The sequence below is a fragment of the Indicator indicator genome, chromosome 27, assembly GCF_027791375.1.
Source record: "Indicator indicator isolate 239-I01 chromosome 27, UM_Iind_1.1, whole genome shotgun sequence".
In the NCBI taxonomy this organism is placed as follows: domain Eukaryota; kingdom Metazoa; phylum Chordata; class Aves; order Piciformes; family Indicatoridae; genus Indicator; species Indicator indicator.
In genome coordinates, this window is record NC_072036.1 from 7,368,002 (window position 1) to 7,428,949 (window position 60,948).

Below are 60,948 nucleotides of genomic sequence, written 5' to 3' on the forward strand. Positions count from 1 at the left end.
AACTAGTTGGAAAGAAACCCAGGAGCTGACTTTGAAAGAAAAAGCACTGAAGTTCTTTGGTATCTGCTCCTGACTCCACACCTGTGCTACATGGAGCACAAGCAGGGCTTCTAAGACAAATGTCTAAGCAAGGCCTTTTTCAAGGTTTCCCTTGGGCCACCAGGATGATCAGAGGGCTGGAGCACCTCTCCTATGAGGACAGACTAAGAGAGTTGGGACTGTTCATTCTGGAGAAGAGAAGGCTCCTAGATGACCTTCTTGTGGCCTTCCAGTATCTGAAGGGGGCTACAAGAAAGCTGGGGAGGGACTTTTTAGGCTATCAGGTAGTGATAGGACTAGGGGAAATGGAATAAAGCTGGAAGTGGGGAGATTCAGACTGGATGTGAGGAAGAAGTTCTTCCCCATGAGAGTGGTGAGAGCCTGGAATGGGTTATCCAGGGAGGTGGTTGAGGTCCCATCCCTGGAGGTGTTTAAGGCCAGGCTGGATGAGGCTCTGGCCAGCCTGATGTAGTGTGAGGTGTCCCTGCCCATGGCAGGGGGTTTGGAACTGACTGATCCTTGTGATCCCTTCCAACCCTGACTGATTCTATGATTATTTCCAAAGGTAAATTGAAGTCACTTGTGTAACTTTTCTACATATTTTACAACTGTTTAATTCAATCAGTTCTCAAAACTTGATGACTCTTTCAGCCTTCTGCATAGTGTGCTGAGACTTGTTTCTCTCAACTATACTGAGGGGAATCATTGAAGCCACCAGGCACTGCAGGAGGATGATGCTCTTCCAGTCCTTTATGAGAGATGTGTTAAAAGTGCTTTGATCCTTAAAAAAGAATCCAGGAAAAACTGGTTGAAGTTGTGCTGTTTGGTTTAGGGTGGGTTTTTTTTTTTTTTTTTTATTTTTCCCCTACTGGAGATTATGGTTACCTGTCCCTCATCAAGTGTTTTAGCAGAGTGTATTTCTTCAAATTTTCTTTCTGAAATGCCAAAGCACTGCTAGCTGCAGCCCAAGCCATCTCTCCAGCTTCCCCTCTTCCAGTTGTGAGGCTGTTGGCTCCCTGCTGCCTAGGTCTCCATGGCTGAGTCTCACACCTCAACTACATACCTGGCAACCTGTTCCAGTGTTCCACCACCCTAATGGTAAAGAACTTGTTCCAATCTAAATCTACTCTAATTTCAAACCATTGCCCCTCATCCTATCACTACAGGCCTTTGTAAAGTCTCCCTCTGCAGCCTTCTTGTTGCCCCCTTCAGGTCCTGAAAGGCTGCTGTTAGGTCTCCCCAGAACCTTCTCCAGGTTGAGCAACCCCATCTCCCTCAGCCTGTCCTTGTAGCAGAGGTGCTGCAGCCCCCTGATTGTTTTCATGGCCTTCCTCTGGACCCTCTGCATCAGGTCCGTGTCCTTCTCGTGTTGAGGGTCCCAGAGCTGGGTGCAGTACTCCAGGTGAGCAAGACTCCACACTTCTTTTGATGTAGCCTAGAATGCTGTTGGCCTTCTGGGCTGCAAATGCACATTGTTGTCTCCTGTCCAGTTTCTCATCCACCAGCACCCCCAAATCCCTTTCTGCAGGGCTGCTCTCAATCTCGTCATCCCCCAGCCTGTATTGACGTCTAGGATTGCTCCATCCTAGGTGCAGGACTTCATAGTTTGCCTGATTGAACCTTTATGATTGTATGGCAAGTGTACTTTGGGCTGTCTCAGTGTTACACCGTTTTCCACACCAGAAACTGTCTGTTGTTTTTGATTGCAATTAGCGATTGGAATCCTGCCGTTTCTAACGCCAAGTATTTGCATTTGTATTCAGTGCCAAGAGGGGGCAGCAGCTGCCTTCAAATCTTCAGCATTAAGGCGACTTGGAGACAGCAGAAGCTGCTGTTTTGTGGGTTGGTTGTTGGGAGAGGCTTTAATTTAAAATTTAAAAGGAAAAAAAAAAAAGCCTTTATTCGTGAGAACTATTTCCTGTACCATGCATTCTCAAATAACAAGCATCCAGAATGCTTCATATCCTGTAGCAAGTACTTTGCAGGTGAAATCTCACAGTAAAAATTTTCTCTATCATTGTGAGCAGATGCACAAACACACATGAACCACACAAAGACACCTCTAATTCCATGTAGCTCTGCATTCATGAATTGTTAAAAAATAGTTTAATATCCCATCAATTACTTTACAAATGAGTGCTCTGCTCTCTTACAAACTCACACCCCAGCAGTGACATTTTTTTACCTTTGTGGGTGGGTGAAGTCATTCCAAAAGAAAGGGACCAAATGCATCGATAACAAATGAAATGAGGTTTGTAAACTCTCCTGCCTGCATCGTGCCAGTGCCCTTCGTTCATGATTGGCAACCAGCCTGATCACATTCCTGGGATCTTTGCAGTTCATACCAGTCTGTGGCAAGGAGAAGTAGAAAAGAAGGAGAGATGATGATCTCCAGAGAAGGGCCATGAGGATGATTAGAGGGCTGGAGCACCTCTCCTATGAGGGCAGACTGGAAGAGTTGGGGCTATTCAGGCTGGAGAAGAGAAGGCTTATTGTAGCCTTCCAATATCTTAAAGGGGCCTACAAGAAAGCTGGGGAGGGACTTTTTAAGGTGTCAGGTAATGATAGGAGTAGGGGGAGTGGAACAAAAATAGAAATGGGTAGATTCAGATTGGATGTTAGGAAGAAATTCACAATGAAGGTGGTGAGACACTGGAACAGGTTGCCCTGGGAGGTGGTAGAAGCCTCATCCCTGGAGGTTTTCAAGGGCAGGCTGGATGTGGCTGTGAGCAACCTGATGTAGTGTGAGGTGTCCCTGCCCATGGCAGGGGGGTTGGAACTGGGTGATCCTTGAGGTCCCTTCCAACCCTAACAATTCTATGATTACGTTTCAGACCGAAGCTTCTTGGAGGAAAGAGGAAGGTCAGTTCACAATGACCCACCAGCATCTTTTCTCTCCTGCTTTTGGTTTCCAAGGACTACCAAATGATAGTGCAACCTCCAGACTTTGTTGTTGTTGGCCAGATGATCAGTGACCTTGTCAGCAAAATGTTCTGTGGCATAAAATATTTATGTCCTCAGTGACGTGACTGTAGCTGTAAATGGGGGCAGATGGAGTGTGACATCATCTGCCAAAAAGTTACCTATATAAATGAAATGCTTACCCTAAAAGGGTGTCTTTTATGAACGCCACCTGCCAGGCATTTGTAAGCTTGTGGAAAAGTTATTGCAGCCTTGTTATCAAGAGTGTGGCTCGCCTTGTGCTGTGGGGTGTCAAAAAAAGACTTGTGCTGCCTTTTATGACGAGTTGCTGAAAGTTCTTGGCTATCTGTGGAAAAGAAGTTGCATGGGCTGTCCACAGTTTTTCCACATCCATGCATGACTCCAGCTTTTCCCTATAACAGGCATGCTTTATCCAGGTCACCTTCTTCAACTTTTATAAAACTGTCTGTCAGAACAGATGGTGTCACTTAAGGATAAAAAGCTTAGCCATAGATGTGAAGAAAAGCTGTCCTCTTAAAGTGAGGTCTGCTAGCTCATCTGAGTCTTTATCACCCCTGTCTTCTTTCCCTGCACAAGAGAGGACTTTTGACAGGTTTGCCATTGGTGTTCTTTGCATTTTTGGGTGGGCTTGATTTGTTGGTACAGCTCTGGACAAGTGGCAGCATAGCTGGCTGCCTCAGTTTACTCATCTCTGCTTGCCTGGGCCACAGAAATTAAGATGTGTAAGATATGTTTCTAAAGGCTGAAGTTTCTTGAGCATGCTGAAGGCATCCTATTGTTCAGCCCAGAGGCTGGATGGGAGCTAATGTAACTTTCTGCCTTCCTGCAGTCTCTTTCTCCCCTCTTTTGTAGCAAGCATCACCAGCTTCTCTATCTGCCACTGCACATGGAGGAGGACTTCTGATAAGCTCCTTGTGGGTCAGGCTTCAGCCATTGCTATTCTGTTTCTTCTAAGCCTAGGATTTGGGCATTACTTTTTTGCCTGCCTTCTACTAGGTGACCAGCACACGGTTTGAAGTCTGTTGTTGTCTGTTGTCAGCTGATCTGGCTGAGAGAATGCTATAGATTTTGAATGATTTGTTGTCTTGTAAGTGTCCTTACTCCTTTTTAGTAGTTCAAAGCCATAGGAGGAAATGCTGAGTATCCAGGGATCCTATTCCTTTACAGGGGAGCAGATAATGCAGGTCATCAAGGAAGCTTTTCCAGTAAGGTCTGTTAAAAATTTGGTGTCTACTGGAAAATGTTGATTCTTGAGGTCAGTTCAGGATTGTTAACCAGGACACAAAAGCCTTAGTAACAACATTATGTCATATATATGGGCTTATAATTTTTGCTAGGCTGAAAAAATGATCTTGTGCTTTAACTTAAGTTGTCTTCTTCCTGGATTTCTGTTTTCAATACCCATGACTGTGTAAATATAAACAGGATGACAATCTCTTGGATGTCCTGTGGCAGCTCAGTAGCTGTGTTGCAAAAGTGGCTGAATAAATAATGAATTAACTCAGCCCAGGACCAGGGGTTACTGAGTAACTTCTGCACACTATAGATTGCTAATGTTTTTCAGGGCATGCAGGCACATAATGTGAGGCCAGACCTAAACAAATACAGTGGAGTTTGAATTAAAAAGCCTCCAAATTCTCGTGTCCAGACTATACAATGAGATAACACAGAATGTCAGATGCTAGGCGTCCTCCTTATCATGGATAACATGAATTTTCCCCAACTAAGGATGTCTTCCTTCTTGTCTTCATCTATTTTAGAAATACTTTATCTGACCCCTTCTCACATGTCCTTTATGGATAGTAGGACTGTACCAGGGGGGGCTTCCAAAAAAGAAGCCCTCAGGAGAGGTTTCTATTTTAAGGTTGGAAGTGATTGCACAGGGTAGGTACCTTCCCTTTAATAAGCACATTCCTTGGAGCTTACTCAGTCTTCAATAATTCTTCAGTGTTGCTGCTGCTTCTTCATAACAATGTTAGTCTTGTTATCAGGACTGCCTAACTAATCTTGTTACCACAGCTGTGGCAGGGTAATTTTCAGTATAGGTATCAACAACAGTGGGTCTGAAACAGTAAATTCTGCTTTTATTTACCCTGTGCTGTACTGTTACAGCAGAGGCTGGAGGTCAGTACAAGCTTACATCATAGCTGACATTGAAAGAAAAGGGCAGTATAGGATTTTTCATTATGGAAAATAATAAGGAGAAAAAGAATGCAGCAACACAACCTTGTCATTCCTGTGGGCCAGACTGATTACAGGCTGGAGGAGCTCTTAAGACACCCACTCACTGAGCAACCCTAACTGGGTTTTGGGGAGAGGGTGAACAGAAGAATGCTGATGGATTTCTACAGAGTTATTTTTCAGTGGGTCCCCACCCTTGCAGGACTGCTGTGGGACTGCTGGCTCCTTTCTTAGACGTCACAAAACTTGGTTCTTGTTTTTGCTTTTTGCTCTCCTGAACTGAATTAGAACATGCTGGAAAAAATTCCTGGCTTGCCTTCCCTTTGGCAAAAGCCAGGACAGACATTTAATTGCACTTAAGGGTTGTGATCAGTGACACAGAGTCTAGCTGGAGGCCTGTAGCTTGTAGGATTCCCCAGGGCTCTGGGCTGGGTCCAGTTTTGTTCATCAATGAAGAAGGGAAGAAGGGATAGAGCAGACCCCCAACAAGTTTGCTGATGATACAAACCCTGGAGTGTCTGACACACTGTTGGGCTGGATGATCTTCAGAGCTTCCTTCCAAACCCTACCATTCTGCGATTTAGTTTCTATTAACTACCTCAGTGGTGCAATTTCTGTGCACACTTTTGGAGGCGTTGCTGAAATGCAGCACTACGGTTTTAAGGTCGAAGGATGTTAGTGCCAACAGCGTAATTTGTCATGGCAACAGTGCTTCCTTGCTGTGGTTTTTAGATCCCTCAGAACCAATGAATGAGTCTTTATGTCAGATGATTGTCACCTGTGTTATACAGATACAAAACTGGGACTTACTGGGAATGTCAAAACAGAGCTGGCCTGAGATTTTCCCTTAATACTTTACTCATTCATCACTGGGTGTAGGTCGGAGGCACAGGCTCTACCAGTTACTGATACTGGTCACCTGCTTTGCTCTGTGTTGCAGTTGCAGGGTGGATCAGTTAAGCTCTGAAAGGCCTCTGGTGCCTTCTGCAATTTTTTGTATGGCCACAAGACCATTTTACTCCAGAGATGATCCTAGAGCAGTTCAGCTTCTGGTAATGTGTCTAGAGAATCAGGCAATGATGGAGCAGCACTGGGAAGGTGCAGGAATCTTTGCCATGTCTGTATGGGCTAGGAATCTCCAGCATCATGGAAAAAGAAAGCATGCAGGTTTTAATCATAGTGATCCACCAAATAAAGTATACACAGCTAGATTGTTTGCTCCTGAACCAGGACCTGCAGTTTGACATTCCCATCCTGTGCAGGGAGTATTTTGTGCCTCAGAGAGGGCTTCACTAAAAGCTGCTCGCAGAGAACTACCAAATGGTGGTCAGGGGGCAAAAAATCTGAAAAAAAAAGTTTGTTTTAAAAGCCCAAATCTTCTTGGGGTTAGCCACACCAGTGATGCAGGCAAGCCATAGGATTCATGACCTGCTTCTAATGGCTGGAGTCCAGCCTCATGTTTGGGGCTTTTTTATTTTAAAAAAAATGAGCAGAAATTCCTCCTTTTAAACCAGAGGTGTCTAGAGGCACTGCCATGACCACCACTGTGTTAGCTCAGTGGTTGTACTGCTCATCAGACACAGGGCATACAGGTTGGGGCTTTTCCTGCACACTGCTGTAGCCACTGCACTGCTGAGCTGTTTGGACCCATCCTGTGGATGGTGTCTGGAGAGGAAGGTGAGGCCAAGTGGTTGTTCCAAAGACACTAACAGAGCAGGTGATGCTCTAAGTGAGTAGCAGATCCATTGAGTTGGGAAAATCCTAGTTCCAGTCTGCAAGTCAAGGACTGATTTTCACCAGTTGCCTGTTGGATGTAAAGATTCTGGCAGGTGCTACAGAAGGGCTAATATGTGATGGTAAAACTCTATAAACTGAAAGAAACTGAACTACACTTGATAGGAGAAGGGGAAAAAAGTGTTTGTATTGAGTGTTAGAAGGGTACTTGGCAGAATCAATAAGAATTCACCGCCTGCTTCACAATCTTAGCAGGTGAGAGCAAAAAACATTTGTGGGCTTGCTGTGGTGTGGAACTTTTGTTGTTGTTTTGGTTTTTTTTGGTGAGGTTTTTGTCTTATTTTTTCAATGTAAAGCACCATCTGGCAATGCTTGCTAAGCTGGCATGTTTGGATTCCAGCTGTAGGTAGTGTACACCATCTTTTACACTTTCTTACCTCAAGAGGCTGCTTCTTCAATTCTTGGTAAGGCATATGTGCAGTTCCAGTGCGTGACCCCGTTCCTGGCAGTCAGAAGCTTGCTGTCACCTGCAGCTGGGGCAGGCAGGCCCTTGGTGATATGATCTGTTAATATTTAACCTTCCTGTGAACTCTGGCTTGCTTTTACTGCTCCAGCCTACTGGGAGTGCCTGCTCAGGAAAGAAGTTTGGCATGGAAATGCTCCTGAAATTGTCCACTGACCAGAGAGAGTCAGAATCTACTCTCACACAGTCTCTAGAGATGCTGGAGAAGAACCCAGAGCTAACACAGCCCTTAAGTGTGTAGATGTCTCCAAGGGTGCAGCCTCTAACCTGCACTGTGGAAGAATGATTTTTAAACATGTGCTGTCTGGTAAAGCAGCCTGTGTTATACCTGTTACTGGTTTTGATGGTGAGACCAGGCTGCCATCAAAGGATGGGCATGAGGGTGAGTCTCTACCACTGGGAACAGTCAAGCAGTCCCCTTTTCTTCTTACACCCAGGTTTGGTATCTCTACTACCACCAGTACAGAGACACTACATGGGTAGAAAGTACCCTTGCATAGCTGCTGCTAGGGTCACTGACAACTTCTTTCCTGGCCAAGGTGGAGAAGCTCAAGGCTTTTTATGCTCCTCACACTCAGCAGTCACTCACACATGAGCCATGAAGCACCATGGCAGTGACTGGGAGCTGTGAGTGATTCCAGAGCTGCTGTACTCTGTCAGCACTAAGCCACTGACACAAGGATGAGGGAAAAGTTTGGGGATTTATTTTAAGCCTTTTTTTTTTTTTTTCCAGTTTTGCAGGGTTTCTTTGAGGCTGGGGAGGGTGAAGACAAGGTGCAAATTGAGACCTAACTTTTCATTAGGCTAACGTCAGCTGTGTTAAGAGGGGCATGCATGGCAGCAGAAATGGGCACACACTACCAAAACTCCTTTGACACTTGTAGCACAGTGCAGATGGAGTGCTGGAGGCATGTGAAAAGATTATCATAATACAAGCAGTGTCATCTGCTGCCTGGCCCTGCTGCATTATCTAGGTGCCTCATTAGGTGGGGAGCAGCCCTGCTTGTTTGTAAAGTGACAAGTGAGGCTAATGAGCTGTGTGGGTGGAGTATTGGTTGCAGGCTCACCAGGAGGGCATCCTCATCCTTTCCTCAATTATATGCATCCAGCAGCACGCCTGGGCACAGGCATTTGTTCGTGGGTGCTTCTTCTCCAGAGCTTATGGCCAGGCTAAATGGGGCACCGAGAGAAGCTTTTTTTAGCCTGTCACACCAGGACCATGAATTGCAACAGCACAACTGGCACTTTTGCAGGGTGTAAGGAACTCTTCTTTCTCACCCTGCCAGATATGTGACAAGAGTGGGTGTGCAGTGACGATCAAGTCCCCAAGCTAAGCAGCAGAGCTGTGTGACTGATTTACAAATCCCAGTGTTCTTTATTTACACAGACATGTAAACAACAGAAGGTAAACAACACCGCCCTGCTCGGTCTAACAAACAGGCTGCTGCTGTTTCACTTCAGGACCTGAGGTGTTTGAGACATTTCACAGAAACTATATTGACAGCAAACACAGGCAGGCTACGAGGTTACCTTGACTCTCTCTCTTCTCTGCACAGGAATCACATGCATAGTGTGCAGCATGAGGGACTGGTACCACTGAGGCCACAAAGCAAGCAGATGCAGCAAAGATCCCATGCAGAGCTTGCCTGAAGGTTGGCTATGGCTGGGGTCAGCAATATTGGTGAGTAGTATCACTGCACCTGGTCTGTACTCTGGCATCACTTTCCAGCCAAGGATCACAGAATCATAGAATGGTTTGGGTTGGAAGGGACCTTAAACATCATCTAGTTCCAAGCCCTCCTGCCATGGGCAGGGACACCTTCCACTAGACCAGATTGCTCAAGGCCTCTAAAAGCCCTTTGCGAACAGACTACGAATCTTCAGTGCATCCTTTGCAAATCACCTCCCCTTTACACACGAGGAAAGGGAGGGCATTTAGCTAGTGGCTTTCCCTGAGCTCAGGTTTTACTGGTCTCTTTTCTCAATCCTGTACAATAAATATAGCACCATTCTTCCTTCCCAAAAGTATATGACAGCTTAGGACAAACTTTTGAATTCGAAGTGATGCTCCGAGCAGTGCAGGTGGAAAGGGCAACGTACAGCCCCAGTTGCTACCAGATGTTGTTTTCCTTCAGCGATGCCCTTGCTGGAAGAGGAACCAGCTGCTGTGCAATGCATTGCACCCATCCCCGTGGAAGTATGTCCAAGAACAGACTGAAGGGTAACATTAGCTGCAAAAGACAAACTGTTTGAAAACAACTGTGCTGATCTGCTGCCTTGCAAGTTTGACTGCAACAGTAAGCCATACACAGACCATGTTTTACTTAGTCAAAATATTTCAAATAGAATTGTTATACTACATTTGTAAGACAGAAAAATACCTACTGGAGATAGGAAGAGTTCAGGAAGTTGGCCGCTTTGTGCCAAGGAACAAATTTCCTTGTAGTTTAGCAGCAAAAGCATCAGCCAGGGCTTGAATGAGATTTAATTCTCAGCTGTTAATTCTCATTTTGGTTCCACACATACTTCCTGAAAAAAGAGCTGGATTGAGAGGCGTTGGGTTTGTTGCTTGTTTTTTGTTTGTATTGCAGAGTGATCACCATAGTTTGAAACCAAAACTGGTTTCAGCCTTTCTACCTGTTTCTAACATGGGTAGCAAGTTAGGCTCAGCTCATACACTAGATCAAATTCAAGCATATAAGAACTGCTGCTAAAAAAGCAGTCAGAAAGGTGGTTTTGAGCACAGTATTCAAATGCTCAGCTGCCTTCTCTTGTGCACATTATGCTTCAAGTAGTTTTACTTCTACTCTCCCAGTAAGAACTACAGTGATGCCCTATCTTGAGTCATCATAGGAAAGGAGATGAATCCCAATTCTTGAATATTCTGTTTACAGCTGCCAGCACAACAGCAGGTAAAATAAAGATGGAGAGAGTGGCCTGTTCATCTTAAACAGGCATTTCTGCAATCCTTTCCATCTCCCAGGTGAACAAAAGGAAACTTAAGAAATTCTCCTTAAATAAAAGCTATGTACAAATTGCACACATTGCAAGTGGAGCACTGAGATCAGTTACAGCAAATAAGATGTACAGTCTTCACTGATAACATCTCTCTTGCTATAAACAGTGATAAACAGCATATGCTTTCTTCAGATGTCAGAACCCAGCAAGACTGAAATATTATGTACACAGGGCTTGTTTGCCTTCTGCCTCCCCACAGCAGAGTCCCTCCAAACTCTGTTTTCTGCTTCAGAGCGCTGTGCGGTGCCGCTCCTGCGCGCCGTGTCTCTCCTGCTGGGCACATCACAAGAGAGCCGTCATCGCTGTCTGGCTTATGGGCTTTAGACAGTCCCTGGGTGTTGAGTAGCCCTCGCTCCCCAGGCCGTTGGGCTGAGGTTTCTGGTAGTCCGTGCTGTAGCTGATGGAGGTCAGCACACCGTTCGCTTTGGGTTTGTCGTAGTTTAGGACACTCTGGGGTGTCTGATAGTCTCCGTTCCTGGTGTCGGTCGTAGCTGAACCAGAGAAGCTGCCAGCAGGAAGGGAGTGTTTCTGAGATGAGACCACAGGCACGTTGTAGCCATTCTCAGAGGGGAAGTTGTTTTCTCTCGTCGTGTGCCGCTCGATGATGGGGGTGGCGTATTCGGGCTCTTGGCTGGCCAGGGGCAGAGCATATTCATGTCGGTTACCTCTGTGTGGACAGTGATAGTGATTTTCAAACTCTAAACTCCCTCTTCTTCCCTCGTCTTTCGCGTCCATGGGTCGAAAAGTTGATCCTTTCCGTGTTACTGTCCCAGTGCCAATCATGAGAGGCTGCTGGTAATCTAAAAGGAAGCATGAACTGCTCAACAAGGCGTAGAGTGGTTATTTTATGTATCTAACACTTACGCACAGAGAAGTATTTTGTGTTGAGAAATAACTGTTATTCTATCAAACACATGGTTATGAGGAATGTGAGGAATCCCTTCCCTAAAACATGTCCTTTAACCTCCCTTAGCAAGCAAGTCTTGCAGAACATGGCAGAAGCTCTTCCATGGAGGAGTTCCAATCTGACATCCTTTTTCCTACTCCCTCCTTCCCCTTCCCTCCTACCCACCCAAGTAAATTCGTACCATTTCTGCAGTACACCCAAAAGCCTCCCCCCCAAAAAAAAAAAAAGAAAAAAAGGGGAGAGAAGCCAACAAAATATTAGCAACAAACTGGACAAAGGATGGTGGACAAAGATGCACAAATGAGTAGGTTCTGAAAGCCAAGTGTTCCACTTTTGGAATAATCAAAATGCCTGGAGGATTCTTAACGAGCCGACCAAGTGCCGGCTTTATTTAAAAGGCATTTTGCAGTAGCTGAGTGACAAGAAGGATGGAGTTAGGCAGAACTGCAGCCAAGAGAGTCAAAGGAAGTGTGAAACATGCTAAGCCAGCTCAGCACTGCTGTGGGAGCAGGAGGGGGGGACAAGTCGTGGAGGAGAGATGAGACCGGCACCGCCAGGGGAACTGGGCGGTCACCCCGGTCAAGGCGGACAGCAGGGATAGAGCTGGGCATGGCCAAACAGCCTGAACAGGAGCAAGGAGAGAGCTGGAGAGAGCATGGCCTCAACAAGTGCCTGTTTGCACCTCTAGTTGAGGCAGATGCCAGGCTGCCATGCGAGATCAGGACTATAAAAGGGGTTTCAGAAAATCCAGTGAAGCTATTATGAGAAAATTCACCGTTGTAGCTTTCTCGCTTTGGTGCTGGTGACAATCTCTCATGGATGCATAGGGTGGCCTGAACAGCTCTGGTAAGTGACACTGCTAAAGTATCATGTTTTGAGGCAGGCGTGAAGAAGTGCAGTTTCTGTTCTGGCACCGTGGTTCATCTGACATGAGCGTCAAATTGGATCCCATATGTCCTGTGAATCTTTTTGGCAGCTCCTGGCTATGTCCCAAACTTCAGCATGTAGGGTGAAGGTGTGATGATACTTCACTAACTAAGTGGTGCAGCCCTCCCTGGCACCACTGCTGCCATCCCCAGCAATTTCCCTCGCTCAGGATGAAGCATCTCCACTTGCTCCTTTGAGAACTGGCAGGCAGCCGGGGACTCGAAGGGAAGGAATTTCATGTGGCATATTAAGCTCTATGCAAGTTGCATACCCTCTGCAGTTAAATTATTAAATGGCACATTTCTGGGCTGCATTCACATTTTTACTCCAAGTTTGTTATTTTTAAGGAGACTGTAAGTGAAATGCTAAGGCTGAGGAGCTGCCTGGCTAGGCTAGGAGTTAAGATACAACCATGGGAGGAGGAGAGGATGGAGAGAGCAAAGGGTCCCCAGACACGGCCCAAAGAGCCAGATACCCCTGCTTGTGAGCAAACTTTATCCCATTCCTTCATGAAATAAAACTGCTTTATAAATCTCTGCATATTTATACTGAATATTTCTGTAAAGGATCGAAACCATCCTTGAAAGATATCCAAGGTAGCACCATATGGAATTACAGGAACCATTCATTTGTTTTTTTAAATGTATTTCTCTGCCAAACACATTGGAGAAATTCTAAGGAATTTCTAAGGTCTGGATCCTGGAAACAACGAATTAATCTTTCTGGGAGATTGCTGATCCCATGAGATGGCTGGTCTCACTGGCCTTTCCAGACAGACTAAACTAGGCAGGGATAAGATGTACTAAGAGGATGAATTAAAAAAAAACCAAAACACCCCTCTAGGATGCAAATAGAAATGAGGTGGGAATTTGCTCCATCCAAACAGTGACCTGGAGCCAAAGTGGCACAGGAGAAAAGCACTGTGGTTGTTTTTTTCATTCTTTCTCATCTACCTGCTTCCACTTTGGGGTTCTCATCTCCAAAATAGGAAAAAGCTGCACAGGGATCTGAGCACAGCTTCCAGATGGGCCTGAAATTCCCCCCCACAAGCCAAGTAATTTTTTTCTTTGCTCAGCAGCAAGGGGCGTTACATTTTGTTCCATTTCCAGAGACGTTTGTGTTTAAATTGAAATAAATAAAATTAGCCAGCAAATGCAAACTATCCTATCCTAGGCACAGTCTTGTACTGCATCCCTGCCTGAGTGCCTTCCATGGTTACCTTCAGCTGCAACTATTTTAGAATCAGAAAATCTTTCCCAACAACTCTAAGAATAAAAATTCCAAATCTTTTCCCCACTAATACATTTACCTGCCTATAAATCCTGTTTCTGAGCCTCCACTTGCATAAGAGCTGGAGCTTGTAACATGAATGCTTCAGCCCTCCCCCAGTTAGCTTATCTGCATGCAGAGCAAAATGAGTGCATTGCAGGGGGAGGAATTGTTACCTGCCATGTCACTGGTGACGAGATCCAGTTTTTGTGGTGTCTCCTTCTCATTATTATAGCTGATGGTAAATTCAGTTGACTGATGTCTGGTGAAAGGCTGCTTGATTTGTTTCCAACAACCTATGATAAAGAAATAAAAATAGGTTTATCAGCAAGTTAAATGCCTAGAATCTGAAGGCTTATCAGAAAGTTTAATTTTTGGTGTACTCATTGCTGTCAATATATCCAAGTAGCTAAAAAGCAAGACTAAAATGGACTATTTGTAAAAAAAAAAAAAAAAAAAAAAAAAAAAAAGCCCCCTACATTTGGAGGGTGAAAGGGAAAATGTGAATCATCAGCTGGAATTTCCAAGTGAAAATGAAACTTCAGAGGATTTTCTTGGCAAGAAAGGCTCAAACTCTGTAGGTGCCTTCACTGATGGCTTAAAGTATATCAGTAAAATACCAGCTTTAAATCAATTACATGGCTTATCTGGCAAAAATAATGCTTAAAATGACTTTTTTCTGTTTGTTTGTTTTTAGTAGGCTAACATGGCTTCCATGTTTTTGATATCTGAGCATCTGCTCTCATCAATTAATTTGTTCTCACAACATCCTTGAGACAAAATAAAAAAAACCCCAGTGGCAGGCATTTGGCAGGAACCTGCAACAGGAGGTGTGTGGAGAGGTGGGTTTGACTCCAAGTACCAAGCCTGAGTCACAAGGGCTTAGGAGCTTGATTTGTGAAGCACACACACACCCCAAACGAACTGAGTGGATATGAGGCTATCTCCCATTTCTTGGGATTTGTCCTCATTAGCAAGCGAGAAAGGATTGTGCTGTGACCTCAAAAAATCATATTAGCAAATATGGTGTTAAATACAAATTAATTTCTTAATGAGGGTGAGCTGCAGTGGGTAACAGCATTCCTTTCACTGTCGTCAGCACCTGCTGAGGGATGAAATTTTGGAGCTGAGCTATTGCAAAGCACTTGTCAAGAGACATGAGAATTGCTTAGGTTTCTTTTCTTTATAGCAAGCCGAGATTCAGAAGGATATTCCTCTATTGAGTTGGCTGGCCAGGAAAAACAGCTAAATCCCAACTTCCAAGCTGACAGGAGACCCCACTCCAGAAAGCATTACTGAGCAAGACAAAGAATATACTTCCCTGGGGCTTTACAGGCATCTCCTAAAGCAAATCTCATATTCAGATTTTACAGTTGAAGTACAGCTCAGTATTGTTAGGCTTTATAAATACAGTTCCAACCAGGGAGGGCAGTGAGATGGAAATATTAAAGCCATCAAAAATTATTAGCCCTCGCTCTCTTGGAGAAAAGCAATCCCCTCTGCTGTGGGGAAAACAAAAGGAAAGCAGCAAATATCTGCAAAAAAGGTATTTTGGAGGAGTGAAGGAAAGGGAGGGCACCTGGGAGCACTCTTACATGCTAATTTATGCACTCTGTATAATAGATCTTTTGCTAATTGCCTTTCTGTCATAGAAACCAAATTATATTGTTTCTCAGGGCACTGTGCTAGGATGACACAAGTGGGATTATCATTTGCTGTTTGCCTTGTATGAAGAGGTGAATCTGAAGGAGGAAACGTGATGCTATTTCATAAGCATTTCATGCTTCATTGCTGAATCCCCTTCCCATTGGCCCAATGGCCAGGACTCTCCACTAACCTGATTTCTGAGCACTGGATAATCCATAAGAAAGTCCTTTGGCTTCTCGCCTGCAAGGAGAGGAAAGTGTTTAGAAACATCTCAGAGCATTTCAGCTTTGTGCCTCAGCTCCAGCAGAGAGAGCCTTTGTCTTTAGTGGCTAAGGACAATGTTTCAGTGTGGCTTCCTGGAGGCTGGTGTTTACTAGAACCTGAGTCATGCAAAGCAGCCTTTTGACATTTCATTTCTCCCCATCTACATGCAAGCTGTGAGTGGTGGTGTTCAAATTTCTTATGCCTGGCACTCATCAGTTTGATGTGTCCATGTCTCTTTGTGTCACTATACATTTGCTCTTCTGACTTTGGGAATCCAGGGCAGAGCTGGGTACCACTAGTGATTAACTAACATCACCTGAGCCTTGCTTTTATACTTCCAAATCTCCATCTGCTGACAGAACATTTCCTGGCTCTGCAAGCAAGTGCAGGTCATGTGAATGAGCATCTAGCAGGAGCCACAGTTAGCAGTGCTTCTTCCTGCCCTCTGACTTTTGAAATGAAATGGCTTAGCTTTAGCTGATTACCTCTGTATGTGCAACTCCTTACAGCTAGGCTCTGCTTGCAGCCTGCTGGGTTAAGAGACCAGGAAGCAGAAACACAACAGGAGAGATGTAGAAGAAAATTATCCAGATAGATAGCTGAAATCCTCCCTTCACTAAATGATTACTTGGCTTTGGTGTGGAAACTTGTGTCTTTGATTGCTTTACACATTAGCATTTGTGTAGGCTGAAGAGAACAGTCAGCCACACTGGACTGTAAATTGGGGGTGGGGTGGGGTGGTGGAGTGCAGTCCTGGCTGCTTTACCTTCATTTTTGTCTGACTATGGGGGATGTACAATAAGTAATACAATGTACAGAAACACAACATGAGTTCTACATAAAGGAAGGCTGCTGAACAGGATCAATTTCCAGCTGCCTGGTAAAGAGGCTCTGGAGAGGGCACATAGTTGGCTGTGCTAAGCTAGGTAGCCACAAAGACCTCCTTTGACAAAAGCCAGCGTCTTACTTGCGTAGGGCTGCACAGATACAAATTCCAGAGAACAGGAACAGACACAGCACGATGAGGACAGGGACAATTATAGCTGTAAGCTTTAAGCCTGCAAGAGAAAAAAAGAAAGGAAAAAAAAAAGGATAACATTTTAAAAGGCAAATGACTCTGAAGCTGGTATTTTTTACTACAGAGAATACAGGGAAAGGCAGATAATCTTGCAGGAACACTCCTCATAAGAGAGCAAGAAAATGCAAATCTGCAAGACCACTCCTCAGCCATCCTTGGTTGCCATGTACCTATGTAGAACAGTGTTGAGATGAAGGAGTTAAATATCCTTTCTCAAGGCTGACACTTAACATCTGTATGCATCCTTACAAAGAACAGTTCTTTGTTATTACACACTAGGTAGCTTCTAAAAAGCCACTTACACACATTCTATTTTCAGTTGCTTATAAAACTGCCAAATAAGGCTGCAATTTTACATGCTGAGTAGCTGGCTCATGCTGAACTGGTTGAAACATTTCAGTCAAAATAATTCAAAGATTTCCAGGAGTTGAGCTGGGACAAAACCTCTTTGGCTCCTGTTAAATTCTAATGCAACATAGCTTAGAGAGGACATTTGAAAATTAGCAGTGGAGTGACTCTTGTAGCAGGAGTGCACCATTTACCATTCCTTGAGACACTTCCCAGGCTGTGAGAATTAGGTGTCCATGGGGTATTTACAGTTTAGCAGATGAAATCTCAGTAGATTCCATTTTCATGGATACAATTTACCCATATTGCTGCACAGATGAGCTGAGCTTTGCTCTTGGCAAAAGCAATGAAGTTGCAGGAGAGCTTTTTTTTTCAGTGATTGCTTCTTACAACCACTGGGTTTTTTTCCACACACATTCCTACAACTATCAGCTAGCTAAGGAGTAGCCAGTGTTTGGTGTAGTGGGTTTGGTAATTCCTGCCTGGCTATGGGTCCACCTGGCAGGATAAGCAGCAAATTTTGTTTGTTTGCTTTTTAAGGTCTACACAAATTAGATCCACAATATTAAAGGATGAAGACTGCAAATTCAAGGAGAAGTATGTGAATTAAGGTTGTCTGAGTCTCTAAGAATGCAGGTGTTATGGAAAATGTTTAACTGAGCAAATGTGCACTGCTGTATGGTGCTTAGAGATGGGCACCTGCTCTGGGAGAAGGTAACATTTATCCAAGATCATTGCCCAGGTGGGTGGTGGATGCCCCATCCCTGGAGGCGCTCCAGGTCAGGTCGGATGGAGCTCTCAGCAACCTGATCTAGTTGAGGATGTTCCTGCACACCTCAGGGGGATTGGACTAGATGACCTTTAAAGATCCTTTCCAACCCAGTGCATTTTGTGATATTACTGAAAATACAAGGAAGAGAAAGAGGAAAACCTCTTCAAAAAGATGCTGATGAATGCTCAGTATAGTCCCTTGAGCCACCTACCAAGCATGGCAAATAAACCAATATGACAGGGGAAGCAGAGCCTGATGTTTCACACATCAAGGAAAATTAAGGCTTTCAATCTCTTTCTGTGCCTTAAGACAAAAGAATGCTATGCTCCTCCCTCTTCTCTCTGCTGTTAACCTTTCATAAAGTCTGATGGGAAAACTGAAGTTTTCTTTTGTGAGAAAGTTTAAAGTTCACCCAGGCTGGGCTGAAGCCATGACATGCATCCTAGAGAAAAGCAACGTTAGGCAGTGTTACCCAAGTTAGTTTCTTCTGATGGGATGGGCTCTGTAGCAGTCCTGTCTTCTTTTCCAAGGGAGGTCTCTGTGCTCTGACTTGGTTTTTGCCACATTGAATGGGTAAAGGAACTATTAGCTGTAAAAGAGAAAGGGACATGACCTTTGCCTTCACCTCACCAGAGCGTGTCCATCACATCACCAAAATATACAGCATAGTCATGGTTCAGAAGGCTCTGAGTACCCAAGCCAGCACCCTTGAGGGCCAGCTGCAGGCTGGAGGAACAGTGCTGGGGGTGGGGATTCAACTGGCAGCCCAGTGCTGACCACCTCGGCTGTGGATAACAGCACACAGGGTTTTTATAGAGACCTGTTTGCAGGCTGAACCCGACAGCAGAATGACTGGTTATTAGGAGGAAATTCTTTACAGTGAGGGTGCTGAGACACTGAAACAGTTGTGGATGCCACCTCCCTGGAGGTGCTGAAGGCCATGTTGGATTGGAGCCTTGAGCAACCTGGTCTAGAGGAAGGTGTCCCAGGGCAGGGGGGGTGGAACTAGGTGATCTTTAAGGTCCCTTCCAACCCATTCTGTGACTCTCTTCCATGATCAGCGGCAATGGGTGGCAGAGGGGGCTCTGGAGGCAGCGTGGCTGTGGAGCAGTGCTTACCCCATACCTTGCATTATTCGGCAGCCCATCAGCTCCAGCTTCAGTGCTATCCTCTGGTGCCAGGTCTGGGGGACGATTCGCACGTAGCGAGCCACTATGGGGGGGATGAAGTTGTTGCGTACTATGTCGCCAGGGTTGGAGTTGCCCTGGAATACCTGCAACCAAACAGAAGCACCTTGTTTGCTCTGCTTTAGAGGTCTCTTTCTTCAAAGTGTTCCCAACATGCAACTTCAAAGTTCCTCATTATTAGTGTGAGGATTTTTTTGGAAGTGAGAGTTCTGAAAGAAGAAATTCTTTCCAGGGAGGGTGGTGAGACACTGGAACAGGTTGCCCAGGAAGATATGAGAATAGGCTGAGGGAGCTGGGGGTGTTCCACCTGGAGAAGAGAAGACTCCAGGGGCTTTAAAGCTACCTTCCAGTACCTGAAGGGATCCTACAGGAAGGCTGCAGAGGGACTTTTCATAAGGGTGTCTACAGACAGGCCAAGGGGGAATGGTTTGAAGCTGAGGGAGAGCAGGCTTAGACTGGATTTTAGTAAGAAGTTCTTTAGTATGAGGGTGGTGAAACTCTGGAATAGGTTGCTGAGAGTGATTGTGGATGCCTCCTTTCCAAAGGTGTTCAAATCCAGGCTGGATGAAGCCTTGAGCAGCTGAGTCTGGTCGAGAGGTGTCCCTGCCCATAGCAGTTGGAGTGGATGATCTCTGAGGTCCTTTCCAACCTAAGCCATTCTATAATTCTATAATTGTGGATGCCTCCTCCCTTGAGGTGTTCAAGGCCAGGTTGGATAAGGCCTTGAGCAGTCTGTGGAAGATGTCTCTGCCCATGGCAGGGGGGCTGAAATTAGATGATCTTCAAGGTCCTTTCCAACCCAAACCATTCTATGATTCTATGAAATAAATGATAAAAAAAAAGAACCCCCTTGTGGTGGTGTTGTTCTGGCAAATGATCACATTTTTCTGTTAGCTTGGAGAAGAAATCCGTGTAATTTCTAGTCAATGTATACTGGTAGAGTGCTGTTATTTTTTTATTGCATAGCACTGCAGCACCCTTACTTGTGCAGCAGGGGAGAAAGACGTACAAAGGAAAAACTGAACTATTGCTAAACACTTCAGTCAAATGGTCAGTTTTCTCTATCAAGCTTGAAGAGTGACTATTAACTGCAGAGCTGTGTCTCCTTTTCCCTGCACAGTATTTCCCAGAATGAGCTTAGCCTGTCTTCAGAACAGCAGTCCTTGCAAAATTAGTTCTTAGAGATGCTTCAGCATGATCTAGGAAAGCTGAAAAGCCTGATGAGGCAGGGAAGTGAGCTCAGCATGTCATAGATAAAATGCCAGGCCCCATGGGGTTCTGATGGGGCAGGTTTTGTCATGCACCTTAGCTGAAACTAAGATCACATACAATACTTTCATAAGATTGTATATAACAAGTCATTGTGGAAAACTGCAAACCTGCTGATTTTCAATAGCTAGCCTGCACAGTTCAGCCACTTTGTGGGCCCCCAAGTTTGACACTACAAAAATATGAAACCAGTTGACATTGTGCAGTGAAATTCCTTGCTGTACAAGCTAAGAAAACCAGAGCTCATAGAAAATCTCCCTGCAGCTCTCCTGAGTTTTTAAAAACTGCCATCAGGACTGAGGACTATGAAGAGCCTTATCCTGAGGCAAGCTGAGCTCCCTCAGAAGTGATGAGTGAAGGTCTGACTTTGCATGCTGTGGGTGCAGGGAAGGGGACTTTGGAGGCTTTTTGGTTTGAAAGGAAATGAGGTTTTCAGGGGAAAATGTTACTAGATGATGCTGTGCAGCAGCTGCAGGCACTAGGTGCACTGCTTTCACCTCCTCAGTGTTACAGTCTCACAGAGTCTGTGAAAGCTGTTGTGTGGACAGGTATTTTGGTGTAAGAACATTTCTTTTTACATACATTGATTCCTAACAGACATAGCCCATGTCCAGAAACTCGTGTCAGAAAGTGTCTCCAGTGAGGTGCAGTCTCTGGTGAGCAGGAGCTGTCTGCAGGAGCAGCTTCCCCCAGCAGCATAGAACGGTAGGGGTTGGAAGGGACCTCTGGAGATCATCTAGTCCAATCCCCCTGCTAAAGCTGGTTGTTTCACTTGTGGGAGGGAAGGTGGGCTGACCATCCCAGTGCATCTGAAGCTGACTCTGGGCTTTGCTGCTGCTCTACAGACCAACATTTCTGCACTGGGGCAGGGTTCCTAGCAAGGGCAAGTGCTGAGCTGAAGACTTTCCCAAGCAGCCTGTTGCACAGCCTCAATGACAGTATTCTTAAAAGAAGGATGCACACATACATGTGCCTCCCTGTGTGTGTCTCAATGTCAGCAAGCCCTGGATAACTTCCTTGTTTTGACAAGCTTGCTATCAACTCCATGGCCATAAATTACACTGGTGAGGACAACCAGGTCTAGACAAGTCTGAAACTCCTAATCTTTCTTGACAGTGAAAGCTTGCCCTTCAATTTCAGGGCAGCATACACATTAGTGCTCTGTGTTTTCCTACCGCTCCCATTTTCCCTTACCTTTTCCTCATTGCTCAGAATCCCTTTGTATGTTCTCCATTTGGAGTTGTTATTTCTGTAGTTCATCGTAAATGTCTTCACAAAAAAGTTGAAATTCAGCATAGTGGATCCAGAACCAGTGGTCTTGATCCCTTTTAACAAGTGAAAAATACAATGTCATTTGCTAGCTGTCATTTTTAAAGGAATATTTTCAAATGCAAACACAGAAGCCAAAACCATTTGGAGAATTTAGTGCAATGATGATTTTTTTAACAGAGCTCATTAATTTGACTCCAGAAATGGCAATTCCTGTTTGATGTTATGGTCCATATCAGCAATCTTTAGATCTTTAGATCTTTAGTAGCAACTGTTGTTTACGTTTCTACAATAAAACCAGGAGTTGGAAACAGGAATCTCCTTTACCTGGGCCATTATTTCAAAGGCTATGAATCCAGAACTGCATTATTGAGAAGGTCCTAAGCAATCATTTATCATTCCAGACTCTACTGATCCCTGCATTTTGTTCTGAGCCTACAGCATGTTTACAGATCAGGCATGCATGAGAGTTGACTTCAATCCTATATCCTTACAGGAAGAACAGTCTTATAAACAGCCATGAAAATAATATTCCTCAATGCAGAACATTTGCCTGACATTTAATGAAAGAATGCATTTAGTGCTCTTCAACTGCATTTGGTTTCTTCTCCAGCTTCAAATAATCACACAGTGACCTACCTGTTACTCTCTTCTTCTCTCCCAGATCTATTTCCAACCATTCACGGTTGCTGCTGTGGTTAGAGGCCCAAGCCAGTCCTGGGACTTGAAGCCAAGCCTTGTCAGGAGACCACTGGAATAGCTGCCCAAATTCGTTGGTCTCCTCCCAGTAGGAAGATGCAGTAACCTGGCTCTTGGAGAGGAATCCCTCTTCCAGACTGAGGGATTTATTGCAGCCTAGGAGTCCCCACACAGACAGACAGAAGGAGTTATTTTGTGTTTTCACAGCATATTTTTACATTAGGCTAGCAACATATGACGAACACCCACAACAGCAAAGTCAGATGTTGCCTAATCTAGTGCTAGGCTGGTGCTCTCCATTAGCTGTAGTGTTTGCCAGGCAGTTTGTAGGGGATGATCCAGTACCAGAGTGCTGCAGTCCCTCTCCTTTACCATTTTAACTCCCACATACACAACACCTTCTGACTACATCTGCTATTTTTGTCCTTTGGGTTTTAATCTTTGCAGTTCTGTCTCGTTCCCGTGAAGACTTCTCATATTTTTAAATTTTCCTTCTGAACCATAATATTTATGTTTGGAGATTGGCATTAACTGATTCTGCTGCACAAAGCCTTTCTCAGATGAAGGCACTGTGCTGAAAGCAAGGCTTTACTGTAAATATTTCTTGATTCTCACCTGCTATTAGGGCTAGAAAAGTTACTCATTACAGAAGCTCCTTGATGCTGCTGCCAAGAGGTGACATCATGATGCTAATAGCTGCAGGTAAGCATTGCAACTCCACCAAAGAACCCACAACATTTCTGCACATCAAGGGTCTTCAGAAAAAGAAACTCAACCAACCAATCACCAAAAGAAACCCCCCCCAAACAAAAACCCAACCAAACAAAAAAAACCCTAAACCCCCAACAAAACAGGCCAGTGGAATAAGTTTTCAGTTAAGTGAGAAGTAATTCCCTGGCAGTTTCAAAGGCCTGTACATGCTCTCCAGTTTTCAGTGGCATAGTAAATGATTTTATCTCAGATGACTGAAATCTAATTCAAATGAATGAGCTCGAACTTTTCCCCCCTCTTTGCCGTTTCATGCAAACGAGCAGCTTGACAGATTAAAGACACTTCTGCATCTTGGAAAGTCACAAACAAAACCTCCTTCTGTATCAGTGCCATGTAAATATATCTTCATTCCTCCCCTGTTTTCATCCTCGTATAACGAAGATTGAATTTAGAAACGTCTGAGGAAAAACTGCTTTCATTTTCTGCCGCCTAAAGTACATAAAATGGAATTATCTGATTGCCATTCTTCATCTGCTGGCACCAGAAATGTAACAGCAAGACACTGTTTCTGTTTCTCATCCTTGTGCATATGACCTATTCCTCTGCTGTGTTTCTTTCTAGCTCGCTTCACCTCCCTTCACTTCTTTTATTCGCTTGCTGGTTTAAAAAAAAAAAAAAATTGCTGTCCTAAAATATTCTTCCTAGACACAGCCTGACATTCTCCTGCTTACTTTTCAAACCTTTTACAGGAAATACTTAACTAAAAAGGTAACATTCGAATTGCTAAAAAATAAAGCCATTATTCTTACCATTTGAAGTAAATATAAACCGCTTATCTGAGAGTGAACCACTGTAAAAGAAGAAAAAAAAGGTAATTCAGCCTTTCAGGAGGTGCTCACAGGAATGCTGAGGCCCAGTTCCAGTCTTTATCTAGGAAAATATCTCTGCCCAGAGAGCTGCTTGCTTTTCTGGCTGGTCCCTGACTCCCCTAAGAGCACTCTTGTGCACCTCTCAATGTGACTGAATTCAGAGCAGTTTTTAATGCTTTTGAGCATTTGTTATGCATTAAAGTGACTTCCCATCCCATTATCCTGTTGTTCTGTTCCACTGTGGGAAAGGTTTCCCTTCTGCTCCTCAGACCAGCAATGTGAGAGCATTTGAAAGAGCCAGGACTGGCAAAGCTATTGGGACCTGGAGCTACCAGCAGTGCATGGCTCCAGGACCAGGTCCATGTCTCTTCTCACCTACACTAGCACTGCAACCAATGACTTTCTGTTAGTCTAAGTCCACACCTAGTTTGAAGAAAATCCAGCCTTAAGCACCATGAAAGTGTTACACTTGATGGTGACTAAACCATGCCAGCTCTGGCCGTTCCTACTGGGGTTACAGTTGTATGATAGCCAGATTGAATGGGAACTACTCCTCATTTTAATCTGGGTAGGAACCAGTTCTGTTACATCCACAACCAGCTCTCACCAGGAATGGTTCTTTTTGCTCCACTAGCAGGATCACATCTACCACCTCTTCTTTTCCTCCTTCTGAGTGCTTTGCTTCAGGAGAAAAGCAGTATCTTGGTCTACTCTATACAACCCTGCTCCAAGCAGGACAAGATAAAATCACCACTGTAAAGGAAAGCTGAGCTTTACCTGCCCTCCAATAGAGTCACTTTGGATTCCCAATGAGATGGCCCTGATGTTTCATTCCAGAAGTGACAACTCTGGCTCTCTGACTGTGTAATAAAAATAAAAGCCTGGGCTTTAAAGTTAAATTAGTTTGGATTTCTGTAAAGTCTGACCCCTTCAATGTCACTTTCACTGGCTGCATGCATCACTTGTCCCTTTTGAAAAGCCTGGGCCAGTGTGACTGCACTCAGCATCAAGACAGCTTCCTTTCAGCTGCCTTTTGTTGCTGGCTGGAAAAACTCCCCCCCAGGTACAACCTGTGGGCTAACAGCAGTGCACAGGGCTGTGTGTTTTGAGAGCACTGCAAACAGGGAATAAGAAAGTGGTCCCATGTCAAGGTCAATAAAAACACTGCTTCTTTTTGTCACTGAGGGAAAACTAATGACTCCAGGCAAACGAAGCTCTTCAGAGATGACGGAGAGCACTGGGAGGGAACTGATTTATTTGGGCATGTAGGCGGTAGAGTAGCTAGGAGGAGAAACTCAAGCCTGCCTTCCCTCCCACATCTTCCCCCCAGGCAGTCCTCAGGGGCGATCAGATGTGCTCTGCTCACTTCAAACCAGTTTGACATTACAGCCAAAACAGTTTTTGTTTTCTTAGTGAATGCAGAGCAACCCATTTCAAGAGAAAAGAAGAAAACAAACACCTCCAGTCATCAGCAAAACCCACCCAAATCAGAAATCACAGTGCTCCTTGAATACTTATTTATGAGACAGGGCTTTGTAATAAAACAGTCACACTTAGCCCTTTTCAAATAGAGGGCTGCAATTTTAGAAAAGAAAGGGAGGAGGTTATAGCATGGCTAAGGTCTATAAAGCTATGAAATCAAGCTGAAATATTCCTGCTATAATTCTTCAAGTCACTGAAGAGGACAAACTAATTCAGTAAGTGGCAATTCATCAGTTTCCTAATGTGAGTGGTGGCGTTTGTCACACAAATTTCACTTTGTCCTACAAGGAATGGTGTCGCCCTGTGCTCCTCATTTTCCTGACAACCTTCAGGATCCTGCCTCAACAATAGTACTGGTGGCAGGATTGCACTGGAGATCTGTGCCAGTAGTTCTGCATAACAACAACAGAAAAAAAGAAAAAAAAGAAAGATGCTGCTACCCATAATAAGTTTCTGTTAGCATCAAGTAATTACTTCTTTTCAGAGTCAGTCTCAAGCCATTTTGTTATGCACAGTGCAGGAGAACCCAAATCTCATCTTTCACAGCTCATGACCACGTTATCTCCCGCATTTTCAAAGACAAATGATTTCCTGTGTGCAGATGCACAGTCACAGGCCAGGAGACACCACAATGTTAAACCCCCATATATTTGTACTGGGGTGTCGGAGCTGCCCTATAAATCCAACCACTTGATCTTCATTACAGCATTTTTGCCTGGGGGTCTACACATGGATCATGAGAACTGAAAACCTCCCAGATGCTGGAGAGTAACAAGTGCACTGAAAAATGGGATCAGGGAGGCCAAGGTCAGCTCTTGCAGGCTGGGGAGCTGGTGAGCTGTAACTCCACCGTCGCATTACAACGCCGATGGTTAACAGCTCGATGCACTCCAGCAGCAGCTTTTGATGAGGTCAATTTCAGCTCAAGTCACTAAATAATTTAAATCTTTAATACTGAAATCTGCTGTAAATGAGATTTAAAAAAACTTGAGTAAGCTTTTATTTAAGGGTGTCTAAAAAGCTCTCAGAGCACTGCTGTCCAAGCACTATTTTTTAACTTGCCAGCTCTGGAAGCTTGAAGTGCACATTTCAGCTCTCCTGCAAGGAAATGAGAGATTTCCCACTCGATGGAATAGAGACAAGTTTGCATCTTTGTGGATATTTCTGTTACTCACGTGAAATGTAGAGGATATTTGTGAATAGCAACATTAAAAGGATGCTTGGCAGTTAAAGTGAGGTTAATTATGCAATGGTTTACCCCACTTGCTGTCTTTTACGCTTCATTCATTGCCCACTAGCTCTTGTGCCATGGAAAAAAATACAAATGGGAATCCCAGCTGCCTTTCATTATAACATTTTATGTGCTGCTATCTGAGTTACTCCTTCTGGGATTCTCAAGGATCACAAACATATGAATCTGTGTAAACAGTTCTGTACCATCTTTAGATAATGGACAAAACATTTTATTCAGGGTTTCACTAAGCTACCCTCTGTAATGAAAAGAATTTGTATTATTTGTTTTATGGAGGGGTTTGGTGCCTGAGCTGAGCTCTCAGTTCTGCTTTGCTTGAGACAAGGTTATATTAATTTTCTTTGGCAATTAACTTTCAAGAAAAATAGAAAATATTTAGGCTTTAGAGACCTTTGGCTTGTTATCTATATACTTGTATACTCCAGTGCCATTACATAAAAAGCTTTTTCAATCCATGCTCAAATTCAAGCACAGCAACAGACCAAACCAATGCCTTTTTTTTTTTTTCCCATGAATGAAACTGCAAAATTGTCAGGAGGGTGTAGAGGAATCATGGGGAAAACAGGAAGAAAGACATGTTCCCTTAGCTCTTGTATTCTGTGAGACTAAGGAGATTCCCCTTCCTACAAAAAACAAAACAAAACAAATAAAAACCAAACAAACCGACCCAAAAAAAGCCTTATGTAAAATCCAGATAACATTTGAAAATTAAAAAATATAAACCAGCAGGAATGGCAGAGTCAGTTGCTGGAAGGGCTTACTGTGCTGGATGGAGATTAGAGGATTTATTTCTACTTCAACAACAGTACAATTAAAAGTCAGAAGATAAGTGGTAAATACAACACCCTTGCTATAAATATTCTAAAAGACAAAGACTCCCCGAATGTGTCAAAAGCACAATGTTTAAGAAGCTGTTCACTAAATCCCCTATGGCTCAACAGCACTTTTTTTATTTATTCATTTCTCCTGGTTTTTTTTTTTTTTTTTTTTTTTTGTTAAGCTTGAACCTGAATTTAGCATGATTTATTAGCACACCGATTAAAGGTGTTTGTTACAGAACATTGTGCTTTCATCTATCTGCTAACAAAGTCACTGGCAAGTACGTGTTGGAAAGAGTGGGAGGGAAAAAAAATACCCATGCCCTACATGGGGTAGAGCTACTGAAGACTTGGAACATCTCCCTCTAGTCATCAGTGCCAACAGCCTTTTAAAAAATGCTGCAGAAACAAAGCATCAAAGCCCCTAGACCCACACTTAACATCTACTCCAACCAGTTTTGGACCCCACATTTTGAGAGAGACAAGGAAATACTAGAGAAAGACCAATGGAAGGCCATGATGATGAAGGGACTGGAACACCTGTCTTGTGAGGAAAGGCTGAGAGACCTGGGGCTGTTCAGTCTGGAGAAGAGAAGGCTGAGAGGGGACCTTATGAATGTTTGTAAATATGTGGAGGGTCAAGAAGAAAGAGCCAGTCTGTTTTCAGTGGTGACCCTGTGAAAGGAAAAGGGGTAATGGGTACAAACTGGAACACAGGAAGTTCCATCCTACTGGGGCTTTTTAGTCTGGAGAAGAGAAGACTAAGAGGGGATTTAATAAATGTTTATAAGTATCTGAGGGATGAGTGTCAAGAGGGAGGGGGCAGGCTCTTCTCCCTTGCACCCCATGATAGGACAAGGGGTAATGGATATAAACTACAGCACAGGAGGTTCCACCTCAACATGAGGAGGAACTTCTTCACTGTGAGGGTCACAGAGCACTGGAACAGGCTGCCCAGGGAGGTTGTGGAGTCTCCTCCTCTGGAGACTTTCATGACCCTTCTGGATGTGTTCCTGTGTGACCTGTGCTGGATTCTATGGTCCTGCTCTTGCAAGGGGGGTGGACTTGATGATCTTCCGAGGTCCCTAACAACCCCTAACATCCTACGATCCCATGAACGTGAGGAAAAACTTCATGGTGAAGGTGACAGGGTGCTGGAACAGGCTGCCCAGAGAGGTTATGGAGTTTCCTTCTCCAGAAGCACTCAAAACCCACCTGGATGTGTTACTGTGTGCCCTGTTGACGGTGACCCTGCCTTGGCAGTGGGGTTGGACTGGATGATCTCCAGAGGTCCCTTCCAAGCCCCTACCACCCTATGATTTTAGGAACTTTTCCTTCCCAGCAAAGCACGCCCACCTTCTGCAGCCGCCCCGGGCGGAGCGTTGCGCGCGGCAGTACTCACTCGTGCGAGGGGACGCCGTTGGCCACGCCGCCCTCGTAGCGGCTGATGCCCTTCTGCTGGGTGACGCTGATCTGCCCGCCCAGCTCGTCCGCGATGACGCCCGCGTGGATCGCCGCCTTGCACAGCAGCGAGGTCTGAAAGGCAGGGGTGGGAAGACAAAGCTCAGAGCATCGGTCGGACTAAAGGCTGATGGTTTCATCAGGAATAGCATGGCCAGCAGGAGCAGGGGAGTCATTCTGCCCTGTACTCAGCACTGGTTAGGCCATGCCTTGAGTACTGTGTCCAGTTCTGGGCTCCTTAGTTTAAGAAAGATGTTGAGATGCTGGAAGGTGTCCAGAGAAGGGAAACAAGGATGGGGAGGGGTCTGAAGCACAGACCTGTGAGGAGCGGCTGAGGGAGCTGGGGGTGTTTAGCCTGGAGAAGAGGAGGCTCAGGGGAGACCTTTATTGCTCTCTACAACTACCTGAAGGGAGGTCGTAGCCAGGTGGGGGTTGGCTCTTCTCCCAGGTGACGAGTGACAGAAAGAGAGCTGTGCCAGGGCGGGTTAAGCCTGGATGTTAGAAAGAAATTCTTCACAGATAGAGAGATTGGCTTTAGAATGGGCTGCCCAGGGAGGTGGTGGAGTCACTGTCCCTGGAGGTGCTTAAAATAAGACTGATGAGGAACTTAGTGCCATGGTTTAGTTGATCGGATGGTGTTGGGTGATAGGTTGGACTTGATCTCAAAAGTCTTTTCCAACCTGGTTCATTCTGTGATTCTGTGTTTTTTCTCCCAAAGCACACTAGCACAGATAGTGAGAAACCAGCAAAGGTGCAAGAGGCATGAGACAAGCTTGGGGAAAAAGAAACCTTAACAAAGTCACCTCTTTTTGTTTTTTTCCCAGATGAAATAATCTGCTTCTGAGAAGGTGCTGTAAGATTTTAACTTAACAAGCATTGCATCAGTCCTCAGGAAAACAAAGTCAAAGGCAAGTCAAGTCTTTATGAAGAGAAAATGCTAATTACTCAATGGACTTGCCTGAAGGCAGAGCCTTGTATTACTGTGCCTTTAGGATTTGAGTCATGGCATACTTTAGGAAATTAAGTTGTGTGTTGGGTAGCTGCTGCTGGGTTTTAAGGGTAGCCCTTCTGCCAGTATCTTAGGTGGGATAACTTACAGGACAAACTGTGCCAGCTAGGTGGCAATAATGTACCTCTGGGCTAGGGCAGAGAAAGGCCAGCAGAGAGGTGCAAAGGAGACATTCTCCTGCTGGCAGACACTGGTCTTACTCACTCTGGCACAGCTTGGGCTGCACTACTCACTACTCAAAAGGCTGAGATGCCTTTGTGTCACCAGCTCTCCCTGAAGGGGACACAAAGGCAGTAGGTTTCCCGGGGTGGGGGGAGCTCCACAGGTTCTTCTCATCAGAAAAGCTGAATGTTCCTTAATGTTAGGTGGAGGGAAAATTTCTTTTAAAAATTCCTCAGCACAGATAAGATCTGCATGAGGTCATGCCATGTGCTGCTTTTCTTTCCCAATCACACAAACCAAAGGGCAGGAATAACTCCAGCTAATGAGAATGTGATGTGGCATTTCTTTGTTTCCCTGCCACTTTCCAGGCTGGAGCTGGAACAACTGGATGAACAGGTTAAACGTGAACACTGACTTTTTGGAACCTCAGTAACTGTTACAGTTGTGAGAGGGTGGGATTTTACTTCAGTGCCATGATTAAACTTATTCCACCCTGAGAGATGTAAAGATTTCACAAGTATGACAGAAGAGTCGTCCAGGGTGAGGAGCACAGAGAGGTCAGAGCACTGTGTGATATGAACTGTGGATAAATGCAACCACTCAGGCCACTGCTTTCTTTTATAGAGCAAGCAGTTAAAACAGCCCCAGAAATTGGTAGTTATCAGTGGGATGTGATTAGGCAGTGTATAATGTTTATTTCATCCCAGAGCAGATTGCTGGGATGTTGTAGGCATAACCTTAAAGAAAACTGACACTGAAATCTATTTTTTTTTCCCTACAAGAGATAACTTTAGAAAAGAAACACATATGTACTCCAAGCAAGAAGGAGCCTGAAGTTGTAGGAATATTTAGTGCACTGATGAGCACTGCCTCAAGAAGGACAAACACTATGCAGGATATTTCCAGAAAGCCAGAAGCCACAAGTCAAGAGGTGCATTTGACAGTCAGTGGACTTTATGCTCACACAATTGATTGGTCTGTTTGAGAAGTGTCTCTGTGTGCTTTTATACTGATAACATACTCATATCCTGATAATAAAAGGTATATCTAATACAGCTGGGGAGAATTGCTGACAAGAGTCAAGCAGCAAAAGGTGAAAGCAAGTTGTGCTGTGCTGCTCTCCCCTGGCTTGATAAACTCCCCCCCCCCCCCCCCATTATCCTGTGTACTTACATCTCTGTATCCTTCTCCAATATTCCCAGAAATGTCACCTGCAATGTCTCTGCAGCCAGCAGGACAGTATCTGCTGTAGTGAGAGAAGAGAGGCTTGTTTAAAATATGCATTTCAGTGACAGTACACAGAAACAAGCTCATGCAAGAAGAAATACTCCCAAACCAATAAATATCTCAGCAGTAAGTTCTGGCTGATGGTCTGTTAGTGAGTCTAGGAGGTAAATAAAGCTCTTGAGGTGGTGAGTGAACTGCACACAGCAGCACACAAAGGACCAGAAGAGCATCTTTGCAAGGGCATTTCTGTTTAATTCCCTTGTTCTAGAAACACCACCACTAGAGTGGTCAGCACACACACAAAATGCACATCCAGACAGCAGCCAGAAGAGCACAATTCATTACCATTTCAAGTCCTATCACAAAGTTCGAGGAACCAAGAAATCATAGCTTGTCCTCAGATAATCTTGTCTCAGCTAGGATGTGATCTGCTGTCAGGAGGAGCACTGGAATTTCAGGCTACTTTGAATTGCAAATTGGAAGCTCTTTTTACATATACCATGTATATACCCTAATCAGAATTGATGAGAGCCCTGTAACTCCATTCTCTCATTTTCCTGGGCTGCAGACTTCCATTCTGCACTACAGCTTCTCCTTGGATTATTACATCATCAGACCTCAAATAAAACCCACTCCCTTTCTTCAGAACCCCCAGATTGCAGCTGCCTTGTTTTCTAACAAGGGGACCAGCTGACAGAAAGAGCAAAGCAAGGCAGAGAGGTGCAAGCCCTCGTTACCTGTATTCAGCCTTTGTGTAATGGTTTGCTCGTTCCAAACACGTGATCAGATCTGTGAAAAGTTTACAACTGTCAGTCCCTAGAGCAGAAGGTAGGAATACAGACAAATATTTGGCTAAACAGGAAACATTTAAAGATCTCTCTGTATAATACCTAAAACTATTTTGTTAGATAAAAAGCAACAGCTACAGTTTTTCCTCATTCTTTGTCCAGTGCAGAACCACAAAGATGATTAAAGGAGTGGAACAGCTTCCTTGTGAGGAGAGACTGAGGGAGCTGGGGCTATTCAGCTTGGAGAGGAGGAGACTGAGAGGTGACCTCATTCATGTTTATAAATATGTAAAGAATGAGTGCCAAGAGGAGGGAGCCAGGCTCAGTGATGCCCAACGGCAGCACAAGGGGCACTGGTGGAAGTTGAGGCATAGGAAGTTCCATGTGAATATGAGGAAGAATTTTTTTACTGTGAGGGTGATGGAACACTGGAACAGGCTGCCCAGGGGGGTTGTGGAGTCTCCCTCTCTGGAGATATTCAAAACCCACCTGGACGTGTTCCTGTGTGATCTGCTCTAGGTGATTCTGCTCTGACATGGGGGTTGGACTGGATGAGCTTTTGAGGTCTCTTCCAGCCCCCAACATTCTGTGATCTCCCTCTTCCACTCTTATGTTCTATACGTTCACCAAAGCTGCACAGACCTCCAGAATATTGAATGTAGGAATCAAATCTTAATGTCTCCTCTCCCTTCATCCTATCACTGTGTGGGAGATGCTGGAGCCCCGAATATAGTGGAGCTTCAAGGAGAAGGTACTGATTTTCTCTGGGCCTGTATGGCAAGCTTTCTAGGTAAGGTTTCAGCAGCTATTACATCTGGTTAACATCACAACTGCTTCTTGCACACATGTTGTTAAAATTATCATGGCTCATGCTAATCTGGAAATATTTAGGACCAAACAATTGGGCTAAAGTCTATGCATGTATAGAAGATAAAGAAATAGAGGGGGACTATGCCACTAATCCTCTGGGTTGCACTTTACCTGGATGATCACTACTGGCATAGGACAAGAGAAAACCTCGTCCTGACACATGGGATCCACTCTCAAAGTGAATAGTTGCTTCATTGCTGTCCAGAATGATTTCTTTGGGAACAGGCATCACGTTACCACAGTATGGCCCTACAGACAGAACAAAGAAGATTTCAACAGTTTAGATGACATAATTAGGCTGGAATATTCTCATGATTAGCAAAGGGTTTCATAACCCACTCCTCCTTCAGTACCAATCCAAATGTTGACAAAAGGGTTTTGGCTTCAGTCCTTTATGGGCATGAGCTCCAAAGTTACCCTGACAAGGAGAGGCCAGGATCCTGTTGTCTCTCCTTGGTAGCAATTCCAGCATCCACATCTTTCATCACATAAGCCCTAAGCGAATGATTACTGCCCTTTGGCCTTTGAAGTACAGCATGCTTCCAGCCAGCAGTAACTCATTAGAGAAAACAACAGAACATTCAAAGGCAATCCAAGGGATCTGCACAGGATCCCCTAGATAAAGCTCTCCAGACATGGACAGCTCCTGCAGCTGTAGCACAGCAGCCATTCAGGAAGGATTAAGATCACAGATAGCGTACCTGGTTGTCAAGAACCTGTGAGCCACAAGCCAAATCCTACAAGGAGGCAGTGCTTTACTCTGAAATTGTCTTATTTTCCTTCTAAGACACCATTGGGCCACTGAAACACACAGTTCAACTCCCTGGAGTTTTAAACAAAAAAGAGAAGGAGAAAGGGGAAGATGGGGGTGGGGGGGAGGTAGATGAGCCTTGCTCTTATGGTGGATTAGACAAGGGGTTTATAGCTACCAACAGCAGTCTCTTGGAACAGTCTCAGGGACACTCCTTTCTTGTGACAGCAGGCATGCTCAGGACTCTCAACAATCACATCTGCTTCTTCACAAGTCAGTTCCCAAGGGCTGCTTTCTTTTGAGATTGCCACAGTCTTTGCCCTTGCCTTCTGTAACCTGGGTGCAGACACTTGTCCCTGGCTGCCCTCAGGCACAGATTACACAGAACATCCAAAGCAATTTGGGTACGTTTTTTGAATTTATGAGGATGCTTACAATATAAACTGCTAAGAAGTGAGATGGGTTTTGGGTTTAGTTTTTTTGTTGGTTTGGTTTTTTTTTTAATGGCAAACAGGTACTTTTTCCCCAAAAGTAAAAACAAACAAGACCCTTTACAAGCTCTCAACCCATCTGTTCTGCTGAGGTAAATGACAGCTTTTGCATCCTAAAGCAAGTCCTGGGGATGAAAAATGAGCAATTGGATTTTTCCCAGACAACCACATTTTATGGGTAGTGGCCACTTTAAGGTAACTTGGAACTGACTTCTGAAATACAAGACATTAGTTACAGCACAACACAGGCTTGATGAGTGGTTCCCTTCCCTAATGGGTTCCTAAGAACTTCTTCATTTTGCTTGACACCCTTGGGGAGGTTTTCCCCAAACATTTCACTGGCCTTACAACAAGAGCAGCCTATAGAGCAGTCCAACTGAAGCCAACAACAGCCAGCTGTAGCAGAATGGGGCAAAGCACAGGATGAACACTGTCTTCTGGCTTACATAAATCACAGAGTGAAGCCAGGCAGGTGGAGAAACAAGCAAGAGTGTGACATTTCCCTGGAGTACTCCTCTTGACAATGACTCATGACTTAGAGAAAACAATGGCTGTGAAAAGGGTTAAACACATCTCTTAGGAAATGAACTTATCAAAAAGACAGCATCTGACACTGTGTCATACCAGACAACAGCACGAGACATTTATTTGAGAAGGGCTTTTGTGTCAGATTGCAGTGGGAGAAGTGAAGTGCTAACAGATCAAGAAAGAGAAAGGGGAAGAAGACAGGGAGGCATTTCTTCAAAACAAAACACCTGAGAAAGCTTTAGTCCTTTTCATCTCTCAAGGACTGTCTCTACATATTCTCTCACAAGTGCTCTTTGGCATCCTCCCTTGCAGTGACCTATCTCCTCTGCAGGTGTAATTCAGGAGGCTGATTCACTCAGCCACACACCAGCTGCCATCAGGGCTATGTCTCCTCTGCAGCAGCAAGTCTACACGAGCTCTAGATAATCATATAAACAAATCACACACATGGCATAAGCAAAACCAATAAAATGAAATGAAACAGTAAATAAAATAATAAAATGTCTCTACACATAGAGTTGGACAATCCCAGCAAAGAGCCAAAAACTTCAAACCACAATCGGCTTAAGAAATCAGCATGCAATTCCTAAAGTTTCTACTGCTGAGTAATAAACTCAAGAAGGGTTACCAGGCTATGGCTACCTACTGGCAAGAGCACTTGTGGTGTATTGAGAGACTAACTAAGGAGGCCTACAATAAATTCCTTACAGGATATGGAAGCAAGGAAGAGTACATACTGAATAAAGAAGTGTTGTCTAAAATTTATCTGTTTTCTGCATAGATTTGAGAGGGGAAAAAAAAAAGACATTTGTTAGTACTACTGTGGTGGGTTGAAATCCCCCTCCCACACTGAGAATAACCAGGCTAACTCAGTCCCTTGTTCTTTTCTTGCAAACTGAGGAAGCCTTGCAAAATATTTCAGGCCATTTCTTCTCAATGACTCAGGTCCAGCTCTGCACTGCCAGGTCTTCAGGTTTACCTGAGATCTAGCAGAGTTTATTTCCCTGCTAATCCAGAAATGAGCTCTGAGAGGCAGGGTTTAGGAAAAAAACATAAGTATTACCTCACCCCTTTAATGCTGTTCCTACAGATGACACCAAACTGGGAGAAGTGGCTGACACCCCCTCAGGCTGTGCTGCCAGTCAGCAAGACCTGGACAGGCTGGAGAGCAGGGTGGGGAGAAATTTAATGAAATCCAACAAGGACAAGCACAGAGTCTTGCATTTGAGCAACCCCATGGACTGACCTGTTGGAAAGCAGTGTATGGCAAAAGGACCTGGGGCTCCTGGTGGACAGAGAGATGCCCATGAGCCAGCAATGTGCCCTTGCGGCTAAGAAGGCCAATGGCATCCTGGGGTGGATTAGAAGGGCTGTGGTTAGTAGGTCAAGAGAGGTTCTCCTCCCCCTCTACTCTGCCCTGGTGAGGCCACATCTGGAATATTGTGTCCACTTCTGGGCCCCTCAGTTCAAGAAGGTCCTCAGGGAACTGCTTGAAAGAGTCCAGTGCAGAGCCACGAAGATGATTAAAGGAGTGGAATATCTCCCTTCTGAGGAAAGGCTGAGGGATCTGGGTCTCTTCAGCTTGGAGGAGACAAAGGGGTGACCTCATTCATGTTTACAAATATGTGAAGGGCAAGTGTCAGGAGGATGGAGCCAGGCTCTGCTCAGTGATGTCTGATGATAGGACAAGGGGCAATGGGTACCAGCTGGAGCACAGGAGGTTCCACATGAATATATGGAAAAACCTGCTCTAGGTGATCCTGCTCTGACAGGGGGGTTGGACTCGATCTTTCAAGGTCTCTTCCCACCCCTAACATTCGGTGATTTGTTCCCCTTAATCAATTTATTTTACATTGGTGGTCTTCTAAGAAATTCCCCACAGACACAACTAGTAATGCTTATGAAAGAAAACTGATTCAGGGTCAAGGCAATGCATTCAGTTGACTGATGAGAGAGTTTCATGCTTTCATCTGTTTCCTAATGTTCTTTAGCAAAACAATATCTTTGATGCTAACCACATGTAGCCTTCCCTATGCACTTCCATACAGCAGTCCTCTACTTCCTTTAATGTAAAGCCAGTAACAGGTCAGTCTCCCAGGCTCCCTGTATTGAATCAGATGCACTTTCTGTATATGCAGTTACTAGATTTGTTCTCCAGTGCCTTACCCATTACCCTGAATACATGTATGGAGAGATTTCTATAGGCACTAGAAGATTAAAAGCAATCAGCAACTGTATTAGATTTCACCTGAAAACTCTACTTACTAGTCCATTTTTCACTTGCAATTGTGGCAACAAGAATACTACTTCTATTTTTAAAACTCTTGCAGCATGATTCCCATCTTCTCTGTCCATTCCACTCAAGATTTATTGATTTTCCCATGCTGCTATATTCATACTGTATAACCAGTGGAGTGGAGGGATGATGGAGAAAGCCTCAGTTTGTGTCTGGTATGAAAATTAGAAACTTCTTTATAGGGCCCTCTTAACTTTTCCTGTAGCATTTGGACTCGAGTCTGGATAAATACTTCATTCCTAAACCTGGGGCTAAGCCAAAAGATTTTTAAGATCCCTTTTGAGAACTGCCAGATCACATTATCAGTTTTTCATCTCCTAATGTTAGTTGTGAGGTGGGTTGCTTTGCACGTTCAGCCTGAAAAACTAGCCAGGAGTGCTGATCTCTGTTCCTTGTTAAAGTGACTTGGATGGAGCTCTGCTGGGGTAAGGAGGCAAGACTATTTGGTTTGTTTACCAAGAACAAAGAAAAGAATTTAATAAACAGATGTGTTACATGTCATGGAACTGTGCAGGTCTTCTCCATATTTCAGTATTGCTATGTCTAGCTGCCAGGACCTTTCCTTCTTTTCATGTCTCATTAACAAGCTGACCCAACTGTGGGCCCGTCTGTTCACTCCAGATTCTTTAATATCTATGTTTTTAACATCCTGCAGGAGAGCTATTAGAGGGCTAGGGAGTTCAAATCTACCTCATTTAATATTTCCATATAACTAAACTAACATTTAATGTCTTTCATCCAGAACTCCTGACCTATTGGTGCATTTTAAGTGGCTTACACGAAGTACTTTTATTTTGGAATTACTGTCTCCAACCAGTATTAACATCCTGCAAGATACACAGTAAATTGTCTCATGGATATCCTTTGGCTGGCTCCTCTGGAGACTGAGGAGACTGTTTCATGTGTTGTTTATTTTTTAAATGTTAGCAATAGCCTACTGCTTTTGTCTTTTTCATAACAGTGTTGTTTTGCAAAGCTGATGATCTTTACAGCACTGGCTTGTTTTATGAGGTCTAGTTTGCTTCTACTGTCAACCAGGCTCTGGCATATTTCCTGAGATTGCTTTCTTGAATTATGTTCCTTTTTTTTTTTTCTTCTTTTTTCTACTTCCCTTAAGAAGCACTATGCCTAGAGGACTCTCTTCTCTCACACCAGCTGGCAATGCCTACATACCGTTTGTTTCTCTAGATCTTCATACTGTCTGCCTCTTCTGGAAGGCTCTTGCTTCCTTTTAAAAGCAATTATTTCCTCCTCTAGCTAGTAATGTGTGTCCAGTTTGCTATGCTCATTCTGTTTCCAAATCCCTTGATTTCTTTTGAAATCTGCAGCTTGACATTCACAGAGGTCTTTAAGAAACTCAGTTTATATATCAACTCATGACACGCTCTGTTCAACAGGGAATTTTCTCCCTTTTCTGTCTTTACTTGCAGAGTAAGCCATGGCTGGCAAGCAACACGTAGCAGCAGCAATGCCATGGATCTGCCTCCTTAGGACTATAATTTCCTAAAGCATTTGTATGAAGACCACAATGTTTTAAATTGTGATCCTCGCCTTCAGTAGCCTTTTATCAAATAAAGCAATTTGAAAGAATTTGAAAGTACCTCTGGAGCAAGGGAAGGACAGAGGCTGTGAAACAGCTTGCTTCGATTTAGAGCTAAAAACACATCCAGAGTGCAAGTCTTTCACAAACAGCTCACAAGCCCAGCAAGGATCTGTTGTATGAAAACATCTGCATCCTTGAAATTCATCTCCACCCCATACTCACACTCCTAGCTCATATTCATAAGCAGTAACTGGGAGAGCAGGAGGACTTCTTCACTCCAATCCTGCCACACACATGCACAGGGGTAAGCAGCACCACCCTGCAAGGACACGCCAGGAGATGAACAGTGCTGCTCTGTGTCCTTTGCAAGATGCAGAGAAGGTGGTGTTTAATACTCAGCAGGTACGAGCTGAGAGAGTAGTCATGATGAGACAGCCTGGTTCTTCAACATCTAAGTCTGTGCAGCACAGTCTGACCTCAGACTGAGTAATAAGTGTTTCACATTTTAGGAAAAACAGTTTTCAATTTCCCTCTCAAAATTGCTGCCAAAGACTGTGATAGAGGAAACAAAAAGGCATCCAAGTCGAGTCAGGGTGGAGAAGTAATTATAATTTAAAAAGGCAGGGTCTGGGCCACCTGCACAGGCTGTAGGTCTGCCTGCTTGACCTCAGGTGAGACCACTCATTTCTGTCATGACTGTGGTTTAAGCCAAACCCAAAGACACAAGCACAGTGATGGTTAGGAATAGTTACTAAAGAACTGAAGCTGTTTAACAAAGGCCACAGAAAAATACACAATATACATTATGCAGTTAAGAGGAAAAAAAAAAAAAGAGTCCATCTGATAAAACAAATGCAGACATTCTCTGTTGCCTAAACCTTTCCCCGTGCTGAAACCTTGGCATACTGCAACCACTCAGGTAAACCCCAACTGTTAGAACAGAGTTTTAACTGTTGAGAAACTGCTTGACTTGATCTTCAGTGAGAACTTGTCTGGGCATTTCCCTGGATTTCCTGAAATACCAGAAACAATACTGTAATAACAAGTTTCCTTTGAGGGGTGAAAAAGAAACCTGGACACACCCTTTATTCAGGCAAGACACTTATTACAATACATAATAGGGAAAGACTGGTTTGATGAATCCCCTCAAGTCATGCTGATAAGCAGGAGGCATCTGAAAGCACTTGGTTCTCCTGCACACCCTCACGCATATGCACACCCTCAGCAGCCATCAGACACACATCAGTAAATGCTCAACTTGTCTAACAACCCTTAGTGACTGGGTGTGGGGAGGAGAAAGCATTTTCAGTAACTTCTCTGTTTCACACTAGTTACCAGCTGCAAATTATGCAGGAGCAAGTGAACTGCACCAACTCTCCAAATTATTACTAGTCACTCAGCACAGCTGACATCCACCCCAGAGGAGCACATCAACCTCCTACTGACTGCAAGTGAATGGAGAAGAAAGTAGGCACTTATCTCTCCTTTAATCTATCTCTCCAGTCAAGACTGATGATCATCCCACAAAATTAAGGGAAAAAAATCCTAAACCTTTAGCTGGGGAAAGAGAGGGGGGAAAAAAGCAAGAAGAAAGGGTCAAAAGAGGTACAGAAATCTGATAAGGACATGAGAAGAAGCTGACTAAAAGTAATTGCTGTTGATCTTTAAAAACATTTATGTCACACATTCATCAGCAGTGCAAGTTTTGTTCTTGGGAACTACAGGGCCCACAGGGTTAATCTTGTTTTCACATATCCCTTTAACTAATTAAAAAATCAGAAGCTCTAATTCAGAGCTCAGTATTTTTAATATGCTCAGATAATGCAATTAACTCAAGAAGCAAAGCATTTCAGTAAAGGCTGGATGTTACCTACATGGTGAGGTTGTGTATCACCTTAATTTTTATTCTAGATCCCTTTTGTGGGACAAGAAAACCTCACCACATTTTCATTCAGTGCAAAGCCATGCCTTTGAAACAGACCATGGTTAGCTATTTATTTCTCCTAGACACAACACGTGCAAAGCTGTGCTGGTATTTAAAGGTTTGTCAGACAAAGGTGAATCAGTTTCACCAAAACTAGTGTTAGACTACTTTTGATGACTGATGATTAATATTTCACATCTAAGTCTGAATACAAAGTGGACAGTTTGAAAGAAAGGGCTTGCTACAGGTTCTTTCCTCCAGTGAACACTGAAGAAAATAATCTGCAGGGTAACAGCCCAGAGATACAGTGTTCAGTCGTTTTGTGTCTCCAGTTCTAGAGCTTAGTGACCATCATCTTTTGATCACAATATTGGAGAAATTGAAATGCAATGGTTGCCTTCACAGGTCCATCAAAGCTGAGAAGCACCAAAGGTGAGAACAACTCTAGTGTCATGTCTGTGTCCCAGTTCAACATATGGACAATGCAATATGCTCCTCTAGGAAGGAATGAGATTCGTAGCACTTTTCTATCAGTCAACAAAATTTGAGGAATAAATGAATATATATATATACATATGTATGTAAAATAAGTGGTTTAATCTGTAATTTTCTATTTTTAAAAAGTGAAGAAATCAATTAACTAAGCCCTTACTTCATGGAATATAAATACCCCCAACACACATTGAGTTACTTCTTGCCGTGTTGCACGAATCTCAGCAGCAGGTTACAGTGACGAAGGAATCACAGTCAAATGTAAAGAGAACACTTTGGGAGAAAACTGAAAGGAAAACAGTACTTTGTGTTCTGAAGACTTGTTCACACCAATTTTATATTTACACACATAATCTCATGTCCTTCCTCTGACCAGTTTTCTAAGGCTCAGATACACTCCTTAATGGATATTTGTACACATACTGACGCTCACTCTGATGTCTTCCGGGGAGCTGAAGCGATTGGCATGGTATTTAAAACATATTTCCCTTTAGACTTTATTGTCTTGTAATTGCAAACCTCTTAAAGAGAGAAGGCTGCTTGGCTAATTTGAAACATGAGTAATATTCACACTGCCAGCTTTCATACTTAGCTCTTCAGGTTTTCCTTTTTAGACCTAGGTCAAATACAGCCAACGTGTGAAGATTAGCTTTTAATTGCTCACATGTTTTCAATGCCTGCAAAACCTTTTAGACTCTACATCATCCCATGAAAGAATTTGAATGGCAAGGGTCAGTATCTTCTTGGCTAAAGGGAGGAAGTTGACCTTTCTGTAGATGTTCATGAAGAGGGGAGGGTTGCAAAGAGCTCTGGTCTCAGAAACAGGCCAGCTAAAAGGATGCTGAACAGACTGAATGGACTTAGGAGAGCTTAGAGAACATCTCTTGCTTACACAAATGCATATTAAAACATGGAGCTACAGAAAAACTATTGAAACAAATGACTTGGAGAACTTCTGATCTCATTTATGAATTCCTGTGTCTTTTAAAACACAAGCAGTATTGTGGGTTTATGCACATAGCACTATTTCCTCTCTGCTGTGCATGGATTTACCTGAGTGTAGATTAGACACTCTGTAGGTAGGATGGTGAGAAAGTCTACAGTGAGCTGCAGACCACAAAAACCATTACAGATGGTATGTCTGCCTAAGCTATAAAACTTGTTTAATCAGATATGAGCAAAATCTGCTAATTGTGCAGTTTGTTACTGAGAATGCAAATTACAGTCCACATGCATCAGACATTACCAATCATGTCTGGAAATGGGCGTGGGAATGCTTTAAAGAAATTCATTATATGGAATTGATTGCATAACACACAGGTATGAATAATTGCAGGGCTGAACTATGTGAAGATGTCTTTAGGCTGATGTGTAAGGAGACAGAATTTCAATCAATATCCAAGCTTCATTTTTCACTTAATATGTTGATTTATCCTTGTTTCCTAGAAAAGCTTTGATTAAAAACATCAAAATAGCGTCATTAAAAATTATTCAAAGCTGTAATGCAGTACTAAACTCCTCACTCTTACTGCCAAGTACACACAGACTACTTCAACCAAACACAACTTGTTAGTTACAGTTCTGAGGTAAACACCATTACAAAAAACCAGCACACACCAACAGAGATATTCCTTAGGCCTGAAATCAAGCTCTATGCAAGGCTTAGACACTAAAGCATCACTGCCCACTCTTAGAGAAGGCTGCTACAAAACGTAACACCTCCCCTGTGAGAACAATAATTACCTTTACCTTCATTTGTGAGCAAGGTTTTAATGCCTTGCTTGATCTTATCACACCAGATGAGTGATGGCCCTAGAACTCTCATGAATGAAAGGCATTATCTCTCCTTACTCTCTTAGGCAATCATCTCTCTTACTCTACTTACATCTCTCCTAAGATATCTAGTGAGTCCTCATCTTAGAGCCACACACTTTACTGAGCCAAGTAATGAGCTGGGTGAGCTGGAAAAGCTGCACAGACTCTGTGTAGCTCATCTCTTCATCATCTTCTCCCACTGAATCCATTCTGCTTGTTCAGCCCAGCAGAGCACATTCAGCCTCAGAAGGGTTCCAGCCCACTCCCAGCAGACAACACTTCATCAACCATTGCTTCACAAGTTTATTCCTGCATTGTGGAGCTCCTTGCAGCTCTGAATTTAAACTGGACTTCTGCAAAATGACTCACCAACTTGAAAATCAGCTTGACTCTTCTAGAAAGAGTAGATCAAACTGCAACTGGTTGGGAAAACCAATGTGAGGAAGGGCTCAGGTTCTCTGGGGAGGATCTTGTTGTTGTTGCTATTGTTTAAAGTGCACAGCTATAGCAGATTACTCACTGATCTTCCTGTGCAAATCCCTTTCAGCAGTGTAGGCTGGCTGCAGGCATTTAATATCTGCAAGTATTAAATCCTGTACATTGGCAAAGGTTATCAGTGACTAATAGCTAGCAATAACAAGGGTTATCCCCTCTCTGAGCCCTGCACTGCCTGGCAAATAGAGGTACACAGGATTGCTGACTCCAGTTTCTTATTTTGTCTCTGTCTAGCTCATGAGCTAGCTATTAGCCTACCAGAGAAGGCTGCAGGGCTGATAGAGGTCCAGGTACTTGCAATGGTCTTTTGTGCTGATGACACCAACACAAAAATGAGGAGGAAAAGACAAAGGGTGATGATTCTTCCATTTTGTTGAGCTGGGTTATATTCACACTTTTACCAGTTCATGAACCAGCCACTGCCTTATCTTTTACCTACCATGCAATGTTGAAGAGCTCTGAATGGTAAGGTAGCTGGATTCACATTTCTGGGATTCAATATCCAGGTCTCCAATTTTCAGGATCAGGCGTTTTCCTGGAGGCACTTGGATTTTCCTTTCACAAAGAGTGTAGTTTGGGTATGTCCCAGGATAGTTCTTAGATGCCAGGGTTCCACTGTCTTGATACATCACCATGTGCCCACATCCATCCCCTGCAGGAGGAGAAGAAACAAGGAATAAAACCCAAACATATTCCTCAAATGTGTAAGAAAGTCCTGGCCACTCAATCATGTCTCACATGCACCTCCACCTTTTAAAAAACTATTCTGAAACACTCCACCTCAGTTGCATTGTTGTTGGCACATAAATAACCTAAATAAATAGCCATGTAAAGCAGGAGAAAGGAGGGTTGGATTCACTCCTCAACTAAGATGCATTGGACAGTCCTGTGCAGTCTCTCTGGCTTTCTGGTTTACAGCCAAACCCTACTGAAACACTGAAGATGCAATTCCACCTGCAGTAGGTATGATCCTTTTTCAAACAGTTCTCTTCCACTCAGCACTCCACATTATATTTTCACAGAAAGAGCTGTCAGAGAGGGTAACTGAGTCACAATGAAAGCACAGCTGTGGTTCAACCACATACTATCATAGACCTGAGCCATCTTACTTTCCTGCTGGTTTTCTCGCACCACTTGCACAATACAAAAAGCCGAGAAGGCAAGGCAAAGACACAAGAGGGGCTTCAGAGGTGGGGTGTGCATGATTAACGTACCCAGGGTGCTTCATGGGGGCATGCCCAGAGATACAAGAGCTACTCCCTCCTTGCTCAAGGGGCGAGGGTGGGCTCCCACAAAGTGATTTTTTTCCTGGCACTCTGTAGGAGCCAGCTTGGCTTTGAAGCCTTTCCTTGGTGGAGGCATCTGAGGAGCAGCTGCAGCAGTCTGTATGACAACAGGAAAAGGCACATGGAAATACATGGGGGGATGTGGGGGCTGACATGGAAAACAGGAAGCATACATGGAGGGGAAGGAAGCAGATATCAGATAAAGAGACCTTGACCACCAAAGGAAGAGATTTTTGGTGAATTATTTAAAAGTGTCCTAGTAAATTCTAGTTCTATGTTCAAGCTTAAGCCATTTCATTCTGCTGAGTCCTTCAAATCATGGGAAGTATTGCACTTGTGACTCCAGTGCATACAACAGGCAGCCCCCTCCAGTTTTAGGCAAGTTAGGCACTCTTTACATGGGAGTCTTGTACGCTGTTACCCTTTATCACTGCAAAACTGAAACTTGTCCTAGAAGTGCTAAGCAAATAAAGAGTCCTGCAGAGCTGGGAATTCACAGTGTTCAGTTTAACTACCCAGAATTTTACTTTTGGGGGTATTTTGGTTCAACTGTTTTGGTCTATTCGTTTTAATTACATTCTGAATTTCCTTCCACACTCACTAGGAGGAACAAACTTAAATTTGATGAGATGACTTAAAGGTGAACAACTAGAAACAAAGTGTTGCTAAAGAGACAGGCTAGAGTGGAGGCTGGAGGGAAAGTGGCATGCTGTGCAAAGGTAAGCTCCAAGCTATCAAATTTTGACTCTCTACTATATAATTACACTGCCATTTCAGCCAAATCACTCAGCTGCTTTTTCACAAGCAACAGCATTTATTTTGAAGCTTTGTCCTTATTACCAGCTTTGTTGCCTGCTATTTAATTTTGTTGCAGGTTCGTGCTTGGAATAGAGGTGAAGAGGAGACATAGTTCCAAAGTCATATCTCCATAAATCAAATTAAATATGGTTTTGCAGATCTCTTTGTTCACATGCTTTAAAAAAAAAAAAAATATCAGTTGTTCAAGTTGCTCAATCTCTGTTGATTTCAGAATGCACAGGAATGTGCTCAGGATGAAAAGCAAACTGGCCACTTGAGCAAATCATCTTTTTAATAGGAATAAAAATATAAGTACCAATACAGTTCATCAGCTGTCAACTCTGAGCCCACAGAGGGTCCAGGGAGGTCCAAGCAGCATAAAACTAGGCCCCTTCCAGCAGGACACAGGACAGCCTTGCTGCCTGTATAGATGACTGATGAGTAGTACAAAAGAACTGCCCACGGCCTTTAAATCAAACTTAGTGTTTTTAACTATGAGCATTTACTTTAGGTGGGCTAATGAAAATAAAGTAGCTGCAATCTGGAGCTTGGTTTGCAACTTAGTGGGAAAGAAAAGGGAAAACAAAGGTAAAAGTTACACAACCACCACAAAATATCTCGAGGATGAGCTCCTTCAAATGAAAAGCCTGGGGTTCACATAGGCTTCATCTTGCTGGGATGTGTTCTGACCTCTGTCACCTCAGTACAGTCCCAAGGATCCACTGTGGTATAAAGCTGGAAAGACATCACTATTATGGCAAGACTCTAACAATTGTCTAGGTCACAGAGCTCTGTATTTCTGCAGAAAGTATACAGAGAAAACTGTGCACCAGAGGCCTCACCCTGCCCTCCATACAAGGTCTTGTTCCCAGGGAAACTCCTTTTTTTGGTAAAATCTGCCTTTGAATCAGCATTGCACTGTATTACCATCAAAATATCTTTTGAGCTAAGAAAGCATAAATGCTGTTTCCTGACTTTTCACTGGAGAAGCATGGCCATTCAAACACTCCAGCTGATGAGAGGCAAGCACAGCAGCATCCTGCATCTGTAACATCCCTTGCTGCCTCTGTTCCTCCTGCCTCAAAGGAAAATTGTCATGACAAAAACTTGCTCACAGCAAGACCTGCAGAAACGTCCAAGAAGTCAGACTACACCTGGTGAAAGGCAGCCTTGCCTCAGACATCCAGGTCTCATCACTCTGGACTGGATAGAAGCAAAGCAAAATATCTGAGCACCAGGTATTCAGCAGCCAAAAGTCTAAACATGCTTAGATTTAATCAAATCTCCCCTCAGCACCAAGAGTTACTGAAGGCACACCAAAGATGTTTTGTAAAGCGAGATCCCAGGGGCATCTGAATCAAGATCAAGATCATGGGCCTGTTGGCCTATGCATAGGTTGTACCAAAGATCAGAGGATGCTGGAATTAAGGCTTTTTACCACAGATAAAAATAGCCTTCTACACCAGACAACAGAAATAACTCCCCAAGAGGTGAGAGCCACGACCAGCCCCTCCTGCTGCAGCAGCAGACACACCGCTTGCACCCTGCCCTCTGCCACACCGTGCTCACCCAGAGCAGTGCACGTGTGGACAACTACATCTGGGACCTCACCAGAAGACACCAATGCATGTCCCTGGGGAGAGGGTGAGAGTGGTACCAGGGGGCTGGCAGGTAGTAGTACCATTTCCCATCCTCAGACACATGCATGATGGATGTGCATGGGAGAAGGTGAAGGAATATCTCCAACCAGCTGCAGCTGGGCTGGGTCTGACCACAGCTGTTGGCTTACAGACAGGAGGGCCCCCTCCAGGATCTAACTTGCCTGTGAGCAAGCTCTAGCCCCACACTGTGAGCTGCCCTGGACACAGCCCTTGACAGATACTGTGGCTTTAGAAAAATGGTGGTGATCTCAGAAGCAGCAGAGTGAGAGACCTCTGAAAATTATGCTGGTTCCTTCAGGTACCCTCCCAGCAGCCAGAATTACCTGGCTGGGCTGACTCTCTCCTCCCATCTCTTCCTAGTGCACCAGCTGAGCCTTGGCCCCCCCACTCCTCTCCTCCATGAGCTTTTCCACTGCTTGCTCACACACACAGATGGGTGAGCACAGCACCTTCACCCAGGCACTTAACACACCACCCTCTGACTTAGGGGAGAGGCTACAGTTTTCCAAACAACTGCTCTCAGAAGTTTTTGCGTGCTGCACCTTTCACCAAAGGTGTTTATACCACCGGCTACAAAACGGTTACGCAGCACAGTATCAAAGTGCATCTTCAGAAACATTGCTACAACATCCTGGCAGCAAACAGCTGCTTTTTTTCATCCCTCTGATGCACCCTCACCAAGCAATTCATAATGAAGTTGGACTTGCTCCAGTGCTAAATAAGTGTTAGGTGTGCTCGTGGACACAGCCAGCAGCTCCCTTCCCTCTTCTGCCTTCTCCACCAGCCCCATCGGGAACCAGCATTTCCCTCAGCCATACAGGCTACAGACCCCACTCCCTGCTGCCCTGTGGCTGCCAATCCCTTTCCACTGAGACAAAGACCCCCAAAGCAACATTATTCCCCTCTCTGCCTCACCTCTCCCTGTCTGAAATCGTTTTGCACACCCAACTTCACCACAGTGCTTGGGATAAGGTAGTGCCTGGGACATGGTTTGCTCTCCTGGAGCCCAGGGTACAAAGGCACTGGAGGTCTGCTGGTCTGTCCTTTCTTCCCATTTATCCTTCTCTTGAGAGGAGAGAGCAGAAGACTGAGCTTCTTTACCTACATTTTGGATTCAACCAAAACTCATCACTTTCTGAAGAGCCAACGCTGCAAATGGACACAGACAAAGCAAAGAAAATGCCATTGAGTTCAGGACATAGCTTTGCAAGCTCTGAGGAGAAGCTCCAGAAGGAGAAATTACATTTGTCTCATATTACATAAAGCTGCCTCTGAAGTAATAGCTCCACCTTATTAACAACCAAGTCAAGAAGGAGTCCTGAATCCACACTGGAAAAAAAAGATTTGAGTTATGCATAGGAAGAGATAAGTATCTAAAAAAGAAACCAACTCTTTCCAGTCAAACCTGTGGCCTCCCTGCTCATGTAGGACAGGAAAAAAAGGCCAGGGCAAAAGTAAAGAATTTTGGCAGATGCCATCCAACCCCACTGGTGTGTTCTGTTTTCATACAGCTCCTCTGACCTTCATCACTGACAGAATCGTGCACGCTGCAAACACAAAAGGGTTTGTACCTTCACCCCTTTTTGAGGCAAAGGAGCAAAATCCAGTACTTCTACTCTAACCTCTCCACTGCCAAACCAGGGTCAAGAGCATCAGCTTTAATGCTGTGCCATCATAACAGGAGAGAAAGAGACCACCATGTGGCTGGGACCTACACCTGGCATTTCTCCAGAGAAGGATGAAAGATGTCAGACCTCTGTGCTTTTCCTGACCAGGTGCTCATGCAGCTAACCAATGAAAGGGCAGGATCATGGGCCTGAGGCATCCCTGGGCAGGCAAGTACCTCCAGTTCTCTTCCTTGCATCCCAGCAACACTGGGACCCAAAGCTGCAGGCAGCCAGGGTTGGGGGAGGTGTGGTGACAGGCATTTGGGGATGTCACAAGCCACCGGTTTCAGGGTAGATGCCATTTACACCAGCTGAGCAGCTGGCTGAGCCCTGCATTTGAAGTACAGAAATCCACAAGAGTTTGGGTTTTTTTGTTTGTTTGTGTTTGTTTTTCAGGAGTCCACCTTTACACTTTTCATGATATTTTGTGGACACAGAAAAAAAAACAAAACTCTTTTCAAATAAGGAATGAGACCACAGAAAATTAAGGCAAGTCTCTAATGACCTGGAAAAAACAACAGTGACTGCAATCTTCTATGGTCTTTCAATTAGTATTAATAAATTTTCAAGGGAAGAAGTCCTCCACTTTGCAGCATGCTATAGCACAAAAGGAAAAATAAATAGTGTGTAAATATTTTCTTTGAATTGCATTTTAATTTGGTTGATTCCATTGGGTTTCCAGGAAACATTTTAACCCCTGCGCTGCAGCAGTTCTTCAGGACACCGCTTTTACTAACCAAGCATTGACTGGGAGGAGGGTTGAGAGCAGGAAGGGAAGGCAGAACAGCAGAAGAAACAAAGCAATACTGTGGAGTGCTGATTTTGTTGCTCAGATTATTTACTTACCAACTTCAAAGGGATGCAAAAGGAGAGGGAGGTCAAACAAACCACAGCATGATTTTTTTTTTCTCCCTCCTCTTTACAGACATCATTTACTCTAATGTCCCTCTTAAAGTAGGAATGAGAAAGCAGCAAATGATCTCCAACTGGTTCCACAGTGGTTCCTTAAATCACAAATTCCCTCCACGTGCCCAGCTGTGATGCCTCCTCCTCTCCCCCTCCCCCAGTCATTCCCCAGCTGTGGCTGGGGGCTGGTTTCCCTCAGGGTGTTCCCTGAAGCCAGCCTCAGGAGATGCTCTGCCTCAAACATATGAGAAGTTATTTTGGCAACCAGTTGGATCAGCATCATCAAGCATAGAAAAACTCTCCCTGACAACCATTATAAATGCCTTATCTAGCAAAGGAGCTTACAACTCCACTGCCACTTTTCCAAGTGAAAGAGTTCTTTACAAATTGCAGGCACAGCCACATGCCAGTAGCTGGGGAGGTCTTTCCAGCTGTGCTGACCTACATGGCAATGACTCTGCTGGATTGCCACAAACAGCCTGGGCAGCCTTTACTACCCCAGAAGCCTCCCATCTTTGCAGAAGTTTGCAAAGACAGAAATAATAATAATTAAAAGAAAAGAGAAAAAAAAGAGAAAAAAAAAGAGAAAAAAAAGAGAAAAAAAAAGAGAAAAAAAAAGAGAAAAAAAAAGAGAAAAAAAAGAGAAAAAAAGAGAAAAAAAGAGAAAAAAAAGAAAGAGAAAAAAAGAGAAAAAAGAGAAAAAAAAGAGAAAAAAAAGAGAAAAAAAGAGAAAAAAAAGAGAAAAAAAAGAGAAAAAAGAGAGAAAAAAAGCGAAAAAAAGAGAAAAAAAGAGAAAAAAAGAGAAAAAAAGAGAAAAAAGAGAAAAAAAGAGAAAAAAGAGAAAAAAGAGAAAAAAGAGAAAAAAGAGAAAAAAAGAGAAAAAAGAGAAAAAAGAGAAAAAAGAGAAAAAAGAGAAAAGAGAAAAAAGAGAAAAAAGAGAAAAAAAAGAAAAAAAAAGAAAAAAAGAGAAAAAAGAAAAAAAAAGAAAAAAATAGAAAAAAAGAGAAAAAAAAGAGAAAAAAAGAGAAAATAAAGAGAAAGTGATTTTATTTATTTACTGCTAAAATGTCAAAAGAAAGCAGAAACCTCCTTATAAGCAACTTCTTTCATCACCAGGAAGCTGTGTTCCCCTAAACTCGTTGGCCACCTTAACAAGTAGCAGGCTAAGTCTTACTTAAAGGCACACAGATATGAACCAGAAGCTGACACCCTGAAACTTTTCCATTTTCACTCTATCTATAAAAACTTGACTAATTTTGCTGCTTAATCAAAGAACTTCCTGGACAGCAACCATCTCAGGACAGCTGAACACAAGGAAAAACTTTTTCACTGTGAGGGTGCTGGAGCCCTGGAGCAGGCTGCCCAGAGAGGTTGTGGAGCCTGCTTCTCTGAAGACATTCAAAACGCAGCTGGATGTGTTGCTGTGTGACCTGCTCTAAGTGATCCTGCTCTGGTGTGTGTGGGGGTGGATTCAGTGATCTTTTGAGGTCCCTTCCAACCCCTAACATTCTGTGATCTGCACACACATCCTAAGCACTGGTGACAGGATGAGAACTTATGCTACGTGGCTACATTTATGCATGAGACCTCGGTGGCAAGATGATTCAGATTAGTGCAGAAGTCACAGTGCCCGAAGGAGAGAAGGCAGTTACAGCCTGCCAGACCCTTGGCTATGAATTATGTATGAGGACACAGGATGAAGAAATCTCTGCATTCTGCAAAGAACAAGATCCTGCCACACATAAGGGACAAGGCTGACACCAGAATGTAAATAGCATCATAGAGTTTGCTTGCTTTCCTTCTATCAAATACCCAGAAATAGGAGCAAACTAGGTTTGCCTTTGCTTTTCAGGAGCACTGTCTGGTTGCATCCCAATCTGTGAAAGACAGACAGTGCTGAAGTGCATGTCAAAAACAAGTATGTTTTAGTCACTGCTTCCAGGACTTCAGCAGTGCACCCAAACGTAGTCCTCAAGAGAACCAAGTTTCAGCACTGGAATTTGCTTTTCAGCACTCTAAATACAGTGCTCTGGAGACTGTGGGTGTGAGAAAACTTCTCTGGCTTTTGAACTGCTGCAACAAAAAAAGATATTTGTAATTTATTTATTTCCTGCGTAGTGTCTTTCACTGCTTTTCTTTCCTGGAGGTGGTGTGTTGATGTGATTGACCACTTCAACATTTTATTGGTCTGTGTGGAATTACACAAGTATGGAAGTGTAGTTGAAGTGTAAAGTCTCCTTTTTGCTAAAGGGAAGTTGATTTTGTTTGCTTTCTAACAAAGAGCTGCCCACTTTAGGATATGTGTTTACACTATGCACCTCAAGTGCAGGGAAGACACTGAGAAGGTCACTCCCAAGCCCAGAAGGAACTTTGTAACCACATATCCAGGAGGAACCTTGAAGGACTGTAAACAAATGAGTGGATAGCCATGCTCCTCCCTCCGCCACCCATGCAGAGTAACCCAGGACCCTGGTGAAGCTTCAAATAGAAGCTTCTTCCACGTCCTTCTGCCTAGAGCATCCCAGTAACCCGACAGGGATGTGAGGCCACAGCAGGAGATGGAGTCCTACTCCCTCATCCTGGGTTCCCTCTGTGCTGGGAGAACATTGTGCCATGAGGGCATCTCTTCTGATTCTGCTGATCTGGGCAAACATGCAGTTGGATTTCCATTAAGGGTTTTTCAGGCAAAGTAGGAAATGTTAATCTTAACTGAGAGACATATCATATATATGCAAATTGTTTGCTCTACTTTCTCCATCTGTTTTTTCCCCAAGTTTTTCTCTTTGCTGTGCTTTACTAGAGATTAACTTACAGTATATTGCACCAAATTTGGACTGTGTGGGAAACATATGCTGCAAGCTCAGGGCCAGACTCGAATATTGGGTTGCACAGAAATAGGAATATTCACAGCAGTGCTAAGGACTGACAAACCCACAGGGACAGGAAATTCAGAGACACCAGGGTAAGAAGAGGCTGAAGCAGAGCTGTTCCAGTTACAGTAGCAGGTGGGAAGGCAAGGTTTCAAAACAGCTTTAATTTGGGTAAGAGGAAGTAGCTGAACATGATAGAATGAAACCACCACCCACTTTTTTTTTTTTTCTTTTCCTTAATATGCTATTCCCTTGCTAATGTGACACAAGTCAGGCAAGATTGACAGTTATCAGTGATGAAGAGTGGACCTTTTTTCTCAAAAGCAAACCTGTCCCATCTTACTTGAAAAAAAAAAAAAAAATCACACATTCACGTTTTTTGCCTGCATGCCTAGGTGGAATACATGACATTTTAGTAAGAAAGGACAGCAGAAAGCAAATTATGCAACCTCCTCCCTTATCCCCAAGGGGTAAATTAAAAAGTATCTCAAGAGAAAATTAATTAGCTTGGTATGGAAACAATAATTGGAATTTATTAGCAAGACACAATTTTCTGTTTTGCCTTTTGACTCAGTCAATCCAACTTCTAGGAAACTAGCAATGTCCTCCATGGGTAACACAATCAAACAAGCGGCTCCTTACAATTCTAGTGGAAATGGAACCAAAACTTAACTGAACTAAGATGAAGATATGGCCAAAGAGCTACATCAGGCTGCTGATCTGGAGCACTGAAAGCAAGAAATCTCTTTTCCCCCCCCTGCATTCTCATGTGAGCAGCCTGCCTGATGCTCACCTTCACCAGAAGGGTGTATTCAGCAGCTCCCTAAACCAGCAAAGTTTATGAGCTCCCTGGTCCATTTTGGCTACATGTATAGATTTGTTCTGACAGATATTTGGAAAATAAAGTAAATAATTTTTTTAAAGAGTAGAAAGGACAGCAACTAGATCATTACTTAAGTATTATAGTGCTGGTTCTGCCTCTGTGATCCACAGCATCGTTTCTGTGTCTGCAGTCTCACATTAATGTGTCACAGAACAAATGAATGTGGAAGTGGAGAAGAAAATGTTTAATGCCACCCTGTGTACACACTTGTCCTGAGAGTCCATGACTATGTCTTCGCTAGAATTTTTTGATTAGTAGTAGCAGCAGCAAATTATCTTGTTCTCAGATTTTGAAATGGGGTACAACAGAACTAGGTCTGAATGATTTTTCACTCAATATTAACTGCTCAGTTTCTTTTGATACAACATTACTTTGCTTTCCACCTAGAGAACTCAGGGACTGAATCTCATCTAAAGGAAAAGGAGATTCATTTTCAAAACACAAGCATTATCACTTGTTGAAAATCTGCATGTTCTCAGACCCCTGTTTTAAGGACCACAAGTTTAACTACACCTCTCCTGTCTGTCACAAAATACTAATAGATCAGCAAGTGCTGACTCCTTGGGTTTGAAAACATTGCCACTTCCAGCCTCTCATTGCATGTGGCACAAAACAACACACACTACAATGAGAGCTTATCTTTTGAAGCTATGCTTTAAAGCCTTCAGCTCTGTGGCTTCCAGGCATTTCAACTTCAATTCCCCTGCGCCATGCTGACACAACGAACATGAGATGATGCAAATCCCTGGCTTTGGGAGCAAGCTGAGGCAACAGCAAGGGTAACAGCTCCAGAATTAGCAGTGGACCTCTCTGTCAAAGTCTCCCAGTAGAGTACGACCAGCAGGATGCTTGAATTTGTATTACAGGTTAAAATAGAATTGGTTTTCATGCTTGGAGGAGAAAAGAGACTTTTCTGTTGTTGTTTTGAGCTTGTTTTACAATTAAAGCTTAGCTGACTGTATTAAGTCAAACACAGAACAAGTGTGGCACCAGAGCAGAACACAAGAAGTTTGGGGCAATTACTGCAGCTGCAACAACAAAGCCATTCTGTTCCGATGGGTGAAGACATCCACCTATAATTCCAGTGTTTTGAAGTCTCTCCTACCACACCATGAAGAAAAGTTTTGTTCAGTTTCTAACAGGACACCCAGGCCTTTGTATAGCATCAGGGATCTCATCCAGAACTCCCCATGTGGTTTTGTGATTTGAAATAAAGCAAATAAACACAATTTTTATTCAGTAGACATGAACATCTGGAAGATGACATCAACATGACTTCAACTTTAATGTCAAAGCACGAGACTGACATCCAATATTGCTGAACAATCTGCAGTGAAAGTGCCAAAAACCTGATCACAGATTAAAGCTGTGACAGAAACAAGGTTTCTGCAGTAGCTGAGGGAAGAAACAGTGTTTTAGAGCTTTACTAACTGCCTGATTAACATTATTTTAGCAGCTTGAGGCTAAATGTGTGATACTAAATATCAAAATGAAGATTCTGGTCTTCCAAGAGGCCTTGGCTCTGGATTTCTAGCCTTACTCTGCTTTCCTCTTCTATTCTTCTGTCCCTCTCACACATGAGAACACCTTTACTGAAGTCCTTTGGAGCTGTGCAATGCCAGCATGGCTTGAACATACTCAATTCTTCCCTCTCCCTGCATGCAGAACCAGCATGGAGCCACCACACAGGCAGCTGCTGCCAACAGACAGCAACCCCATCCCTCAGAGAAACAGAAATAATTAGCATGGTTGCACTGGGACTGGAAATCCTGCTCAGGGAAGATGAAAAAGTCCCACACCACCACCAAGGTAAACCTTCACGTCTTGGAAGGAGATTCCTGAGACACAAGTCTGGCTCTGATGAAAGAAGAGACAAGGAGAGAAGCAATGAAAGACCAAAGTACTTCCTCCTCATAACACACTCAGCTCCCAGGCTTAATTATACAGGATCAACAATTCTAACCATAACTACTGGCAGCCTTTCTACATGCAAGCGTCCAGCAAACCTCAAAAATGTCTTCAGCACACACACAATTTCACAATCTAAATGAATTTAATTAGATAGCTCATAATTTATTCTGAAAGCAAAGATTAAGATACTGCATACTCTTAAAACTAGTCAAACTATTATCCTTCTAATTTTATTTTCTTTAAGCACCACTAGCAGATTGTCCCAGTTTGAAGTTTCCTAATCCCAGTTGAAAAGCTAATTAAGCCTTTTAAGGGAAGTTGTGTGCTCATTCTTATGCATTGCTATTAACTTTTTTTTTTTTTTTAATTGCAGATAGCTGGGATCCAACACCATTCCACTGAATCCAGTCAGAAGGATTTTATTTTGATTTTGTCTGGCTTGTTTTATTCTTAGCAGATGGTGCAAACCCATGTGTTGATGAGTACATGCCATGGGAGAGCATCTGATACAACACAGCCAGCCCCAAACCACAATGGTGTCTCTGCTGAGGGCTTCAGTGCCTGCCACCACTCAAGACCACATTTCCTGGGGTGGTGTGTTAGCTCAGGTGGGCTTTCAAAACTGTGCAACTGGGACCTGACTTGGCTTTGAGGCATTTCCATACAGCAGCATAAGCATCCTCCAAGTCAATGTTTTACAAAGCATTTTTTACTGTACTACAAATGTAGCTCCAGTGGACTAAGGGTGGCACCATTCTGATAAATATAAATGAATTTGGTTTTGCATATGAAAATCAATAAGTAATTTGCATGAACTATGATTCAACAGTCATGCATGTTATGTGAATGTGCAGGTAACAACTTTCCCAAGGCATCTTTTTTTCCCTCCCTCCTTTGTCAGTGAGATTCCCAGCAGCCTCCCTGTCTCTGATTTTGTTTGAAATATGTCCCCTGATAACCTAAAGAGAAGTACATATAAAGGGCTTAAAGCTATTTATAGCAAAGCCTGTGCAACTGGAAACATTGCCATTTTCATGTGGCTTATGAACTGCAACCAGAAAACTGTTTCCTCCCTCTTTAGTGATTCCAACCAGCATTCACAAGGCAAGACAGAGCAAGCCAAGGAAAGAAGCAGACATAAGGACAAAATGCAAACAAACTGAAAAATCTACCAATCACTTATACTCAGAAACTGGAAGGGGGTGGGTACAAGAAAGATTCATCTCTCTCTGCATTTCAGGCTGCTGGATATGGGCATGCAAAGTGGATTAGCATGATCACACCAATATTCTTTGGTACGGGTTTTGTACAACCCCCTGAGAACAAGCATAAGCTCTCATAATTACTGCATATGCTGTTGTCACATTAAATAACAACCTCACTGCAAAAAAGTTTGAGTCTACTGCCCATCAATTCTTCTGCCTGGGTGTAGCTGTCACCAGACTCAGGAATCCTGCATGCAAAGTTCATGTTCAGATGCTCATCTGCAAATCCCACAAGTTTCCTTGCCATGCTTTATTTGAAGTGAAAACAAATGGGTTATAGCAGGAGCAGTAGCTTAAATCTTAAGAGAATAAAATTCCCCTTCCTATTGTGTCCTTCTAACAAACAACCAACCCTCAGGTCAGCTCTAAGTCCTACCAGCCAGAAATGTAATAAAGACAGACTTAGATCCAACTCTGATTTAGATATCTGCCCTCCACAATTGCATGGTTCAAAGTCTTGCTCAATGAAACCGAAAGAAAAAACAGAAGACAGTGAAAGGCAAAGATAATGTGTTCAGGTTTCCCTCCTTTCTACCTTAGGTTTGAACCACCAAAAGGAGATGCTGAGAAGACAGACCAGGTCAGGCACAGCCACACGAGGCTGACAAGTAGGGAACAAGACATAGTTTGTTGTCAGCAAAGAACTGGCAACTGAAACCACAAGAGAAATTATTATCAGCACATATCAGAATTGACAGAGAAAACAAGAACCTTTTATTACAAATGCCAAAGCTATTTATGACTCATGGACAGTCATAGATGTGATATTTGTCCCCAGGTGAGACCTATTAAGCTTATTAAAATGTTTTAATTAAAACCAGACCCCTAAACACAGAGCCTTCCCTAAGATCATTCTATGAACAACAGAATTCCACGTTTCAGATGGCTTTGGACAACACACACACATTTAACTTATTTTCAAGAGCAGAAGAGCTGACACCTGGGCTCTGCACAGTCACACTTGGATACGAGCAATGCTACGAAGCAACCAAGCTACAGGGAAAGAAAGGGCCTTTTCCTTAATTTAAAACTTAAGTGAGAGAACAGAAGCTGTAACAGCAGCTTCATCCTTGATCTGTAGCATCCCTCAGGGAAAACTGAAAGGGAAGGCGAGCCGGTCATGAAAAAAAAGCAGGCTGAGCAGCCAGCTCACGAGAAGCCAGAAAAGTGTGCTACTTTATATTTAAAACCGAATATTTTGAAATCAGTATATTTAAACCAGTGCATCTCTCTTTGAAGCAGCTGGTTGAAGACACCAGTGGTGACCAGATACAGAATTAGCTGCAACCAGAGCCTGATTTGCTCTGGCACTTCCAGTGCTCCATCACAACTTTTAAATCAAGTCGAGAGGCTTGTGTAACAGGAAGTTGGTATCCACTTATCCTTATCTCCTTTCTCCACTGGTGTGACTTTAGAACATTTAGCCCCTAATTTACAGGGTAATAGCAATAAAGGAATAGAATGGCTGCACCCTGAGAAGAAAGGAAAGACAGAGGTCAAAATCTCATCTGCTTTCTAGACACTGTTCAGACTCATAAATTGGACTTTGGTCCAAAGAGAATCAGACAAAATATTACTTGTGTTTCCTTGCTGTTGGTTTGATAGTAGAAATGTTTTTTAATGCAATCTAAGTGCTTTCGCCAATTAATTTAAGAGTAGGATTCCTACTGCACTAAAAAAAAGAAAACTCAAATTACAGAATGGCAACAAACTTACTGTTTCTGACTCTCCAAATAACTTTCTGCTTGTTGTCATCATGTGAGACAAACATTGGTGAAAGGGGAAACAAACTAACAAATCATTGTCATCACATACAAGACAAATATTAGTAAAGGAGGAAAGGAACAAACACCCCCCCACAAAACACTGATGAAAATAGGGCAATGAGGGTATATTTTTTTCCCCCCTTTGGTTCATATATATTTCTTGGAGCATGCCAAGTTGGAGTTTCAAAACAGGGAAACATACTGAGGACAGAATAGCAAAGCTGGCACGAAGCTGACAAGTGGAAAAGCAACACAACTCATACCAAATTCTTCCTTCTGTGGAGATCCATATAAAAAAATCTCCATTCGTAGGAAGTTGTGGGAAAGAGAGGCATAAATCAGCCAAACTCTATACCACTGCCTGGATGCACTGCTAATGCCCTCGGTTCTGGAACTTGCAGCCAAGTTGGAACATTAGTGCAAGGACTGTTAATTTATCCGAATGCACGATCAAGCTCGTTACGCTTAATTTCCAGTGTTAACTATTTTACCAGTCCAGTAGCTGTCAGTGAACTCCTCTAAGATGGATGCATCAGGCCATACAAATGCCACAGCCAAAAGGTTGCAACTCCTCGGTAGGAGCAGTCGGCTGTGTTTGTAATTTACACAGGAAGCTTAACCGGGAGCCGCATAAAAACACCGGCTAAGAAGAGGAGAGCCCGAGCCCTCACTGGGCGAGCTGAAGCATCACAAAAGGGCTGTCGAGATCCCTACCAAGCTCTGTCCCGACACGAGTGTGCTCGGTCTCAGTGGGTTGGTGTGCGAGCAGACCCTCCTGCGCCCGGCTGAGACACTGGGACTCAGCTGAGGGACTCAGCCCCGGCGAGCGGGGCGGAGGAGCTCTTGCCGGTGGCCCAGCGCCGCTTGTCGCGCCCGGGGCTTCTTCCGCTGGGGCCAGCGAGAAGCAGCCGGGGCGACGCACCCAGGTGGCCGCGGGAAGGGCCGGAGCCGCTCCCAGACCCTGCCTACAACTTGCCGGAGAGTTTGGCTCCGCTTGTTTGACTTCTTAAAAAAAAAATAAAAATCCTAATTAAGGAAAGCCGAAGCAAGCCCAAGTGTGCATTTAGCCTAGGGCCGGTTACTGCCTTAATCTCACAGCTACTCAGACACGGGGATAAACCCGGCGAGCATTAACCAGGTCAGCTATATACAGCCCGAGAGCAGCTCAGGCTGCGCTCTCGCACAGCAACAAGGCGAGGACAGCGTGGACCGCTCCTCACAGCACCCCAGTGCTCGTCCTCTGCGCAAGGTGGACCCCCCGAGGGGCCGTGCAGCCTGGACCCCTTCCTCACCCGCCCATCCCCGAGCTCACCACCCCCCGAACTCACTCACCCAGCTTCTCCGCCCGCAGCCAGAGCGGGGCCGAAGCTCCGAGAAGCAGAGAGAGCAGCAGCGAGGGGGCGGCCCGCACCCCCCCGGCGGGGCCCATGGCTCCGGCTCCCGACCGGGCGGGCAAGGCACAACTTCCCCACTTCCCTCCTGCTCCTTTCTCTTCCTCTTCTCCTCTTCTTCTTCTTCCTCCTCCTCCTTCTCGTCGGGGCGGCTCCGGGGCCAGCCCGCGCTCCCGCGGACGGGGGCGGCCGCTCCCCGACATCCTTCCCCTCCGCAGGTGTTTCAGCAGAGGCGGAGAGAGGGCCGTGTGGGGCTGCCCCTGGCCCCGCGCCCTGCCGGTGGCCGGGCTGCAGCTCTGCCACCTCCCGCCTCCCCAGCCCGGGGCTGGGGGTGGAGAAAGGAAGCGGGAGAAAGGGAAGAGCCACTGCTCCCATTGGGCTGCAGCGCGGGGGATCTCCTCCTCCTGCCATGGACCGAGGGGCTGGCTCGGCCCCCCGCCCCCTCGCCTGCCCTCCGCGAGAGCTGCTTCTCCCACCCATCATTGCTCCCGGGTCGGGAACTCCCCAAACCCGCGCAGTCCCGATCATCGCTTGCGCGCCCCCGAAGCTGGCAGGCCGTACACATTCACGTATACATGCACACACGCTTACATACATGTACGTTTTAAAGAAGGCAGAAATATTTTGCCGTTTGCAGGCTAATTCCCGCTGCCACAGCGAGAAGAGGTGCGGCGGGATGCTCAGGGAGGCGGCGGACACAGCGAGTGGGGCTGGTGGGCATGCAGCTGGACGGGGCAAAGGTGAGCACCGGGCCCCTACAGCAGAGCTGGGGTCATGCTGGGGCTGCCTGCTTCTATAACCTGCTCCCGGGGTGGCATTGTTCACGCAAGGGTGCAAAGTGTGCAAGATTTTGTGGGCTAAAGTTCTGAACTGATAAATTACAAAATTTTAAAGGATGGTGGTCAGCTCCCTGTCCAGGTGACAGTCTCAGCTGCTAGGGTCTGGAGAAGACTTGTGCACAGGGAGGATGCAGGTACACTGTAAGCAGTTGGCTGCAGTGCCAGCAGCCACGGGAAGCTCACACATTAAACAGGCCCAAGTAATTGACCTTTTAAAGTTGTGCTGGAGGATTCAAAGTGACTCTATCCAGTCTTTTCAGGGATAGGTTGATATGAGGCAGGTGGGTGCGCACTGCTGGCAGGTCAGAACTACTATGCTGCTGCTCTAAACTGAAGCACATAATTAGTTTGCATGTCCTAGAGACAACTGATAACTGTTAGATTTTCTAGTATCTCAGAAAATGTCAAATTTAGTAAGCCTTTTTTCTTTCCCTAACTGAGCTCTTGTTTTGTAAGTGTTAATGTCTGTTGTTTAACTTTTCAGACACCATATGTGATCAGGTGTATTTTTTACCATATACCTGGTACATTATATTCTTGGCATATGTGTTAAACAGATTTTTTAGTACTTGAGACTTAACCCTTTTTTGCAAAGGAGAGTTTGAAATCTAGACTAAAATGTTAAATATGGTGCAAGGCAAAGAGAG

General features: G+C 44.1%; 1 protein-coding gene across 1 annotated transcript; it reads right to left on the reverse strand.

Annotated features, from left to right (window-relative positions):
- Positions 1-10,720: 10,720 nt before the first annotated feature.
- On the reverse strand, positions 10,721-59,837 carry DCBLD1 (discoidin, CUB and LCCL domain containing 1). The gene is given in 16 exon segments (XM_054393135.1): positions 10,721-11,238; positions 13,718-13,837; positions 15,379-15,428; positions 16,420-16,510; positions 18,123-18,239; positions 18,776-18,923; positions 21,301-21,431; positions 22,015-22,230; positions 23,595-23,635; positions 28,609-28,742; positions 31,012-31,084; positions 31,803-31,854; positions 32,835-32,972; positions 43,498-43,710; positions 59,404-59,674; positions 59,676-59,837. Coding segments are annotated over 16 exon segments (2,475 nt in total).
- Between the last annotated feature and the right edge of the window lie 1,111 nt (positions 59,838-60,948).